Source organism: Miscanthus floridulus, chromosome 16 (assembly GCF_019320115.1).
Source record: "Miscanthus floridulus cultivar M001 chromosome 16, ASM1932011v1, whole genome shotgun sequence".
NCBI lineage: Eukaryota > Viridiplantae > Streptophyta > Magnoliopsida > Poales > Poaceae > Miscanthus > Miscanthus floridulus.
In genome coordinates this window covers 100857271-100927596 of record NC_089595.1, presented here as the reverse complement: position 1 = coordinate 100927596, position 70326 = coordinate 100857271, and the positions used below count along the sequence as shown (strand labels likewise).

Genomic DNA, 70326 nt, shown 5'->3' with positions numbered 1-70326 from the left:
ATTAGATGAGACGTAAGGAATGACCATGCCCATGGTCCTAAGCATCACCCATCGCAGGATAAAGGCGGTTGATACAGTAGCCGTAATACATCTGCCCATCTGCAACAAGTGGGAATAAAACCCTGAGTACGAGAAGGTACTCAGCTAGACTTACCCGACATAACCGAAAATAAAGTGACACCAAGGATTATGAAGGGCTTTATAGTAGGGTAGCTGACTCGTTTGCAAAAAGAGGCATTTTTAGTATTTCAAGAACCTTTCCAAAAGCATTATTATCAAGTTAATTATTATTAACCTGTCAACTACATTTGCACCTATACTAGAGCAAGCATGTGATTAAGCAAATAATGATAACCAATGATCATTAACAACTTTCATAAAGTCATATTCATTATAACTGTCCAAGTGTTCCATCAACATTACTACGATGAAGTCACTCAAGTCAAGTGCTCACTATCTAGGAGCAATGGCGATTCGAATCGATTCCGAACCAGCTGGTGATTTATTCCTTACACAAACCTCACTCACCCGCTAAAGTGAGGTATCGGTCACCGAGTCAACTATCCAGGAAAAATCTCGAGTTTGCCAGAAACCACATGTACCCAGGGGGCCGACCGACTGCCTTTCGATCTTATCATCGCGCCCCCGTGTCCTACCACACCTGCTTTGGTATAGTGCGTTGCGGGCAATCTACTCGGCCCGAATAATCTCCTAACTTCGCGGTCGAAAGGTACTTTATTCAGCCGGCTAAATGTAAGGCATGTGTTCAACATGACTCGAGGCCCAACAACGGTCGGTCCTTAATCGACACAGATGGAAAGCACTACAGTCCAAAACCTTGTAAGTCTCCATCCGGTCTCAACTTCAAATTAACACTTAGTTATACCATGACTACATAGTTATCCAAGCAGATCCAGGTAACCACCTATAGCTCACAGGTGACAGAAAATCACCCGACTTCTATCGGTCTAAGCCAGCTAAGCATTGACTCGACTGTGGATACCAGGGTAACAAGGATATAGTATAACAAAGGTAAACAAGGTATAATGCAGCAACGGTTGCAAACAACTCCTAAACATAATGCTTCAATTAAAGTAAAGCATTAATTAATAATCGCAAACCAGGGAGAAAATTGCTCCGGGGCTTGCCTCTCTCGAAGGAGCTCGGGCGGTGATCGGGGCACTCTGGAAGTTCCTCAACGTCCTCCTCGTCTGCTTCGGTCACTTCTTATGGCTGCACCTCGAGCTGCTCCTCGGGCTCCTCGGGTATGATGACCGGGCTCTCGATTTGTGATCTTGCATGATGTAGGTGCGTAAGTGCTTATGCAAAAGGTGCATCAGATGAAATGAACACAATGAATATGCTTGCATGCAAGGCATTCAACATCATCCAAGAACATGTACTACAAGCTCATGTCATCTACTGCATTCTCTTCTACTACTAATATGCTAAGTCAACACATCTCAATAAATGCTTCAAAGATACACCAAAGCTTCACTAATTTCTTAATCATGCATAAAGCAACATTTAATTAAACCCAAATTAATAATAGGTTTGAATAGCATCATCTATTTTTATAGCATAGAAAAATCTTAGAAAATTACCATAGCACAGTACTACCCTAAGTAGTCTACCATTAAATTTTTATGGCATTTGGATAAGTGGATTAGCCTTCACAAAAATGACAAACTATGGCATAATTATGATCATGAAAATACTTTGTACTATGAAAAGTGTCAAACAACAAATGTAATATTTTTCCTATGTTCTACACAGTAGATAATCACTGTACAGAAATTATCACATGCATGTTTTATACAAATTTTGCTCTCTAGCAAAAATAATAAAAATCAGCCATTAAAGACACTTGAACTACACCTCATAATTTTTCTACAGGACATGCATGGCATATATTTTTCCTAGAAAGTACATTACACAATACGAGTAAAAATCTTAGAATCATATTTTTCTGATACATATAGAATTTACTAAACATTTTACAAGATATCAGCAATATCAAGAATTAAATAAAGCTCTACATTAAAGTATCTCAAAAATGACATGCAATATTTTTATCATGTAGATCTGGTGACAAGGAACACAACAAAATTTGTTTTAACAAATTTGGATCCATTTTGAGCAAGTTATAAATTCCCAAAGCATTTAAAAAGAAATCTGAAAATCATTTCTTAAATCCATTTCAAAAATCAGCCGATGAAAACGCTGGGTGCACCCGGTGCTATGCACCCAGACCCGAGTCAGGGCGCTGATGAGTGGGCCCCCATGGTCAATGGCCCCCACCAATCGGTCAGACCGAGATAGGGGTGGAGCTGACCGGCCAGCTCTCGCCGACGGTGAGCTAGACGGCAGCGCGGTCACCACCAGCATCTCACCCGCGACGAGGCAGACGTGGTGCACCAAGAGAAGGCATGGGAGGAGCTCGGAATGGAGCTCGACGGCGCACATGGTGGAGCAGTGGCACGGCTCGTCGGCGGTACGCCGACTCTGGCCACGACAGGGCACGGGGAGGCGCGCAAGAGTTTCGCGACGGCAAGGCGGTGCTCATGTGCGCGAAAACCAAAAAGAGAAATGGAGCGAGAAGGGGAGGTCCACAGAAGCAGAGCACTCCGGCGAGCTTGGCCACAACTCCGGCGAGAGATTCCTGGGGAAGGGGAGCTTCTCGTGGCTTACCGAGGCAAGCACGAGGTGCATGAGGAGGAGGCGAGGCTCAGGGCAACATGGAGGTGGCTCAGGCGAGCTGGAGCAGCCAGAACGCCCAACTCCGGCGAGCTGCTGGTGCGAGTGGTGGCGGATGTGAGCGCTATGGCTGCTGCTTGCGCTAGCGGAGGTGAGAGAGCGAAGTGGAGGAGTGAGGAGGAGCGCAGCGTGGTTGGGTAGGTGAATGCGTGATAGGAGGGGCGCGGGGTAGGTCGGGGCTACCACGCGGCGTGCTCGTCGGCACATGGCGGCCACGCGGCCCGCGCGCTCTGACGCGGCTAGGCGCATGCATGGTGGATGGGCACGGCATGCGGGAGCAAGGGCATGGCACGAAGGCAGGCCGGGCCAGCCTGTGCGGCTAGGCCGAAGGCGAGGCGCGTGGCCCATTTAAAAAAATGTTCTTTTTCAAATTATTTTCAATTCCTTTTTCATTCAAATGAATTTTTGAACCATTTCAAAGCAGTTTCAAAAGTTGGTGTAAAAATGAAAGTTGTTCCATTTTTCAAGATCTACAACTTTGCTTTTATGACCAAAGTCCAATTCCAAATAGAATTTGAATTACAAAATAAAATCAATATTAATCCAAAACCCTAATTTTGAAGAATTATTTTTAAAGGCAAAATTTGGTAAAAATTTAAATATGAACTTTGCTCCAATTTGTATCCTAAATATTTATGAGCTATCCTAGTGATCAAAACAAGAAATCATGGCATCCAAACATGAGCATGGCATTTCACATTGTTTGAAACATGAATGAATTTCAATCAACTTAAGCACCACATGAAATGATACTTCATTTCTTTCGAAATGAAATGCATGAATGATGCTTATGCATGAGGTGATGATGATTATGCTCATGGGATGAAATGGTAATGCATGCTTAATACTGAGGTGTTATAGCCCTCCCCCCTTATAAAAATCTTGTCCCGAGATTTGGGTTATGAACCATTTGTTATAAAAATCTTCATAAGCTTTTTGTAGATATTCTCCTGTTTCCCAAGTTGCATCTCCCTCATCATGATGATTCCACTGTATCTTGTATGTTTTCACCACACTATTCCAAGTAGCACGTTCTTTAGTGTCTAACACATGGACCGGTTGCTCACGATACATCAAATCTGATTTGAGTTTGATGCCCCGAGGTTCTATTCTTTCCTCCGGAACACGTAAACACTTCTTGAGTTGTGATACATGGAAAACTGGAAATACGGTACTCATTGTCTTAGGTAACTCTATCTTATAAGCTACTAGACCTCTTCTTTCCAAGATCTTGTATGGTCCTACGAATCTAGCGGCAAGCTTTCTTCGGACTCCAAACTGTTTCTTCTTCATTGGCGTGACCTTTAGATAAACATAGTCACCAACTTCAAACACAAGGGGTCTCCTTCTTCTATCTACATAACTTTTCTGACATGATTGGGCCGCCTTCATATTTTGTTGAATAATATGAACTTTCTTCTCGGCCTCTTCTACAAAGTCAATACCATAATACCTTCTTTCTCCTGGCTCAACCCAATTCAGTGGTGTTCTACATTTTTTGCCATACAAAGCTTCGAATGGAGCCATCTTGATGCTTTCTTAATAACTATTATTGTAAGCAAACTCAGCTAAAGGTAACCATGACTCCCATGAACCCCTAGAAGACAACACACAGGCTCTTAACATATCCTCTAGAATAGCATTCACTCGTTCTGTCTAACCATCTGTCTGAGGATGATAAGTGGTACTACGAATCAAACTAGTTCCCAAGCCTTTGTGCAAATGTTCCCAAAAGTGAGCCATGAACTGGGGCCCTCTATCAGATACTATAGTCTTTGGTATACCATGCAACCTCACAATTTCTGCAATATACTTCTTGGCATATTGAGGTGGTCGATAAGTTGTCTTGACAGGTAAGAAATGAGCGGTCTTGGTAAGACGATCCACAATCACCCAAATCGAATCATGTCCCTTTTGAGTAGTGGGCAAACCCGAGATAAAATCCATACTTATATCATCCCACTTCCAACTAGGTATGGACAAAGGTTGCAATAAACCGGCAGGTTTCATATGAATAGCTTTCACTCTACAACATGTGTCACATCTAGCAACATAGGCTGTAACTTCTTTCTTCATCTTGGTCCACCAATAACGAGGTCTCAGTTCTTGATACATCTTACTACTTCCTGGATGGATAGATAGCTTAGAAAGGTGAGCTTCATCCATGAGTTTATTCTTAAGCACTCGATCCTTAGGAACCATAAGACGGTCGTCAAACCACAACACGCCCTGTTCATCCACTCTAAAGTGCTTAGACGGCTTTTCTTTTATTTTATCTTTGATGTGGAATATTCCCTTGTCTGTTTTCTGGCCTTCTATTATCTTACTCTCCAAAGAGCAACTAATCTGAATACTATATAACACAGCAGGATGCATCAGATCTAACCCATCTTCAAGTAATGGCTGCACATTCAAGCAATGTGACTTTCTACTCAAAGCATCTGCCACTACATTGGCCTTTCTAGGATGATACTGCACATTCAAGTTGTAATCTTTGATCAATTCTAACCACCTTCGCTGTCTCATGTTCAGCTCTGGTTGGGTAAAGATGTACTTGAGACTCTTGTGATCTGTGAAAATATTGCACGCATTACCAAGTAGATAATGTCTCCAAATTTTTAGGGCATGCACACCTGCAGCAAGTTCAAGATCATATGTCAGATAGTTGACCTCGTGCTTTCTCAATTGACGTGAGGCATAAGCAATGACTCTCCCTTCTTGCATAAGAACACAGCCCAATCCAGTTTTCGATACGTCGCAAAACACATCAAATGGTTTCTCGATGTCCGGTTGTGCTAGAACAGGAGCAGTGGTCAACAGTTTCCGCAAGGTATGGAAAGCTGCTTCACACTCCTCTGTCCACACGAACTTGTGATCTTTCTATAGCAGACTTGTCATTGGATTGGCAATCTTCGAGAAGTTTGATATAAAACGACGATAGTAACCGGCTAATCCTAAGAAACTTCTAACCTCAGGAACTATGGTCGGTGCCTTCCAATCTATAACCTCTTGCACCTTACTTGGATTGACTGAAACTCCATTTTCTGACAGAATGTGACCAAGGAAAGGAACTTTCTTCAACCAGAATTCGCACTTGCTAAACTTAGCATACAGCTTATGATCTCTAAGTCTGGTCAAGACAATTCTCAGATGCTCTTCATGATCCTTCTCGTTCTCGGAGTACACTAGAATGTCATCAATGAACACAACCATGAACTTATCCAATTCTGGCATGAAAATTGTATTCATCAAAAACATAAAGTATGTAGGAGCATTTGTCAAGCCAAAGGACATGACAAGATACTCATATAACCCGTATCTGGTGGAAAATGCGGTTTTTGGTATATCTTGGGGCCTAATCTTCATTTGATGGTAACCGAATCTCAAATCTATCTTGGAGAACACCTTAGCCTTGGCTAACTGGTCAAACAGAACATTAATATGAGGCAAGTGATACTTATTCTTGATGGTTACAGCATTAAGTGGCCTGTAATCCACGCACATTCTCAATATGCCCTCTTTCTTCTTCTTCACAAACAAGGTGAGACATCCCCATTCAGACTTGCTTGGCCGGATAAACCCCTTTTTTGATAACTCTTCTATTTGCTTCTTCAGCTCAACTAATTCATCCGGAGGCATCCGATAGGGTCTCCTTGAAATCGGAGCTGTTCCGTAGATTAACTCAATTCCAAACTCAATATCCCTATCTGGCGGAAGACCAGGTAACTCGTCTGGGAATACATCCGAAAACTCACACACTACCAGAATCTGATGAATAGGAATAACTTTAGTAGCACATGTCACACTTATAAGGTTTGTTCTCCGAGGCAATGGTACTTGGAAAGTACCCTCACCCAAGGGATCCTTAAGGGTAAGTACCCGACTTCCTGTATCTATAACTACTCCCCAATCCTTCATCCAATTCATCCCTATAATGACATCTAGAACTAGTCTAGGCATAACTATCAAGTTCACTTGAAACTTTCTGCTACCTAATTCAAGGGTTGCCCCTCGAACCATCTGATTGGTCAAAACATCAGCCCCTGCTGAACTTATACGATAACCATAACCCAATTCTGTGCATAGTTATTCATGTTTCCATGCAAATGCTTGACTCATAAAAGAATGCGATGATCTAGAATCAAATAGAACAATTGTAGGGTTTTGGTTGACAGTAAACTTATCAGCGGTTACGGGCTCTCCCTCAAGAATCTCATCCACAGTCGTACTATGCACTCGAGCAGTATAGGTCTGTTGCTTCTTCTTGGGCGAATAAGGATAGAACCTTGAGAAGTGGCTAGGTTGATCACAATTGTAGCAGGGTCCCCTCACTGTACCAGCAGATCCCACAGCTCCCTTAGAACTGCCCTATACCGCAGTTGCGGCTGTCTTGTTGGACTGCATTGCCATCTTGTAAGGCTTCTATGGTCCCCTAAAATTCTGACCTCTCTGCTGTGGTGGCCTGAACCTAGCGCTAGGTGCAGATGGACGATAGGGAGGACGACCTCCCACAGGGGCTCTTGCTTGGGATGGACCACCTTCTAGTGCTCTCTTGCGAGTCTTGGCAGTGGTATTGGCATTGTTGTTCTTTTCCTACTTCAGACAATCATTGATAAAGTCATTGAATCTGGCATGAGTGTTGGTACCCACATGCTTTATCATCTTTGGATTGAGTCCTCTCTTGAAACTGGCGATTCTCTTAGCATCGGTGTCAACCATGTCGGGAGCATAACGACACAAGTTGTTGAAGGCATGCAAATATTGCATCACAGTTTTGGTGCCCTGATTCAACGCCAAGAACTCTCCCAACTTCATCTCGGTCAGCCCGGGTGGAATATAAACTCCATGAAAGGCCTCAGTGAACTCTCTCCACGTAATCTGAGCATTTGGAGGGAAGGTGGTGTGATGGTGCTTCCACCACATTCCTGCTGGTCCTTGCAACTCATGTGCAGCATACTCAGTTTTCAATACCTCAGTCATCCTCAACACACGGAATTTATCTTCCATAGTGTTGATCTATTCCTCAGCATCAAGTGGTTCTGTTGCTTCCTTGAATATTGGTGGCCTGGTGTCCATAAAATCTTTGAAGCTGCTGTACTGATTCACCCCATTGCCACCACCTTGATTGTTACTGTGCTAAACATTGTTGGCAATGGTACGCAGAAAATCCTCCATGTTCTTCTGGGATTGTTCCGTGTTGCGCTGACTCTCGAGCAACTGTGCGAAGAACACCTCTAGGGTGAGCGGGGGAGGAGGTGGCAAATGCGGTTCATGGGGGGACTCATTGTTGTTGACGTGGTTTCCACCACCACCACCAGTCCCAACACCATTAGCACCGGTCTCAGCAGCCTCATAAGTGGTACGGCGAGTATTTGTCATCTGCATATTTTAGCAACAAGTAATGATTGAGTGAAGCTGTAATAATTGTGAGTGAAGGAAAAATTATGCCGTACTGAATTTACTGAAGAGAATAAATTCATACAATAAAATAGAGGCACAATAATCGCATCCCAATTAAAACAACATCACTAATTAAATTACTTCAAAAGCAAACATCGCGTCCAATACAACCAAATTGCCAGCATACATACACTGGACTTTTATGCGTTCAAATATCGCATTTCTAGCCAAGTTCTAATCACATGCCAAGTCTCATAAGTTTGAAGCAAGATACATTTGGTTACATGCCAACAAAAGAAAGGTCATCGCGACAGGACCTAAACACTAGCACAAGGCAACTAGCCTACTCCTTGGGGCCATCATCGGGGTCAGAGACGTCACCATCACCCCCAGGTGAAACTACAGGCTTGTCCTCGTTGTCATCATCGATGTCCATGCCAGCGGCGTTTGGAGGAGCATATGGGCCAACCCCATTGTAGAGCACGTGAAACTCCTCGTGCAGGTTGACGTTGTACTCCTCTAGCTCATCGACCCTCTACAGCAAAAGGTCCCTCTTGTTCTAGGCTTCATTCCTTTCCTGCACCAACTGTCCAATCATGCGGTCTGCATTGTTGTTGGCCTGAGCCAATGTATGCACCCGCTGCATAGCTCTATCACCTCTCTCTACCGCCTGGTCCCGCTGTAAGCTCATATTAGCCAACTGCTCCTACAAACTAGCTATAGCACACGCCTGCTTCCTCTTCTGCTTTCTTACCTTGAGCTTATCATGACTACGCAAGCTAGTCAAAGTCCAGTATGTACACTCAAGTCCCTGATACGCTCTAATAGCGGCAAACATAGCACTCATAGCATGGTTGTCGCTAGCCTGTTCCTCAGCTAGACCTCTGACCAAAGCACTTCCCTGAGGCTGAACCCAAATAGCATCACGAGGATCATCCTTAGGAAAGGTGCCAGCTAGAGCTGCTGCAAGCTCACTGGGAAATCTGCTCATGATTCCCTGATGATGCGGAAAGCTGCTCCCTCTGCACCCTCAACAGGAGTGCGACCCTCAAACTCCAAGTGCCAACCATCCCATTCTGGAGCATCACCAAGAGCAGGAACTATGATCTCTACCACCGCAAGTCCATCCTCTGCTAACTGGCTCTCATTCTAAGAGTACACCGGCTCTTGACCCTCTGGGTACCCCACATCATGGAGCACTCTCCAAAGCAAGGTCGGCAAGCCAAACTTGCTCAAGAAGGTGTCCGTGGTGCGGTGCTCCCTCAGGGCCAACTGACGTTGAGGTGCCCTTCCTCCGGTGGACTTACGGGCGGTCTGCTTCGTGCGGGCCATCTATAGCAAAATTTCTTTTATTACCCTGTGGGAACATACTTTAGGTGTTACAACTTTTATCAAAAGGAGATAATCAATTTATAAGGGGAGGAATGCATAACATGAACGAAATGCACAAGTAATATGATGTATGTACGTGCCGTATGTTCTCATAAACTTATGAAATAAATAATTTCTAGCGATGAATTTGGTGGCATACAAACGATCTCTCAAATACGTATCTAATACGTTCTACATGATAATGTTGTTATGTACCTGTAGAAGATTCATTTCAGCCCAATTTCCAATGAATGCATAAAAGCAGTAAATTTTTATCTACACGCTCTATACGAATCCCTAGATACGTGTACAACGGTAGTAACTACTTGAACCATCGTCCTATTGACGGCATCGCCTCAACAGACGGAATACCCATACATGAGATACCTTTGTAAAACATGTAATTACTCTAGCATCATATAAGCATTCACCCTAGATCAGCGGTGTATCTGATCATGCTCTCACAACTCACACTTATCGAGGCATAGAGGCAAATGATCCATACACTACCACTCAAACAAGTGGCACTCATACAATAGCACGTCGTATGAGCAATGAAAGAGAAATATGATGCAAGAACCCCAAGTCAGTACTTAATTAAGCCACCTAGAGTCCTTAACTGGGCATAAAGGGTATGACCACTGGCACACTTTTTAGTTTGGAAATCACATTTTTCAAACGCCTTTTTGTTTTAAATACACTTGTGAATAGTAACATGCTAAACCCATGCTCTGATGCCAGCTGTAACAGAACCGACCAATTATACGAAATTAAGTAAGAAAATCACCCGCTAGAGCAGACGATTTAGCAAACTTAAGCCCGTATAACTCGGTAGTCCGTGAAATCACAAAGGATTTTAAACCAACTCACATACCAGCCAAGATCGTAATAAGTTTAGCAGTCACCATCACATATTACATAAAAGTTTGCATTACAGGTACATCAGAGTTTAAACATAGTTATTCCAAAACGAGTTCAAATAGAAGTAGCGGAAGCCATTTGTTCAAAACCACACACTCACATGGAGTTCAAATACAGTGCCAGCTAATGATCATCTCCAACAAAAGCATTAGACGAGATGTAAGAAATGACTATGCCCATGGTCCTAAGCATCACCCATCGTAGGATAAAGGCAGTTGATACAGTAGCCGTAATACATCTGTCCATCTGCAACAAGTGGGAATAAAACCCTGAGTACAAGAAGGTACTCAGCTAGACTTACCCGACATAACCGAAAATAAAGTGACACCAATGATTATGAAGGGCTTTATAGTAGGGTAGCTGACTCATTTGCAAAAAGAGGCATTTTTAGTATTTCAAGAACCTTTCCAAAAGCATTATTGTCAAGTTAATTATTATTAACCTGTCGACTACATTTGCACCTATACTAGAGCAAGCATGTGATTAAGCAAATAATGATAACCAATGATCATTAATAACTTTCATAATGTCATATTCATTATAATTGTCTAAGTGTTCCATCAACATTACTACGATGAAGTCACTCAAGTCAAGTGCTCACTATCCAGGAGCGATGGCGATTCGAATCGATTCCTAACCAGCTGGTGATTTATTCCTTACACAAACCTCACTCACCCGCTAAAGTAAGATATCGGTCACTGAGTCAACTATCCAGGAAAAATCTTGAGCTTGCCAGGAACCACATGTACCCAGGGGCCAACCGACTGCCTTTTGGTCTTATCATCGCGCCCCCATGTCCTACCACACCTGCTCCGGTACAGTGCGCTGCGGGCAATATACTCGGCCTAAATAATCTCCTAGCTTCACGATTGAAAGGTACTTTATTTGGCCAGCTAAATGTAAGGCATGCGTTCAACATGACTTGAGGCTCAACAACGGTCGGTCCTTAATCGACACAGACGGAAAGCACTACAGTCCAAAACCTTGTAAGTCTCCGTCTGGTCTCAACTTCAAATTAACACTTAGTTATACCATGACTACATAGTTATCCAAGCAGATCCAGGTAACCACCTATAGCTCGCAGGTGATAGCAAATCACCCGACTTCTACCGGTCTAAGCTAGCTAAGCATTGACTCGACTACGGATACCAGGGTAACAAGGATATAGTATAACAAAGGTAAACAAGGTATAATACAGCAACGGTTGTAAACAACTCCTGAACGTAATGCATCAATTAAAGTAAAGCATTAATTAATAATCGCAAACCGAGGAGAAAAATGCTCCGAGGCTTGCCTCTCTCGAAGGAGCTCGGGCGGTGATTGGGGCACTCCGGAAGTTCCTTAATGTCCTCCTCGTCTGCTTCGATCACTTCTTGCGGCTGCACCTTGAGCTGCTTCTCGGACTCCTCGGGTATGACGACCGAGCTCTCGGTTTGCGATCCTATATGATGCAGGTGCATAAGTGCTTATGCAAAAGGTGCATCGGATGAAATGAACACAATGAATATGCTTGCATGCAAGATAGTCAACATCATCCAAGAACATGTACTACAAGCACATGTCATCTACTGCATTCTCTTCTACTTCTAATATGCTAAGTCAACACATCTCATTAAATGCTTCAAAGATACACCAAAGCTTCACTAATTTCTTAATCATGCATAAAGCAACATTTGATTAAACCCTAATTAATAATAGGTTTGAATAGCATCATCTATTTTTATAGTATAGAAAAATCTTAGAAAATTACCATAGCACAGTACTACCCTAAGTAGTCTACCATTAAATTTTTATAGCATTTGGATAAGTGGATTAGCCTTCATAAAAATAACAAGCTATGGCATAATTATAATCATGAAAATACTTTGTACTGTGAAAAGTGTCAAACAACAAATGTAATATTTTTCCTATGTTCGACACAGTAAATAATCACTGTACAGAAATTATCACATGCATGTTTTATATAAATTTTGCTCTCTAGCAAAAATAACAAAAATCAGCCATTAAACGCACTTGAACTACACCTCATAAATTTTCTACTGGACGTGCATGGCATATACTTTTCCTAGAAAGTACATTACACAAGAAGAGTAAAAATCTTAGAATCATATTTTTCTGATACATATAAAATTTACTAAACATTTTACAAGATATCAGCAATATCAAGAATTAAATAAAGCTCTACACTAAAGTATCTCAAAAATGACATGCAATATTTTTATCATAAAGATCTGGTGACAAGGAACACAACAAAATTTGTTTCAATAAATTTGGATCCATTTTGAGCAAGTTATAAATTCCCAAATCATTTAAATAGAAATCTGAAAATCATTTCTTAAATCCATTTAAAAAATCAACCGATGAAAACGCTGGGTGCACCCGGTGCTGTGCACCCAGACCCGAGTCAGGGCACTGACGAGCGGGCCCCCATGGTCAACGGCCCCCACCTATCGGTCAGACCGAGACAAGGGCGGAGCTGACCGGCCGGCTCTCGCCGACGGTGAGCTAGCCAGCGGCGCGGTCACCACCAGCATCTCACCCGCGACGAGGCGGACGTGGTGCACCAAGAGAAGGCACGGGAGGAGCTCGAAATGGAGCTCGATGGCGCGCATGGCGGAGCAGTGGTGTGGCTCATCGGCGGTACGCCGACTCCGGCCACGGCAAGGCACGGGGAGGCGCACAAGAGTTTCGTGACGGCAAGGCGGTGCTCATGCGCGCGAAAACGGAAAGAGAAATGGAGCGAGAAGGGGAGGTCCACAGAAGCGGAGCACTCCGGCGAGCTCGGCCACGACTCCAGCGAGAGATTCCCGGGGAAGGGGAGCTTCTCGTGGCTTACCGAGGCGAGCACGAGGTGCGCGAGGAGGAGGCGAGGCTCAGGGCAAGATGGAGATGGCTCAAGCGAGCTGGAGCAGCCAGAACGGCCAACTCCGGCGAGCTGTTGGTGCGGGCGGTGGCGGATGCAAGCGCTGCGGCTACTGCTTGCGCTAGTGGAGGCGAGAGAGCGAAGTGGAGGAGTGAGGAGGAGCGTAGCGCGGTCGGGCAGGTGAAGGCGCGATAGGAGGGGCGCGGGGCAGGCGGGGGCTGCCGCGCGGCGTGCTCGCCGGCGCATGGCGGCCACGCGGCGCGCGCACTGACGCAGCCGGCGCGCGTGCGCGGTGGATGGGCGCGGCACGTGGGAGCAGGGGCATGGCGAGGAGGCAAGCCGGGCCGGCCTGTGCGGCTGGGCCGAAGGCGAGGCGCGTGGCCCATTTAAAAAAATGTTCTTTTTCAAATTATTTTCAATTCCTTTTTCATTCAAACGAATTTTTGAACCATTTCAAAGCAGTTTCAAAAGTTGGTGTAAAAATGAAAGTTGTTTCATTTTTCAAGATCTACAACTTTGCTTTTATGACCAAAGTCCAATTCCAAATAGATTTTGAATTACAAAATAAAATCAATATTAATTCAAAACCCTAATTTTGAAGAATTATTTTTAAAGGCAAAATTTGGTAAAAATTTAAATATGAACTTTGCTCCAATTTGTATCCTAAATATTTATGAGCTATCCTAGTGACCAAAACAAGAAATCATGGCATCCAAACATGAGCATGGCATTTCACATTGTTTGAAACATGAATGAATTTTAATCAACTTAAGCACCACATGAAATGATACTTCATTTCTTTCGAAATGAAATGCATGAATGATGCTTATGCAGGAGGTGATGATGATTATGCTCATGGGATGAAATGGTAATGCACACTTAACACTGAGGTGTTACAGATTCAATGGCTATCAAGGTCAAACAAAGCAATTTTCCAGATCTATCTAGAAATTTCAGAGAATATGCATTTCCAGAGATCAACTTCCAATAGCTATAACTCTCAAACCATTCAGCCTATTGCCATGAAAATTTGACACAAGTAATATAAGTAAGTTATCTACAATTTTGTTATTAACAAGATTCACAACAAACATCATTTTACCCATGCAATTTACTTAACAACAGAAACTATCCAAAACAGTCACTAAAATTGAATTATAAAGCAATTAATATTTCACTGCATACAAGCAATCAAATTTGGGCACAACCAATGGTACCAATAGTTCATATACATCATATATACTTTAGAAAACATAATGGTCAAGCCCAAATAAATTATTTAAATGTCTTTATTAATTTATTTGGACACTAAGGTCAAGTAAGGAACATATACCAAAAGTGCACAGTAAATTCTGAGAAAATTATAGTAGCCTATGTATGACCCCAAAAATGTACTGTACAAATGTCATGTCATTTGGATAAGTATAACTCTCTCTACAAAATTGACAAGTTGCATAGGCTTATTTTAGCAAAAATAGTTTAGCCTAATGAAAAGTGTCAAACAACATATTTCATATTTTTCTTACTTTCATCTTAGCACTGTGTAAAAATTTGCATCATCGTTAGTTATGTATTTTTACCCCATTTATTTTCACTAGAAACTAGCAATTAATCATGGTTAAATAGCAAGACCATATTCCAAGCATACCTACTATAGGTTTAGAATTTTCCTAGCTAGAGCATATCCACACAAGACTAGTAAAATTAGAACAACAATTTTTGCACTTCTCTAGCTCAAGATATGCATTTTACAAGATGGAAACAACTTTAAAAGCACTTATCTAGCTCAATTTAATTCTCCAAAAAAAATATCTCAAATAGTATGTTTCATATTTTTATCAAATAGTACACTTTATGATGAATTCAACAAAATTTGGTTCACTCCATTTGGACACTCCTAGCTTAAGATATGAATTTTTGAAGTTTGAATCAATTTCTAAAAAAATAAAGGAAACATTTAAAACTAAAATCGCTACATGTACCCAGCTCACTACACCCGTTGTGACTTACTGTTGGGCCCCGTAGGTCAACGGGACCCACATGTCATCAGCATAGAAGAAGAGGATGACGCTGACCGATGAAAGCTCATCGACGGCGAGGTCTCTAGTGAAACCTTAGGCACCATCGCGTTCCTCTCGTTAACTCACACCCAGGGGTACCCTAGGTTGGGTCGGCAGCTTAACGGAGCAAGCTCATTGGTGAGCATGGTGGATGGCGTTGGTCGTGCGGTGGCACACCGACCGTCTCCGACGACGACACGGCCAGGTAAGCATGGCTACGGCTTCCATGGACTCTAGCGGAGCTCTCGGGTTAGGTCTAAGCCACAGCGGAGCGGCTGAAAGCTCTAGTTTGGTTTTGATGAATTGATGAAACCCTAAGTGCTAACCTAGTTTATCAAGTGATCATGATACAGGCAGCACACTCCAAGTGGTGAAGCAAACAAAGATCATGACATGATGATAGTGATGCCATTGTGATGATCAAGTGCTTGGACATGAAAAGAAGAAAGAGAAAAATAAAAGACTCAAGGTAAAGGTATAAATTGTAGGAGCTATTTTGTTTTGGTGATCAAAACACTTAGAGAGTGTGATCACATTTAGGTTCGATAGTCGTACTATTAAGAGAGGTGAAACTCATATCGAAATTCGGTTATCAAAGTACCACTAGATGCTCTAACTCATTGCATATGCATTTAGGATCTAGTGGAGTGCTAACACCCTTGAAAATGTTTGTGAAAATATGCTAACACATGTGCACAAGATGATACACTTGGTGGTTGGCATATTTGAGCAAGGGTTAGGAACTTCACTGATGGAGTGTTCGTCCGTAGAGTGCGGATAGTCCGACGGTGCCACTGGCGCCCTAGATAGAAAAGATGGAGGTCACTGTAAGTGACCAGACGCTGGTATCTAAAGGACCGGCGTGTCCAGTCAGTAGCAGTAGAAAAATCGTAGCGTCGGTCATCGACAGGATGCTGGCACTGAAATGACCGAATGCTGGCTGGCTACGTCCGGTCACACTGACATGGTCGCGCATAGAGGAGTCACCGAGTGACCGGATGCTAGGTATGTCCGGTCGAGCATGACCGGATGCGTCCGGTCGTGAAATGTCGTCTCTGGATGCTTACTGGAAATGACCGGACGCTGGGGTTCAGCGTCCGGTCACTTTGAGTTGTAGCGTCCGGTCGTCACTTGACCATTGAGATCGGGCGATCAACATTTGAAGAGATAGGACACGTGGCACGCATTGCATGACCGGACGCTGAGGTCCAGCGTCCGGTCGATATGACTGGAGCATCCGGTCACCCCGTGTTGTGCCCAGTGAAGGAGTACAATGGCTCTATTTCGTGGGGGCTTTTTATTTAAGCCCCATGGCCAGCTCAAGCTCACTCTCTTGGCTATTTACATTGACATAGCAACCTTGTGAGCTTAGCCAAAGTCCTCCCACTCATCTCCATTATTGATTCATCATCTTTGAGAGATTGGGAGATAATCCAAGTGCATTGCTTAAGTGTTTGCATCTAGATGCACTTGGTATTTGTGTTTTGCTGTGGGATTCGCTCGTTACTCTTAGTGGTTGCCGCCACCTAGATGGCTTGGAGCAGCGAGGATCATTGAGCGGAGGGTGGTGGTTGTCTCTGGCTCCGATCGTGGTGTTTGTAAGGGGTTCTTGACCTTTCCTCGGCAAAGAGCCAAAAGGTACTCTAGTGGATTGCTCATGGCTTATGTGATCCTCATCTTGTGTTGGTTGTGTGGCACCCTATCGAGGGTTTAGCATGTGACGCCAATTAGCGCGTGAACCTCCAGTGAGTGAATCGCCACAACGAGGAGTAGCTTGCCGGCAAGCAAGTGAACATCGGTAAAAAATCATTATGTTCATCATTTGATTCCGAGGTGATTGGTATTTATTCTTGTAATTGATTGGCTCCTTCCTTGACACGGCGGTATAAATAAATTGCTCACTCTCTTTACTTTACTGCAAACTAGTTATCAAGCTCTTTAGTGTAGCTAGTTGTGAGAGCTTGTTAGTTTGGTTAGTGTGGCTCTTTAGTTAGCTTTTGAGAGCACACTAACTTAGTGTAGTGTCATAGCTATTGTGTGGTTAGAAACTATATAAACTAGAAGTGAGGTAGGTGGCTTGCTATTTTAGTAGGCTAGCGCAACACTTGCTTCGCCTCATAATTGTCTAACCAGTTTGTTAAGTGTTGTTGTAGAAATTTTTAATAGGCTATTCACCCCCTCTAGCCATTAGGACCTTTTAGCGGCGGTGAGGTCTGGCCGCGTGCATGGAGCTGGGCGGTGCCCGATGCATGGCGATGGCGCTTACCATTCCGACGAGGGGGCTATCGATGACCTGCCTCCATCATAGGCTATGGATCTAGTGCTCAAGGCAACTCGGTAACAGGCACCAGAGGGGACTAAGGGTGACTGGTTGAGGTTGGCCACGGCGAGCGCGTGCTTACGGCCATGGTGGGTACGCATGGTGTGGGTGGGTGTTTCGTCACCGATGAAGCGGTAGCGGTTAAACTGATGGTGGCTCTAGCTTCTAGGACCTACGGTAAAGATTGGATGAGGGAGAGAGAGAAAGAGCGAAGATGCACGGGTTGTGGCTGCCACGGGCAAGCTCGGGCTCGACGATGCACCACGGCCATGGCAGTGATGGCGATGCGACAATGTGGCCTTACCGGTTCTCAGCTAGTGGCGCTAGCTGCTTGAGAAGGTGGAGAAGGTGATGGGCGAACGGTGTGGGCGAGCAATCGGACAATGGAGCTACGGTGGCAGCGAGCGAGCACGACGAAAGCATGGCGGCTATGGTGCTATGCTTGGCTTCGCTTGGCGGGTGAGAGAGAGGTAGAGCGAGGGCAAGAGAGCAAGAAATGGAGGGAGCAGTGATGTTGCCTCCCTTTTCACTCCCCTTTGGCCCGACCAGTCGGGCCAATGCCAGTGTACGGCCGCCACACGGTGCACATGGCCTACGCTGGTCGGCAATGACGCACGCGATAAAGGGCCGGTTTAGGCCGTCTAACGAGCCAACTTTGCGCCTCCATAACTCCTAAACCATGTGTAATAAGCAAAAACTATATTAGTGAAAGTTGTAGAGCTATGTGAGATCTTCAACTTTGATTTAGGAACCATCATCTAATTCTCAATGGTTAGCCAGTGATAATGCTCCCAAGTGAGACACATTGAAACTGTAAATGGCTTTAGGACTTACCAATTTCTAAGTCCAAAAACAATGTTTCTCTGCTACTTTGGAGCTATTTTGGAGCATGCTATGTACTAAATTAGGTCTTGGCCCAAAAAAAAAAGTTGTTACTCTAGTCAAGTATTACAACTTTGCTTAAGGGCGCACTGCCATGCAAGCACTCTAAATCATAGTTCAATTTTGGTCAAACTAGTAACTTGAAAATTGGAGTTTCTAGAATAACTATGACTTGGGGCTATTTTGGTCCATGTCATGAATACCAAACTTGTTCCATGTACCATCTAAGTGTGTCTAAGGTGTTTTAGTGATCAACATCAACCACTTGCCTTAACAAGCATGACCATAAAGCATACACACGTTGCAACATAGAATAACAAAGGTACGTTTCATATGTTTATGCTCATATATGAATGAATGATGCTTATGCTTATGCAATGCAAGTGCAAAAGTGCAAGCCTAACACCTAGGGTGTTACACAATCCACCCTCTAAAACACCTCCAAACTCAAAGCATCCATTATAAAGCAATAAGTATGTGCATCGAGTTCAAAGCAAACCCTTTGAGCTTTGGTGAGATTTTTCTAATCTAGCACATGAGAAATGCTATTCATAACCATTCACCAAAACGTAGGTCCCTTTGCACGAAAATGATCAATCATATGGTTTTTCCACTGTGCAAGTGTGTGCCATAAAAAATGTGTGACTCACAATCATCTATCCCACTAGACACCATCCTTTCGGGTCAATAAAGACCATAAATGAGAGACCTAGCTCTGATATGATGTGTAGGGTCGAGATGGCGTATTAGAGGAGGGGTGAATAGTCCTTTCTAGAAATAATTGCGTCAGTTAACCAAAACAAATGTGGAATTAAAATAATCGGTCTAGCCAAGATTACATCCCTCTATCTAAGTTCTCAAGCACCTTAAAAAGATCCTAATTAGGAAACAAAGGTGCCGGGCTAGCTAGAGCTCACCTAACAATTCTAGCTTGCAAGGTCACACAAACCTATGCAACTAGTTCTTCAAGCAACTGGGGGGCTCCTACACAACTAGTGATGCAAAACGCACAAAGCTCCTAAGCTCACTAGCAATGCTCAATAACAAGGCTACACAAGCCAAATTAGAGAGCACAAATTACTTAGCTACACAAACTAAGCAATATGACTAACAAGGTTACTCAAACCAAATTAGTCATGTAAAGGAGCTACTACTATGCTACACAAGCAAGAAGATAACTAGCAAGCTACACAAGCTAACTAATTACAAGAGCAACTACACAACCACAATGAATATAAAAGTAATTATAAGCTTGTGTAAGGGGATTGCAAACCAACAGAAAGAGGATGACACGGTGATTTTTATCCCGAGGTTCACTTGGTTGCCACCAAGCTAGTCCCCGTTGTGTTGACCGCTCACTTGGTGGTTCAGAGATTAATTGGCATCATCCACCAAGCCCACGCATTGGGCACTATAATAACCTACCCTAAAAGTGAGGGTAGCTCAATGACACGCTCGGGTGAAAATGCTAACACACATACACATGGTGGTGTACACTTGACGGTGTTGGCACATTTGCAAAGGAGGCGAAGAAACGGAGAAGCGAAAGTGGTCACAGAAGTGACTGGACGCTAGCCTCGGTAGGACTAGACTCTGCCGGGCATGTCCGGTTAGTTGGCGTGAAGGAGGCATGGCTTTGGCGCATGATTGGATGCTGGCACGAGGAGAGGACCGGACACGCAGGCCCTGCGTCCGGTTAGACGTGACGTACGCTGACACAAGCTTTCACGTGAGGAAGAAAGGATCGGATGTAGAGGTACGTCCGGTCATAAAACAGAGGTTCGGGGAGCTCTCTGGAAATGACCAGACTCTAAATAGGGTGAGTCAGGTTGTTCCAGCGGCGCGTCTAGTCACTAGTGCTAGAGGCACGGGCATGTGAAGACCGAACGCAACGACGCCGAGTCCGATCATCGCTTCGACGCGTTCGATCATCATAGTGACATGCGCGGGGGCAAAGTAGCCGTTAGGATCGCGTGGCCAGGGTTGAATCCAGTGGCCACGTGGCACAATCGCAGCGACAGGACACCAGGGCAACATGTCCGATCATTCTGACAGGAGCATGCGGTCGCCCTAAGTTATGCCCAGTGAAGGGGTACACCGGCTCTTTTCTCGTGGGGGCTATAAATAGAAGTGTTGGTTGGTCTTTGGCCGATAGCTGAGCACCTTTAATCCTTGGTGGCTTGTGTAGGTATGCTTGGGAGCCCTCTAACTCACATACACTTGATAGTGATCATCCGATTGAGTGTGAGTGCGATTCTAGTGCGATTGTATTGTGAGATTGTATCAAGTGGCACTAGGTGATTGTGTTGCAAGCCGATGATGCTTGTTACTCTTGGAGGTTGCCATCTCCTAGATGGCTTGGTGGCTTGTGACTCCGTTGAAGCATGCAAAAAGATTGTGCGATGCTCCGGAGGAGGATTTGTGAGGGTGATTGTGCTCACCCCTATGGGGATCATGAAGAGCAATTCTAGTAGAGCGTGTCATTGAACTACCCTCACTTTTGGGGTAGGTTCTTGTGGTGCCCGATGTGCGGGTTTGGTGGGTGATGCCAATTAGCCGCCGAACTACTAAGTGAGCGGTCGATACAACGGGGACTAGTGTGTTGGCAAGCACATGAACCTCGGGATAAAATCATTATGTCATCCTTGTCTTCCCATTGTTGTCATGCAACTCAGAACTTTTATTCTATACATAAATTGAGAAATTTTGAGTTATTATGAGACAACTTAAAAAACAATCATATGTTATCTATTAAGTTGTCTTAAAATTATACGGCACCACATGATACCGACTATGAGACAACACCATGTACCTGCCCTAATCTCAGAAACTCAACGTTTTGTCACTATATAAAAAATATTTTTACCGGTGGCTGCATTTGTACTTACGATTTTGTTAACCGCCGTGTAAAAGGTAGTAAAAATCACAATTTTTCACAGGCGTCAATTGAGAACAAGCCCCCTGGTCTAGGCCTCGCATCCAACCCCAGCAAAGGAAGTCGAACGCCAAGTATATTGGACTAGGCCGTTGGACCCACACGCTTGGAGGGCTGAGCCCATATATACCAGTATTTTTTTTATAGTATAAGTAAACAAGGAGAGAGAGAAGAGGGTGACGTGTAAGGACATTAGTGGATCTTCAACGAGTAATTAATATAAAGTTTTAGCAGAGTGCTAGATAAGTTTATATTATTTTTTTAGTATCTTAACGATTTCAAAAATCTCAAAACTAGAAAGTTATAGATTTCATTGAGTGCTACAACTTTTCATACTAAGGTGGAGCATAGTTTTGATACAGAGAGAGGCATATAGGTCATTTTGACGCCCACTTAACACTGTTAGTGGAGAAAATGTACGGTAGTGACATTTAGGGAAGAAAATTTTAACTCGGTGCTAGATAAGAAACTTTAAATTTGAGAGTGCCTTAGAAGGAAGACCGATTTATTTTGATGCAAAATAGATAACTATCTCCTCTATTAAGTAGTGCTCACACAATGTAAACCAATTTAAATATTAGCGGCATGCTTACACAAACCGCTTTATATGCGAGGGTGGATCAGCGTGGGTGTTGGGGGCCGAAGCCCCACTACCCCGTTGGGTTCCATGGAATGAAGAGAAAGGGAATTGAAAAGAGTTAGACGGAAGAAGAGTAGAACGAGGAAGGGAGATGAGCATCCCCTGGATTTAAATTTTGCACCCACCTCTGCTTGTCTAAATGTTTTCTAGAATTTATATAAAAAAGCTCAAAAACAGTAAAAGAAATTAATCCAGGAAAAACTTGCCAACCAACCTCTCATGATCGCAAGTTACAAGTCATAGGGTTTTTAGCACATAAGGTCATCTAGCATGCATAGTGTACTCTTCTCGTCCCACAAAAGTGTTATTCTCACTTACGGATGAATTAATCAAACAATTTTAATTTGATCAAATATATATAAGAAAATATTAATATTTATAATATGTAATTAATACTATTAGGCAGATCATTGAATATATTTTTATAATAAATTTATTAAAATACAAATATTGCGAATAATTTTATAACCAAACTCAAGAAAGTTTGACCGAATCAAATTCTATAACAATATAATATATTTTTTGGATGGAGTGAGTATTCTCGTTTGAGGGACGTCCTTGATCTAGCTTGACCCTAACCAAAACGCATGATATACCTTAAGTAAACGTATTTAGGGCATGTTTGGTTATTGCAGTGCCTTCTAAAATTCCTGTCATATCGAATGTTTGATATATGCATAGAGTATTAAATATAGACTAATTACAAAACTAATTGCACAACTTATGACTAATTTATGAGACGAATCTTTTAAACCTAATTAGTCCATGATTTGACAGCGTGATGCTACAGTAAATATATGCTAATAATAGATTAATTAGGCTTAAAAAAATCATCTCACAAATTAGCCTAATCTTTATTTAATACTCCTTATTAACATCTCGACTAAAGAACCAACCACCCCTAAGGCATAGCCCCCAGTCTTACCATTACTTGATCGCACATTCGCACTTCGCACAGATTCCTCCAATGATAATTTCTAATCCTGACAAAATGTTCTGTCATCCCATTATTATCAGGAAAAAAGAAAAAGAAAAAGAAGACCGGGCAACGTACGACGAACGTTCCACTCCTCCGGCCGCAGGCCCAGCGCCGGTGGGCATAAATGCCAGCTCGGACCCGCTCTGAAACCCGTCTCGCACGCATACCGACACCACAAGCGAGGGACCCGGGACGGGGCAAAGAGAGAGAAAAAAAAGAGAGAAGACGTCTCTCTCCTCTCGCCGTCCCCGTTCCCCTACCTCCCGTCTGTTCGCCTGCAAAAGGTGAGAAGAAGCCTTTTCCGTGTGAATTTTTGGGTGAAAATTTTTCGGCCTCCGCTCTGGTCAGATCGGCGCGGGTGAGCTCCGGCCCCTGCCGATCCGGATCCGCCCCCATCGGCTGGTGTGTTTTCCCTCCAGTATTTGTTTGTGTGTATTTTTTTCCCTCTTCCCTTTGGTTGGTGCGGCTGTCTCGGTTAGATCTGCGGTTTGGTTCGCCTTGAAGGTGCGTGACTGTGGTGTCGCGGTTTTCACGGTGGAGTTTGTTGGCTGGAGTCGGATTTGGTGCGTGGCTGCTTGGGCGTTAGGCGATCCTTGGGGCTCGGTCTTCCGCGCTCGTATTTTGGATTCCACGGCTGTTTCCGTGGGATTGTTGTTTTAGATAGGTGAAGTTGTTTGTTTACTGTGTAGGTTCCGTAAGAATTGGCGGATCGCCCTCGTGCAGGCTGTGACGAATTTGCTTGATGGTTGGGGCAGATCTCTGAGATGCCTGAGCTGCTGTACCGATTTCACAGCAGTACCGATTGTACAGCGACTTATCATGGGCAGGCTGGGCCTGTTTGGCTGCAGTACCTCCTAAAATTCCTGACACATCGAATGTTTGGGCATATGCATGGAGTATTAAATATAGACTAATTACGAAACTAATTGCACAACTTACTATTAATTTACGAGACGAATCTTTTAAGCCTAATTAGTCCATGATTTGACAACGTGGTGCTACGGTAAACATATGCTAATGACGGATTAATTAGGCTTAAAAAATTCGTCTCGCAAATTAGCCTTCATCTATGTAATTGGTTTTATAATTAATCTATATTTAATGCTCCTTATTAGTATCTAAACATTCGATGTGACATGAATTTTATGAGCGACTAAAGAACCAAACGCCCCCTTAGGTTGTTTTGTTTTTATTACCTGTAGCTTATCCTGTTGTGTTTCAGTCGTGTATTTCTGAAACATGATTGGGTAAGAGTATTTGGCTACTTGCAAGGGTGTTGGAACAGCTATAATCTGTGTGTATATGGGGTGGACACCTACAGAAAACCAATCCAGACCTGTGAGGCATTGTGACTTTCTTTTAACAAAAAATTAGGCTGTCTGCTACTTAAAGTTGTTAGATCATTATACCACTTTGCTAAAGTATCAAATGTAATGTCAAATCATCATGAGGATGTGATTGAATATGATATTTAGTTGAGGTGCAAGTGGATTAAGAGTGATAATTGAGCCAAACCTGACTTAATCATTTGATGGTGCCTAATGTTGATTGGTCTTCATATTGGATTTGGCTGCCAACTGATATTATGACAAAATGATCAAGCATGCAAAATCTTAGCAAGCATGAGAGCACAGAACCCAATGTTCAAGCTTAGGCACTGGCTGCATAACCATCCAAGTATATCGAGCTAAGGTGAAAATTTGTTTGTCTAGAGTAATTGATTGACGTCCTAAACTGAAAACTGTAGTTTGAATAAGCCATATAGGTTCACAAATGTTTGATACTGGGACTGTCATGTAACACATTGTGTCATCTGATTTAATTAATGGGCTTGATATTTGCTTCTTGTGTCTTGTGTGGCCAGTTTGCTGAGTTCTCAGCAGCACAACAAAATTTCAAATCCGTTGTTCCTCATTTACATCCCTGCTTCCAAAATATACAGATAGATATGGTTGACTACAGTCTTTTTACTATGTGTTCATTGATTAACCCATCGTTGTAATGTATATGAAAATACAGAAGTTTGTCATGGCATCGAAGCGTATCCTCAAGGAGCTGAAGGACCTGCAGAAAGATCCCCCCACATCATGTAGTGCAGGTACAATTGTGAGTTATTACTGGAACTGTGGATGACCAATGTCTCCAGACTTTTGCATACCCCACGGGTCGCAGTTCATGTCATCTTGACTGTACTATATTGATAGTCTTCACATGCTCACTTTCTTTTCTCCCAATGCCTTTCTTTCACTTCTCATGAACTGCAAATTTCATCTGTACAATGTTCAGGTCCTGCTGGTGAGGACATGTTTCATTGGCAAGCAACAATTATGGGACCACCTGACAGTCCCTATGCTGGCGGTGTTTTCTTAGTGAACATTCATTTCCCGCCGGATTACCCCTTCAAACCTCCAAAGGTTAGAACTCAGGAGGTTTATGTTGTTTACAAATTCTCTCTTTTATTATTCACTTCAGTTATTGTGTATTATGCGCAATTCCAAGCTTTATAGTCTTGCATAGCCTGATTGTGGTTACCTTTGATAAGTATAGATTTCTTCTGGGTAAAAATTTATGAACAAAAAGGTTCTCTGCTTTTCCTCCTCCTGCTGCTAGTATCATCATGCTGGGGGAGATTTATCATTCAGCATTATCCATTCTGCTATGTAATAGCTTCACCTTTCTGGTAGTACTTTTCTCTATGGTAAACTAATAATATGGTTGTAGTTTTTTTGTTAGCTGGCATAAAAAACATCTTTTAGTTTTTTTCCTGTTAAATGCATCGAATTCTGGATGAAGTATCCCTGTTATACCCTTTCAAAGTTGTAGTTTGGAAATGTGTTAGTGATTTGTTACTCCTGAAGCTGTAGTCTTAAGCTCCACTCAGATTATCTCAAATCAAAACTTTTCATGTTATAACAATTTCAGGAAAAACGGTACTATTAAGAATATCTTGTACCATATGTGTGTCTGACATACCCATCTACATGGCCTATAAATTATCTGCTTTGGCATATTCCATCAGTGGCTGGACTTCTTTATGTGCCATCCCAGTCCGAAGGTTGCATTACTTATATTATATTGTTTGAACTTTTTCATTTTATTTAATCTTTGTTGCCCTGTTCAATTTAGGTTTCTTTCAAGACAAAGGTCTTCCATCCTAATATCAACAGCAATGGAAGTATATGCCTTGACATTCTCAAAGAGCAGTGGAGCCCTGCTTTGACAATTTCTAAGGTCATCCTGAACACATCTTTTTTCTACATGTGCTATAGCTTCCTCTTTTCATATTTTTTTATGTTTATAAAATGAGTAAATCTAAATTTAGGACGACACAAGATTGTTATACTGATGGTTATCACTTATTTTGCATTGATTAACTTAGCATAAATTTGTTTTCTTAATCCAAACTTGTTATGTACATCTTGAGAATTGGAACATTCACTGTCTAATCCTTGATGTTTTTGTGTGATGTCTTTGTCAATCTTACCATTTGGGGTTGCTATTTATGGATCAACTGTTGATGCAATGACTCCATATTTAATTTAATTGAAAAAAATCAGATGTTCTTTTGCCTTTTTATTTGAGTAAATATTCTGTCATTTCTTATATCACACATACTTCACCACATCTCTGTGGAAGTGTGGAATATAAGGGTCTTTCTCAATTCAATGTATGCTTCTATGAACTAATAACTTCAGAATACTGTTTGGTACTCCCTTTGTTCTGAAATATAAGGGATTTGAGTTTGTCTTGCGTCAAACTACCCTAAGTTTGACCAAGTTTATAGAAAATAACAATAATGCTTTAGATATCAAATGAGCATTGTTAGATATATCATGACATATTTTCTTAAATTACCACTTCGATGTGGTAGGTGATACTGTTCTATATAAATTTAGTAGTTTGACTTAGGACAAACTCCACTCTTTTATTTTTCTGGATGGAGGGAGTATTTATTACTTGTAACATATTACGTTGCTCAGGACTCCTTGCATTACATGATTTGTGCTGCTCAAATTCTAAATGGAGACTCTTGTTCCCAAAAAAAAAAAAATTCTAAATGGAGACTCATATTGTACTTTTATCAGCTATTCTGTAGTATGGCACCTTTAGTAGTGGATTGGATAGGGATCATAGGATCTTCAGACTCTGGAGGGCCCCTTATATTTGTTCCATTTAGGGCCTTCCTGTTATGCATTGGCAATATGATAACATAGAGGATACTCCATCGGTTCCAAATTATAAGACGTTTTGGCTTTTCTAGAATCTATAGATACATAGCTTTTACTATGTAGCTAGACATAGTGTATATCTAAGAGCATACTATTGTACCTAGACATAGTGCAGTGGTGGATATAAGGCTAGGGCCAGTATGGCCATGGCCTTAGGCGTGAGAAAAAACACTAGAGTAATCCCTTTGTTTTTTCCACCTAAATCTATATACTAGCATTACTTTTGGGGAGAATTCTTTATTTGGCACTGAAACAAATCACTCTTCCGTATTTGGCACTGGAAATTTTGAACTTCCTTATCTAGCATCAACTTGAAAATTCCTTCCGTATATGGCACTTCCGTCCATTTGATGCAGTAACGGTGTCAAGTGCCACCTAAAATGACATATATGCCCTTCTATGTACCAGCAACATGTAGTGCCAGATAGGAAAAGAATAAATGGACATAATGCCAAATAAGGAAAGCACAAATATGACAAATATACTTGATGCACAAGCTTCACAAATCTGACCACATTGTCAGCATATCTACATAGAGAATCACATTACAGTTCACATGTCCAGGTTCATAAATATGCATACATTACCAGGTTCATAAACATAAACATATGAAGGTTCATACATAGGGGGTCTAAGTTCACATTACAGTTCATAGAGCATATGCCTTACACATTGTCAAGCACATCTACATAGAGAATGGTTAAGAAATTTGACTGTCAGTTCAACAAATCCTCAATCAGCTGATGTCAAGCAAATCTGAAGAAAAAAAAACACCTTTAGACATACTAGTACACAACAAATTAACGCAGAGAAGAATAAGGAACAAAAGGCATCACCTTAGGAAGGCCAGCTGCTTCAACCCTTGCAGAAGTTTAGCAATTATACAAATTGCTGCTTTAGTAAAAATTATCAACTTTCACAGCTTCGACTGATAGAAGCAAACCTTAATTAAATTGCATTTCAGTATTTGAGTGAACCTACCAATGGACTAAATCAACTTCAAGTCTCACACAGGACAATAGTGAGGTGATTACATTGAACCGCTAAAAATACCCTTTTCTTTGAGAAGGAATAGTCCAAACAAACAATTTTGATGAAATAAAAATACAAATTTCCACCATGCCCATCGATCAAAGGTCTGTTCTGGTGTTAGCTATATTAAATGTAGAAAGAGAACATTGCATTCAAAAAAAATGTAGAAAGAGAACAGTCTTCAAATTTCCAAAGGGAAAATCAGCTCAATTTTTGTAGAAACGTAAGCCATTAGAAAATCATAACACAGGCACTGTGCATATCTGATACAAGGTTATTAAGTATCACTACTTAATCAGAGAAGAATCAACCCCTAATGGCAACTCAAACAGCAGGGCTTATTCAGGAGAACAAACAGCAGCGTACTGTGTAAAGATAACTGCACTAGGCTCCATTGGCATTTCCTGAATCGTTTTCCATGCCTTATCTAATCGCCCAGAGCGAAGCCAGCAAGTCAATAACACAAGCATAATGCTCTGCACTGGCAACTACACCATAATCTCTACACATGATATCAAAGTAATCCAGACCTTGATCCACCATGCCAGAATGGCTACAAGCGTAAAGAAGAACCAGGAAGGAAATATCATCAGGAACAAAGCCTGCCTTTTGCATCTTGTCAAATATGTCCAAAGCCTCCTTACCACGACCATGCATTCCATACCCTGACATCATTGAAGTCCAAGATACTTCATTCCTTTTAGGCCATGCTATCAAATACAAGAGAGGCTGAAATATCAGTCTGAATGATGTCATCAGACAATCTAAGCAAAAGCCAAGAAGAAAATTGGTGTTCACTCAATATAGCCAAAAAAAAAGAGAGCAGATTACAGTAGTTTTGTTGTAAAGGGAATAATCATGAATATGCAGCCACAGTAGCCACTTTCATTCATCTATGTAATCAAGCAAGCTGTAAACCAGACAGCTACATGGTGCCCCCAATTTTATCAGCTACCATTGGCATGCAGTGCCTAAACTCAATCAGAGTTGGGATTTGCTCTGTGTGCATCGAACACATATTTCCAGCTCCATGTTCAATCCACAGAATGCAAAAGGTTCATTTTTTGGTGACAATTCAACAGTTGTTCAATTAACTTGTGGTTGCGGTCACTGAAACAAATTAGCAATAATGTGATACGATTGCTGCATAGCTTCACCAAGCAGTACTCACTCTTCGGTGGCAGCGGAGCCTTCTCCACGATGGGCTCCGGCATCGCAAGCCGCGTGGTGGTGACAGCGGCCGCCTCCTGCGCCGTTGGACGAGTCGGCCATTGCGCCATTGGGACTGCTGCTTGGGGAGGCCGCCACGCCCAGTCCGCCGCGCGGTCTGGCCGGTGCTCCGGTGGGCGAGCTCGCCCCGCCGCGTTTGCCGTGCCGCGGCCTGCACCCCGCGCCGTCGGGCGAGGCTGCCCTGCCGCGCCGCGAGCTGCCGCTAATGCCGCCGGGCGAGGCCCCCCCCCCCCCCCCCCCCCCCCCCCCGCGCACCACGCGACACGAGATGGGGCCAGCGCCGGCCGGCGAGCCCGCCCCGCCGCCGCGTTCCCCGCCGGACCCGCGCCTCGATTTGCGACCATGGGGCGAACTTGGCTGACTGTGGGGCGCCTCGAGCTGGGGGACCCGCCCCGTGAGTTCCTGGGCACCGACGGCCGGCGCCTCCTTTTCCCCATCCTCATCTCCTCCGGTCTCCATTCTCTCTAGGGTTTGTGTCCGAATTTTTTACATTTTAGCCCTTTTTTTGAAAGTTTCTCACAAATAGACCCCTAGCGGAAAGAATTCAGAAAATGGACCCTTAGCTCGGCGCCATTGGTGCTGGCGCCGAGCTAACACGTCTCGGCGCCAGCGTCTCTGGCGCTGAGCTTCTGGGCACGGTAGATGACATGGCAGTGAGCTCAGCGCCAGTCACTCTAGTGCCGAGCTCGGCGCCAGAGTGACTGGCGCCGAACCTTTAATACCTATGGGCCCCACGCTGCCATGTCATCTACCGTGCAACATGCTTGTTCAAGACCTGCATCTGTACTCTTGTCTCTTTCCTTGCCTCATTCCTTGCCCTCTCCTCTAACGTCATCCGTCTCTCCAATCCCTATTTGTTAAGCCCAACATTGATCGGGTTATATATACCGCGCTGTCTAGCAAACTCACGCATCTTTTTTTGTGATGTTTAACGAATAGGTTGACGTAGTCAGGTGCATTTCCCCTCTTCCGTGCAATTACTTGCCTCTTCTTCAGTTCATCCAAGAACTTAGCTTGATCATCGTAACATTCCCACCTGCATTTTCTAGTGCTCTGTTCAAATGGCAAATTCTATCATATATGTCTTAGCAAAAGAAACAAAATACGATTTCATGTTTACCACAAAAATAACCAACCTCATCATACTCAACCATGTGGCCGCAATAATGGCCTATTCCAAGCTCTGAAGGGACTAGGCCATAGTTGGATTTAACACCATATTCGCACATGACAGGAGGTGCTTTGGAAATTACCCTTTTTCTTTTCCTTAACCTTTCGCGGTTCTTCCGGCCATTGGTTCTTAGGACCATACAACCACTCCTTGAAATGACACTTCGTCATTGAAAACACCTAAATAAGTAGACATTAGTACATGAACACATATAGCTCAATATTTCATACTTTGCACTTACTTCATGCTTGTTTGGACACACAAACTCCAACGTATTCTTAGGGTTTATCACAGCTCGATCTCCACAATCGCACAGAGAAGGTTCCTCGAGTCGTGTAACTGCGGCTAGGTGCTTCTCCTTAGCCGTCATTGGTGGAGGGTTAGGGGGGAACCTATCGCTTGAAGTGCTCACGGGGATGTCTCCCTCTAAACCAATCGTCGAAAGGAGGTACCTAGGATTAAACTTGTCTGCACCGTCGATCCACTGAAAGAAAAAGCACTTCTCATGGTCCTACACAACGAGATTCCAACATAATATTAGTAGCATACTTACACAAATAAAGAAAAAGGATAGTGGAAACAATTTCTTACATATGTGGAAGCAACGCGCCGCTGTGTCCGGATGTTTCGATTGAAAAACATGGGCCGGGAAACCACAGTCATAGTTAGGGACATGGAGGTCAGGAGGGATGGGGGCATCTTTGCTAGACGCGTCGGGGTATAATTCTCGAGGACGACTCCGTTTTCGCCAAAACTCCCGAAATATTTCTTGCATCTAACAAAACGGATGTAATTTAACAAACATAAATCATAACATCACAGATAAATGTCAATGAGAACCATAACTACAATACAACCAATTTCGTTCTAAGAACCCAAAGCAGTTAACATTAAACCATAAACCTAGGGTTTCCCATTTGATGCACAATAATGAACCCATAACATAACTACATGCGCCTAGGTTTGCTAGCTTTTTCACGCCTTGGCATCATTCTACGGTTGTATAATACATATATTGATGGATACAATGAAACCCTAAGTGATGACGATTATTACGTTAAAAAATCCGACTAATACATACCGAATCGATGCGAAAAAAACTAGGAGGAGAGCGAGGATACCTTGCTCTCGAAGATCTACGGATCAAATCAAAGTTTCCAAGGTCCAATATACCTATTCGTGAGGTAGGGTGAAGTGGGGAGAGAAAAAACTCGAGAGGGAGGAGAAAGAAGAGGAAGAACGCTCGGGTAGGAAGGTTGGCCGGGGTTAAATGGCAGTGAGCTCGACGCCAGTCATTCTGGCGCCGAGCTCACTGCCATGCCATCAACCGTGCCTAGGAGCTCAGCGTCAGAGATGCTGGCGCCGAGACGTGTTAGCTCGGCGCCAGCACTAATGGCGTCGAGCTAAGGGTTTATTTTTTGAATTCTATCCGCCAGGGGTCTATTTGTGAGAAACTTTTTTAAAAAAGGCTAAAATGTAAAAAAATTTGGGGTTTGTGTCTCTGGTTTTCAGAATAGAGGAGTGACGGGAGAAAGGAGAGACTCGGGGGAGATAGACGCACGCACGAGACCGAATAAACATGGGCATTTTGGTACCTATAATGAAAAGCTGACATGGTCTTCCTAGTCAACTACGAAGGGATGCCTCAAATGGACGCGTCATTTATGGAAGGAATTTTCAAGTTGATGCTAGATAAGAAAGTTTAAAATTTCCAGTGTCAATATGGAAGAGTGATTTGTTTCGGTGCCAAATAAAGAATTCTCTCTTACTTTTGTCTATTAGCATGTGATCTGGTGTTAGTGGTTCATAATATTGGCCTTAGTTGCAAAAGTTCCCTAGCTCCGCCACACATAGTGTATATCTAAGTGAATAGCAAAAGTTATGTATCTAGAAAAGTTAAAATGTCTTATAACTTATAATGGAGGGAGTACTAATCTTTTTGGTAGCCGTCCAGCTGAAAATGAATTGCATGTTATGTTATGTTATGTCGGAAATGACATGTTATGTTGTGTTACACTTTTACTCCTGAAATTGAACAAAGATGCTATGATGCTCTGGTCTGTTGCTTAACGGTGTGTTGCTTTGTCGGATGTTCCAGGTCCTGCTCTCCATCTGTTCCCTGCTGACTGACCCCAACCCGGACGACCCTCTTGTCCCTGAGATTGCCCACATGTACAAGACGGACCGGCCGAAATACGAGTCAACAGCCCGCAGCTGGACGCAGAAATATGCGATGGGCTGACGAATACCTCCTGCTCATCCCCTGACGATTCTTGTGTCGTCTCAAGAAATCGTTCATGGGTGCCATTGTTTCCTTGGATTTGTCGCTGGTCGTGTGTATCCCTGATCCATCTAGGATCGTATTGTAGTCTATGTCGGCCTACCATCATTGCCATCCATAGTGAGGTGGTTGGACATGCTTTGCCTATGCACCTATGCTTGCTGGGAGACCTTCCTTCGGGTCGGTGCTATTTGGTAAATGTTCATCGAAGACATTGATTCCGTTGCCTCTGGTTCTTGCATACCCATGTGAATTATTTTGATTGTAGGCTGTTCCCTGTCATGCACGTTCTCATTCATAGGTTTTCGAAGTCGTATATACCAACACAGAGGAACGAGCGGACGGAAAATGTCAAGATCCAACTAATCCGATCTCTGATCCAACTAACTAATGACGTGTCACTATTGGGGGCGGAAATATTAGGGAGCTGCTATGCATGAAACTGATTTTGGGATACAATTGGTTTAAGAGGGCCTCCAATAATAAGTTTTGAGGGTTAACTTTTAAGGGGCCTCTGGGAGATGCTCGAGCATGTTGCTCTACAGAATTAGTTCGGCGGAATGGCAGCCAAGCAGGCAAGGAGCAGCCGTTCCACTTCCACCATGGTGGCGCGAAGCAGCAGCCACGCTCGGCTTGACACAGTCGCCAGCTGTTGCCGTGTTACTATCTACGTCACACATTGCGGTTGCTTGGTTGCCAATTGCCATCGGCACCTGCCGCTCTGCTCTGCTGCTGCCTGTTGGATCGCCCTGTGGCGGCTGGCCGCTCCGCCCTGCTGTTGCATCGCCCTGTGGCGGCTGGTCTGGACGCTGTCTCACTGCGGCTCGTTGGCAGTCTCGCAGAGGGGAGGGAGGCTGGGAGGGAGGGAGGGTTTTCTACCGTTAGCAGCAGCCATCTATTGGCCCCACCTGTCATACAGTGCCTCACCTGCCTCATCTTCTTCAACCGTCCGCCCGTGCCGGCGCTCGGCCGCGCGACTCCGCCTGGCGCCAGCCAGGACCGCTCCCCCGCGCCACCACCACCCCCACGGAGTCGCCCGCCTGCACTGCCAGCCCGCGAAGCCGCTCACCTGCGCCGGCCGCCCGCGCCGCCCACCCGCGAGGCCGGTTGCTCGCGCCGCCGCCAGCAGCTCGCTGGATTCGCCGTCCACACCAGTGCCGCACGAGACGGCGCCTCACGCCGTTCATGAGGCGAATATTCGCATGCGGGAAGTGCAGGACGGTCCATCCCATATTCCCATCTCCGTTCGTCCCCTCGTCCAGAAGCCCACCGCTCCCGGCCGCTCCCATGCCAGACTATTCGAAGCGTTCTGATGATCGCACGCGCAGTCTCGCACCCGCCCCTATTTTGACGGCTAGCTTGCTATTACCGAGAAGGGCAATTCTGTCAACGTGCCGCCACGGTTATCAGGGAGCTTTGCCCCGGTAATGGCGGTGGCTCGTTCGCTCCCCTAGGCCCCGGCGCCACCCCCCGTCCCTCCCTCCTGCCGCCCCCGCCGCGCCGGGGTGCCGTCCTCGGTCCTCCGCAACCGCATCACGCCGCGCGACCGACCTCCCCTGCTGCGGCGTTTGGGAACGAAACGGAAACCGCCGTCCACGTTTGCTACATTAATTCCTTGGCCCTTGCAGAGGTACGTGCCGATTTCTCTTCCAAACAATGAAAATCGATTACATGCCATTGCTGTGATGGCGTGGGATGGGGAAAACTAACCTGGTATAATGAATAAATGATGCCACTGCGCTGTGTTCTAACCAGAATCTACATTTTCTACATTGTTGAAATGGTCAGCAGAATGATCGATAGAAGTTTCAGCTCTTAATTCCTTTTTCTTCTCTGAATGGTACTGGATTCTTGCATCCCATTGGGCCAAGTTGTTGAGCATTATTTGCCGCCCTCAATTCTTGTTTTGTTTTCTCCTTCCATGTTTTTTTCTGTCTTCATGCAAATCAAACCCATTTGTATGCATCTCCTCATCGACCATTATCTCTTTAATCATCAATGGTAATGCTGAACTGCAATTTACTTTCCATGTTTTCGAGAACATGTGCATTTCATAAACAAAAAAGAGAAAAAAAATTTAATACAAGTGACAGAAAGAGTGATCGAAGAAGAAACTATTGTAGGGTGAGGAGGATGAAAAAGTGCCGTTGCTCATCCACTTTAGGAAAATGTCACTCTCATTTGGCCTGAGCTGAATGTGTTGTAAGCGTGCCTACTGCCTAGACTATATAAGGTATTGCAAGATGGTGGTGGGGGGGGGACCGAGAGAGCAACCTAGATGTCACTGGCCCATCTCCTGTCTTGCCAGACTTTTTTTTTTGAAAGAAAAAAAAATGGCCATGCGAAATGCTTCACTCTCGAGGGAAGCTGAACAAAGCCAGAGAGCGATATTTTGATATTTATGTGATCCTTTCGAAGGTGCTTGGTTTGTGGAACCACCTCACCTCATCTTTGGATGAGATGGTGCATCATAAGTTTATTCCCATAATTTTGTTTTAATGAATCACATTCTTTGCACTTGTACTAATTATTAGCTTGTGAAGGATGAGGTGGTGATGAACCAACTTGTTCCATTCCGCGAACCGAACCAAAAAAAAAAAGGGAATGAGAAGATGATCAACCACCCCATTTCCTTAAACCAAACATGCTATTTGGTTTTGAAGTTTGTCTATAGGTGGCAACAATATGTTAATCTTAAGAATAATCAAACTTTGATGGGTTTAGTTTGTATCGTACTACTATCTAATCGGCATATTTCCTCCAACTATGCATGCCTACCGATTGCAAGCATTCATCAGGGTGGCACCCTCTTTCTTTTTCTTGGGTTATTACTGTCATTGACGCAATTACTGATCTTTTATTTCCATGAGCAGAGTCCAGGGGTCCGGATATCCTGACGAATTACCTCGAGCCGATGGGGTGCTGTGGAAGCGTAAATCATCTCCTCTAACTCCATTACAATTTTATTTTGCTCGCCGTGTCATGCATTGCCATTCTGTTTCGTTTGATCTTCTTGCGTATACATACTTGATACATTGTTTTGCTAAAAAGAATATATAATCATACTATATATTAGCCATTTGCAGCAGTAGGCAGTAGCCAGTAGCCAGTAGGTTTTTGCTCATGAATTTTCTGTTTGCAGAGTGCCGTAGATGATGAGGAACATCTGGACTACAGCTCTGGAAAAGTGACTATCATACCCGATCTAAAGTGTTGGGAACAGAAATTGGAGGAAGCGAATGAACTTGGGCAAACAGTAAGTACCCAAGATGAGTAGTAATAACAAACGCTGTGAATAAGGGCATAAGGAGTTTGCCCGGATCGCACAATTTTATGAGGTGTTTGCAGGCGCATTTGGCTGTCCGTTGCATGATTCCTTCAGGCTGTTCATCAGGTTAACCGTGTATGTTGACATGTCCACGTGTACAGGTTGTGGTAAAGTTCAGTGCAACTTGGTGTGGACCATGCAGGAATGCTGCTCCAGTATACGCCGAGCTTTCTTTGAAGCATTCTGATCTTGTTTTCGTCTCCATTGACGTAGACGAACTGCCGGTACATCAATATTCAGAATTCCATCCATTGATTTCGGTCTTCATTTGTTTTACTCTGTGCACAGAACAAAAATCTGAAGTTAAATACCACCTTAAAATGGTTCTCAGGAATTGGTCACACAATTCGATGTACGTGCAACTCCAACGTTCATCTTCATGAGAGACAAGAAGGAGATCGACAAGCTGGTTGGGGGCAACCAGGAAGATCTCCAGAAGAAGTTCGATCCATACTGCCAGTGCCAGTAGAGGTGATCCATGGCCAATTCGTCTGTCAGTATAGGATCAGAACGAGCACGGCCAAACATCTGATTGGCTGAAAACCGCGACAGATTAGAATTTTGCAGCCAGTTGATGAGCTCTCTCTGGGAGTGTCTGCATCTGCATAGGTTCGAGGGACTGACCAAAGGAAGTAGGATTTCTGTCTAGAATAATGTAAGGTTAGCTAGTGTCTGAAACTCTGCACCACATTGTTCAAACAATCCCATATACAGAAGAACAAGTTGTAACATCAGTTACCAGATGACTCCCTCTTGATGCCTCCCACGATTGGTTTTACAGCGAAAAATGCCAGTGCCATTGCTGTCCACTGGTATGCCAAGGATTCAACAATGCGCAATGTACACCGATGATGAATCGATCGGAGGATTCAATGTGTATAACTGTATATATCCTGTAGGTACCCATCCATGAGCCATGGATGGATTCTATTTGCTGAGCGAGAACTTGGACAGCACCGCCGCGGCCTGGTCGCCACCCAGGAGAAAATATGGGTGCCGCAATGCGGCCGCGGCAGACAGGCGGCCCCCGCCGTTGGCGCCCCTCTCCGAGATGAGCTTGGTGGCGAGGTCCCAGCCTCGGCCAGAGTCGAGGTCCAGGATCTGCAGGTCGGGTCTCCGCCGCGCGCTCTGTCGCCACCTGTTGAGGTCGTAGCCGGCGGACCTGAGCTCGGCGTTGAAGTTCTTGAGCCCCGACTGTGTCCGCAGCGTCGGTATGGCCATCTGCATCAGCACTATCCCCGCCGAGTACATGTCGAACAGGTCCGGGCTGTTCAGCTGCAACAAACGCAGAGATGGCTGCTGCTGTCAGTGGCTGGTCACAGACAGCGGCAACGCTAAGTCTGGACGCGAGGAGAAGTGTCTACCTGCCAGAGGATCGGGGAGAGGATGGCGGCGATGGGCTCCGGCGGGGGCTCGGGCGTCTCCTCGGGGAGCACGTAGAGCTCGGGCGGGCAGTAGTCCGGGTCGAGCAGGGCGCGGTCGGGCACGTAGTTCTTGCCGATGCGGAGGTCGGTGGCGGCTCCGAAGTCGATGAGCTTCACCTGCCCGCGGCGGGTGACGACGAGGTTGGACGGCTTGATGTCGCGGTGCACGATGCCCGTGGCGTGGATGCGCTTCAGCGACGTGATCAGCTGCCTCATCAGCTGCTTCACCACCAGCGCGTCGCGCTCTAGCGTGCTCAGACCCTGCAGCACACGCCCGAACATGAGCCGCTCCAGGTTTGACGGGAATCCGCGGTCACTCAGGTAATTGGCCAACGTCCTGTCCCCCTATGACGACAATAAAAGTATTAGATAAGCTCAAACACAAATGGCCTATTAGCTCAGTTAGTTAGAGTGTCATGCTAATAACGCGAAGGTCACAGGTTCGAGACCTACATGGGCCATTTTAAAAAAAAATCATGCTGTTGGTTTTTTTTCATTGATCCCATGCTGCTGATTTTGGTTTTTTTTTTTTTTCAAATTCACCCAGTTGAGTTCATTGATCCTATTGGGATCGGATCCTGAACTCGTAACAGGAAGTTGGTATCTTTTTTTTTTTGGGCAAAAACAGTTAAGTTCATCAAAATGTCAAAAGACCAAATGCAAATACCTCAAACTTCCAGACGAGCCACTTGCCGCCCTTGACGAACTCTGCCTTGTTCTTGTCGGCGACGAAGCTCCCGAGGAAGTCGGCGCACGACTCGGGCGCCGCCCTGGCCATGCGGTAGTTGAACCACTCCTCATAGTCCCCACACTCCTTCGCCCCCACAGTCATCATCTTGATCTGAACATGATCGAACCACACACACATCGATTAGTTTCAATGAGAACGATGATATTTTTAGATGAGATTTGTACAAGAATGGTGTTTTCACAGTTCACTGACTCAGGACAACACTCTGCCAATGGAGTGTGATCAGGGGGAGCTGCCGGGGCTACAACCCCCAGTGAGCCTGATTTCTTCATTAGATCACGATTACTTAGCCTCAAATCATCATTAATCTCTAGCCCTAGCCCTAAATCTTCATTATTTAGCCAATCTCTTTGTTCCCATCCTGCATCCGCCACTGAGTGTGATCTATGGAGACTAAGAGTTTCTCTTAAGATAAATATTTTCCTTTATTTACAAACAAGGGTTATCCTAACAAAAGATAATTTAGTTAAAAGACGTTGATAAGGTAGCCCCAAATATTGTTTTTGCAATACTGATGAAACCATGCAACACTTGTTTTTTGATTGCCATAGGGTGGCTATGTTCATTTGGAATATCATTTTCATCACTTTTGGCCTTCAACCACCTTCTGGTGTATCCAATATGTTTGGTACTTGGCTTAATGGGTTTTCGTTTCCAAGCCTAAAAATCTAAATTTTAGTTGGTGCGACTGCTCTATGTTAGGCTATTTGGTTGAGTAGAAATGACGTGCGTTTCAATAGAACTACAATTAATTCTTTCATGCAGGTTATTTTCAGGAAACATGATGGATAAGAAGTTGGTCGCTGCTTTTTAAAGAAGAGGAGAGAGATGTTTTGAAGATGAGATGTAAAAAGTTGCAAGTCTCTGTTATGGAGATTTTTAGTTGCTTTAGCTTTAGCTTTCTTTCCCATGTAACTCTTCTGAATTTTGCTTTATCTTTTTCCGAAGGCTACAGAATCTGAATTCATGCGTATTTCCTTCATCTACTAAAAACACATCGATCAGCGTCGCTATTTCACTCGGCACCACATCACAGCAAGTTCGCAACTGGGCTGAGCACGCAGCTTACCTTCTTGAGTATGACCTTCTCCTTGTACCTGTCGTCGTTCTGGAGGCTCGTCCTGGCCCTGCCGGACCGCTCCTCCACGACGGCGCCGTTCTTCGGCACCACGGCGCCGGCGTACACCACCCCGAAGGAGCCCTCCCCGATGCGCTCGCCGACGACGAAGTCGCTCATCTTGAGGCTCCGCCGGCCCAGCACGCTGTCCAGCGCCAGCTGCAGCGGCGCCAGCACGTACGTGTCCACGGCGCCGCTCAGCACCCCGGGCCGCGCGGTCAGGTACAGCCACGTCGCGGCCAGGAACCCGAACAGCGCCCACCGCTGCGCGTCCGACAGCCCCGACGTGAGCGCGTCCAGGCGAGACAGCGCGCCGCCCGCCGCGCGCGCCACCGGGTTGGACGCGTCCAGGTGCAGCAGCGCGCTCAGGAGCCCGTCGGGGATGGCGGCCGCGCCAGCGTCGCTGCTGGCCGCCGCGCTGGACGCGTCCACGCCCAGGAACTCGTTCACCGCCCCGGCGGCGGCATTAGTCGCGTCTCCCACCGCCGGTCCGGTGGCGGAGGGTTCCAGTGGCAGCGCGGTCACGAGGTCGTTCGGTGTGACACCCGCGCCGGTGTTTCTGGTCACCGTGTCGGACGGGTCCGCCTGCTGCAGCGACCTCTTGAGCTCGTCCACTAAGGACGCCCAGCCATCGTCCGCACCATCGCTGCTGGTGGCGCCGCACCTGAAGATCAGCCTCTGGGCGTGTGGCTTGGCGCCGAACGGGTGGAGGAGAGTTGGGTACTTGTTGACGAGAGTGGCGGCGGGGGCCAGGAGGGAGGCGGCCATGGCGAGGAAGGCGCTCTCATCCCATGGGGGAGTCGAAGGCAGCTGAGCACGCGGGAGAGGGGACAGGGGAGACAGTGGGACACAGAGGGCGGGCGCGCGCGTGGAGTAGGGAGCAGAGGCTGCGAGGTGTGCTACGTGGCAGGCAGCAGCTTGTAGCGTTTGTTATCCAAAGGAATGATGGGCCGACGAAAAGAATAGTGTATATATTGGGCCTTGGGATAAAGGATATTGGGCCTGATAGCACGTAGTTCATCTTCATCTGTTCTCTTCGACCTCGGAGCAGAGCAAGCAAAATTCTCCCAACAAAAAAAAAACAAAAAAAAACAAACAAAGGGCGGAAACCTAGCAAGAGCCAAGAGGACTTCCCCTCCGGTCGTCCGCCACCACTGCCTCTGCTTCGTTCTCCCCAGGCTACAGGCGGCGAGATGAGGTGGTCACCTGCGAGGGCAGAGGCCTCCGCTTCTCATCCCATAAACTTACATTTGTAAGGTAATCTCGTCCTGCATCGCTGACACCCGCCGCCTGTTCGACAGAATGCCTCCAGGGAGAAGAGGGAAGAGGGCCAAGAAAGCGCCGAGGGAGAGCGGCGCCAGCAGCATAGAATCCTTGCCAGACGGTGTCCTTCAGCACATCCTCGGTTTCCTCCCGGCGCGGGACGCTGTGCGGTCGTGCGTGCTCGCCCGCCGCTGGCGCGACCTCTGGATGTTGGCGACAGGCCTGCGCATCACTGGCAATGGCAACGACGACGGCATGAATGAGCTCCGGGAGTTCGTGGACCATCTCCTCCTCCTCCGCGGAATCGCGCCTCTAGAAACATGCGAGCTCAGGTTCACAGATATGGTCGATACATTCTCTGACGACGACACTCTTCGTGTGAGCCTCTGGTTTCAGCATGCTGTGCGGTGCCAGGCTCGAGTCCTCCGGTTGGTAGTGGCATCTGAATATTGTTTTGATCTAAATGGCCTGCATCTCGTCTCCAGGCACTTAATGCAGCTAGAGCTTGTTGGTGTACAAGTGAAGGAAAATTTCCTTATGTGACTGTCCAGCACTGTAACAACTAGAGATTGAGAACTGTCATTTGGCTGATGTCAACAAGATCTCATCTGAATCCCAACGCCTAAGTGGCACTAAATGTGCATTCAGTGAAAACTTCCGCACAGGTATTCATGCCCCCTCTCTGGTTTCACTGCTGTTAGATGACAATTGGTTTAACACTCCAGTGCTTGAGAGCATGCCATCATTAGTGGATGCATCGCATCTATCAGAATCGCCCAAAACAATGTGGACAACTGTGATAATTGTGACTTAGGGGATTGTAACATCTGTCATGGTATCATACACAGTAACAGCAACTGCATTCTTTTGGAAGGTTTATCAAAAGCCACTAACTTAGCATTGATAGCTGAATCCAAAACGGTATGTGCGACTTTTGTCTTGAACTCATTCTTAAATCATAATTAGCCCACAGGCCTGGTGCAAGCGGTAGAGTCTTACCGCCTGTGACCGGAAGGTCCCGGGTTCGAGTCGCGGTCTCCTCGCATTGCACAGGCGAGGGTAAGGCTTGCCACTAACACCCTTCCCCAGACCCCGCACAGAGCGGGAGCTCTCTACACTGGGTACGCCCTTTTTTTTTTTAATAAATGCACTTAGACAGGTTTTTCGTATGCATCACTACGGTTTGCAGTTCTTCAATTAAAATAACTGCATTCACATTGATAAATGGAATTACCAATTAATTAGCCATTTGTGTTTGCATTTCATTCAGTTTGTCTTCAGGATGGATTTGAAACGGTGTCCTACATTTAGCAAATTGAAGACACTGTTACTCAGTGATTATTGGTGTGTAGCTCTTGATTTGGACGCCATAACTTGCATTCTCAAGAACTCGCCACTTCTAGAGAAGCTCACTCTTGAACATTTTTTAAAGGTATGCATTTTCGAATTGACAATTGTTGCTTTTTTTAGTTATTATACATCATTGGTTGATCCTAGTGAAATGATTGTTTACTACAGGGATCTCAGCATATGGAAATGAAAGGAAGCTACATTCCAGGACAAAGAACAAATGCAATCTCAGAACACCTTAAGATAGTAGTGGTGAAATGTGGTGTGGTTGATGAGAAAGTTTACAGAGTTTTGAAGCTCCTGTCTGAATAGGCAGAGCATGGCTCCCGACCCGCCGCTCCACCACCGCCCGCCGCCGCTGCCGCTCCAGGCGCCGTCGCCCACTCTCCTCCGCAGATCGGCAGCGTCTCGCGCTGATCCGCTGGTCCCCATCCACAGCCGCCCACTGGAACTGGAATCGGATGAAGACGACGCCGACGAGGTGCTGGTGGTGGATTCGCCGCCACTGCTGGCCCGGCCGGGCACCACCCAAGCACCTCCACCACCGGAGATGCTGCCCAAGTTGCTGCGCCATCAAACACGTATTGACCCCAATTCCCATCCAGCAAGCTCCAGTTCGCCGGTTCCCTCTCCAGATCCGCATTGGCAATTTTTCTTCGATTCACCACCGCCACCTCCTGAAGGGAAGCCTCCCTACCTCGACGAGGTAGAGTTTGTGCCGGCCACGCCAGACCCTTCCGATTCCTCGGGCCTCTCTGGAGCTTCTCGGGCCAAACCACAGCTGCAACCGGCTCGGAAGCGTGTCACCTTTGAAATTCCTGCGCCCCAGCAGCAACAAGATCCAAAAGCTGCTTCTGATAGAGTTCTGCCTGCCTCTCCACCCTCCTACGCCGGTGTTGTCCGTCGCCCACAATCTGTGTCAAACATTCGTGATCAAGCAGGGCACCTGAAGCTAAAGTCAGTCATTGTTGCGCCCAATCCACTGAGTCACGGGATCCCATCTTCTTCAGAGAAAGCTACATCGCACCTGAAATGGGTCGAAGTCAAGAGTCCATACTGGTGGAGGAGGGACAAGCATTCAAGCTGCCAGCCAGCCATAGATCAAAGAAGACGAGATGCAAGCAATTTCAGGAAGCACAATTCACCCCCAGACACTCGCTCCTCGGCTGTTTCAGGCGAGAACAAAAGGAAGATGCTTCCGTTGTCTTTCTAGAGACCATAGGGCATCTGTTTGCAGGGACCCTGTTCGCTGCTTCGTCTGCCACCATTTCGGACACAAAGCACATTTATGCCAGGACAACCTTCAGCTGCAGCGTTATGTGGCCGCCACCGTGCCAGGCATAACCTCAACAACTACAAAGCGCCAATTCAGGGAGAGCGATGCCCATGCTGACCACCACAGCGCACGGGATGGACGCCATTTCAGGGAGAGCAATGCCTACGCTGGCCACCACAATGCACGAGATGGAAGTATGGCTCGTGGTTTGGGCGACCATGGCCGAGGCAACAATCACATCGGCACACGCGATTGTGGGGGTGGCAGACATGGCCATGGAGATGACCGCAGATCACATGAACACGGCCAATGCTACAAGGACGTCCGCTCGGTTGTTGACATGAATCAGCAACCGCATGACCGGTGTTCAGACAACAGCGAGAACCATGATTTTAGTGACAACCTCAAACAAAACAGGGTTGAAGAGCTACTGGCGCAAGGAATGGCCACTATTCAGGACAAGCTCATGGCACTAATGGTGACCCTGTGTAACGACCTCAACACTTGCCTCGCTGGGCTGGTAAAGGAACAAGTCCTGCCTGCACTTGCAGCCGTCAATTCAAAGCTGACTGGAGCACAAGTAGTACACAGTCATACTTTGGATCCAACCGCAGCACAAGACTCACAGGCTGCAAAGGACATGAACTTCTCACCCAAGCTGACAATGGGAGGCCCTATGAATGCTGGGAAAGAAGCCTCGACTGGCAACATTTGTACAAATTTGGTGAGAAATGCGGCTCTAATCCCAGTGGCCAACATCTTCAAGAGAATCCTGTCAGCTATTCCTACAGAAACCAACACTGTGCATCAAGCCCCTTCTGCTGCTGCTTTGTCGGTGGATGCCGTGGATCAGGCTCTGCTTCAATTTGGCTTGATTGAGGACTTGGCCATTGTCTATCAAGGTCCGCTCCCCGCTTCGCCAACCATCAACGCATCAGCGGCTGACTTTCACCAGCTCTTTGAAGGTTTGGCTCCTGACTTTGCAGAGCAAACTTACAACAACCTTGCCAACTCTAGGCACCAAGATACTGCAGCAGTCCACGACAATAGCACGTACAGCCTCTTCAGCAACTCACCACAGTTGGTGTGCCCGGCCCCTGGTCCCCAGCTCGGCAACATTAGATGCAGCAGCGCAACAACAGCCCAAGGGAAGAACTTATCCAACCTCTTCAACAATCCGCCTGAACCAGTACTCCAGACCCCTGCTCCGAGTACTTTTCCAGCACCTGCAGCACCCCCACGACGCCGAAATCGTCGCGTATTTGATATGTCCTCAGTTCGGCGTAGTGCACGCCTATCCAGCAAAAGACCGTTGACGCAGGGCGGCATGCTCAACGTAACATGTGCCGCAAGTTGGGAATTTTCAATGAACTTGAACCAATTGAGATCGCTCTGCAGGAGTATATGGCAATGTTCAGTGGTCCTCTTCCTGCTGACATCATTGCTGCTCTGACTGCAATATTCAACCTGGAAGAAAGTGTGGACACTGAGCTGGATGATGCCCTCATCGGCTTGGCAGGTGAGGGGGTGGGTGACATCCAGGAGGCTGACCAGGCTGCTACCTGATGGCATGTAGTGCAGCTGATCGCAGAGTTCAAAGCTTTTTATCATGAATCGACAACTCGTGAGCCAACATTTTAGAGGACTGGGCGTGCTTGGTCTTGCCACTTCAAGTAGTATTGTTCAAATTACTCCTGCTGCGTTATCCTACCTACACACTTGCTTCTACATCTGTGTGCCTTCACTGCTCTATGACAGAACCACAACTTGATTTGCTTAGCTGGAACGTCCGTGGCCTCAACCGCCAAGATAGAAAGGACACAATTCATCAAATAGTTGTGGCCACACGTTGCCACATAGCCTGCTTGCAAGAAACAAAGCTTAGCCTAGTGGATCAACATACAGCAGCCTATCTAGGCGGGTTTCGGCTGAGGAATTTTGTGTACAAGCCAGCTGGTGGTGTGCTTGGCACTCAGGGGAGGAATCCTCATCCTTTGGGATGATAATGTAGTTGACTGTGCCAACTTCGTGCTAGGGGAGTGGTTCATTTCAGCGGATGTGACTATCAGTGCCGGCCCTGAGGGTAGGCCACGAGGTGCGACGGCCGAGGGCCTAAGCGGTGGAAGGGTCTAAGTTTATGTATACAAATCCTCAGGTCTTATAGTCTATTAGACATTAGCAAACTAATAAGAAGAGAGACATAGAACTGGCTAGGCGGTCCAAAAAGATAACATTGACATTTATTTTTAGTTTCCTTTCCCCACGGCCCTCGGGTAGAGAGGAGGCGAGGAGTCACGCTGCACACAACACACTCTGATCGTGAGTTCGGGACGTGCGCCTTACACGCGTGGAGCTGGCGAGCCGCGCCGCCGCGAAGAGCTAGACTACCGGAGACACGGACACGGTGCATGAGGACGGCGACCAGGCATGGCTTTACGACGACATCTTGATTATTTGCTTCTTATGAATTACAATTACTGATTAGTTATTTAGGCCCAAGGTATTTTTTTTCTTTTTTATTTTTAATTCAAATTAATTATTTGTATAGTATTCCAGACTTCTAGTACTTTGTACCCATATAGTCATATTTTTCTTCTAATTACATGTTAGAATTTTATAATGTTACCTAAGAAATATTTATCATGGATGAGAAAAGAAAACGAATATATTATTTTTTAATCTACATTATTCCTCGATAATTATCATACATCTACAAATATATTCCTTAATCTATATTGTTTCTCGATAATTATCAGACATGTTAAATTAAAAATATGTTATTGAATTTACTTTCGTTTTGCAAGTAAAATTAGTGTCTATATATTATAAGATTTTATATATAATTAAGAGGAGCCGTTACGATAAGATCGTCGGAGACCCTTAAGATCCTAGGACCGGCACTGGTGACTATCAAGGAGTGCTCGACAAATTTTCGTTTAAGGGTATGGCCCAACAAAGCATAGAGCTCGACAACGGTTCTTGGAGGAACTAAGAACGCTGAGGCCTGATCCTAACACCCGTGGTTAATCCTCGTTGACTTCAACCTAATATACAAAGCGTCGGACAAAAACAACAATAAGATAAACCATCGGCTTATGCAACAATTCCGTGATGCCTTAGATGACTGCGGCCTTCCAGAGATTCACCTGCAAAATCGCAAATTCACATGGAGTAATGAACGACGCAACCTGACTCTCACCAAGCTTGACAGAGTATTTTGCAACGCCAATTGGGATATGACTTTCCACTCCCATGTCCTACATGCCCTTTCCACCTCCTTGTCTGACCACTGCCTGCTTCTCCTCTCTAACAAGAATGGTCCTAGGCGACCTAGAACTTTCAAGTTCGAAAATTTCTGGCCGGGCTTCAAGGAAATTGTGGAGTCATCCTGGTGCACCATGACTGAACATCACGAGCCGTTTCACATCCTTTATCACAGGCTTCTAGTCACCCCAAAAAAATTGAGAGCTTGGAGCGGAAATTATTTCTGATGTTAGAAAGCAGGTCCACATGGCCCATGAAGTCGTTCTTCGGCTGGACATAGTACAGGAAAATAGAGTTCTCACTGAGGAGGAGCTTAACCTCAGAGCCAAACTCAAGAAAGGAATCTTGGGGCTAGCAGTAATCGAAAGGGCCAGAAGTAAGCAAGCCTCACGGATCACTAATATCAAGCTGGGAGATGCAAACACAAAATATTTTCATCGTATGGTAAATGCGCGGTGAAGAAACAATCACATTCAAAGACTTCGCAAAGGGCATGGCTGGGTGAGAAGGCGTTGGTTGTCCAGGATCACTTCACATAAGTAATGGGCCGACCTCCACAACGACAAAGCGACATTAACGGGGAAAGCCTTCAGTTACAAACACATGATCTGAGTGACCTGGACGTGCCTTTCACAGAAGAAGAACTCAAAGGCGCCATACAACAAATGCCCTCAGATAAGGCACCTGGGCCTGATGGGTTCACCGGTGCCTTTTTTAAGCAATGCTGGGACATTGTCAAAGCAGATGTTCTAAATGCTACAAATGTCTTTCATTTTTGCTAAGAACTACCAACCTGCTCCTATTGAACTCTGCAAACATCATCCTGCTACCCAAGAAAGGTGGTGCAGACTCCATTAGTGATTTTCGGCCTATCAGTCTCATTTATTCCTTTGCCAAAATAATCACTAAAGTACTAGCGTTGCAACTTGCACCACATATGAACAAGCTGGTCTCTCCAAACCAAAGTGCCTTCATTAAGAGAAGAAACATCCATGGTCGTCCGCAATGCAACAAGGCGTTTCCATAGAAACAACACTACAACCCTTTTTTTTTTAAATTAGACATCACAAAAGCCTTTGACTCGGTGTGCTGGGAGTATCTACTCAACCTCATGCAGAAACTTGGTTTTCCTTCTAGGTGACGAGATTGGATTGCTGCTTTGCTCTCAACTTCCTCGTCACGGGTTCTACTCAACGGAGTACCGAACGCGCCAATTAAACATGGTAGAGGTCTATGGCAAGGAGATCCGCTCTCTCCCTTGCTCTTCATGCTTGCCATCGACCCTCTTCAGAAGCTAATTGAGCTAGCTACTGAACTTCAAATGTTAACAAGGTTGCGCGGTAGGACAGCCACCACTCGTACTTCAATGTATGCTGATGACACGGTGATCTTTGTCAACCCAGTTAAGGAAGATGTCACCACCCTGGCCAACATTTTAGATAATTTTGGTGAAGTATCAGGCCTCCAAACCAATTTCCAGAAGTCAACCGTTGTCCCAATTCGCTGCGAGGCCATTAATCTTGAGGATGTCTGTCGGGGACCAATACTAGGGTACCCGAAGAGGAGGAGCTAAATGACCATCAACGCTAATTCGTCCGCGTGATCAAGAGCGCGACTACACCGCTTGTCGGGTCCCGCATCGTCCAGCCACCGAGGCGGTGGGCCCTGCCTCGTCTGACCCCCGAGGGTTGGCTCCAAATCGATGGGCGCTGCGGCCATGGGCCTCGTCTCGCCCGACCCACGAGGGTTGGCTCTGCCTCGGCTGACTCCTGAGGGATGGCTCCATCTCGCCCGACCCCTGAGGGCTGGCTCCGCCTCACCTGACGTTTGAGGGCTGGGTCCGTCTAGCCCGACGTCTGAGCGTGCCTCCTTTATAACGACACGAGCAGATAAGGCAGGGCACTCAAGTCAACCGCAATACCGAGGACCGTATCCTGCACGCCTACTAGAAAGTATCGTTAGGCCATGCCAAAAGGGTGCTTTGCGATCTTCCAGGCATGTCAGAGCCCAAAACGTGTTGTAGGCGCCAACATTTGCCTTACAGTGTTGTGGGCGCCGTCATTTGCCCTCGGGCACAGATCCTTACGGAAGCACACGACAATCCCTACGGTCCAGAAGGAAACTCGCATCATCCACAGTAACGGACGTGCGGTCACTGAGTTGTCTGCTCCCTGTATGGCCATTGATCAGCGCCTTGGTCCATCGCGCCGCCCACCGGGGCGGGATGGGACATGACAACTCACTGACAATGCTAGGACATGGCATCGTCAGCGGACAGACAGCCAACACGACCCTGTCAAGGTCAGCGGACATGCTCCAGGCGTGGAGCTGTCCCTGTCACCGCCTGCCATGTTAGCGGGGCCCGCACAGATGAAAAGGAAGACCCAGCGTCCTTGAAGGACTTCCTTTGCCTCTAGTTTTCCTCTTTTCTTCTATCTGTAATCCCTACTCTCCCTTAGCCTATAAAAGGGAAAGCAGGGCACCCCACTAAGGCCTTTAGCATGGCCGTAATCCCCTCGTCGAGACTCTCCAGCTTCATATCTCAGTGGCATCATTGAAGGCGAAGAGTGTCAATGTTGGGTCTTGCAGATTCGTCCATCGGAGCAGGGGCTCGTCCCGCGCGGGCGAACGACTACCCCCGAGGTCAGGGCCAAGGACGATTCCCCACCGGTCCTCTCTGCCACCGCCGCAACGTCCGGGGACTCCTCAGTCATGTCCCCCTCTGTCCAGCCCATGTCGGGCACTGTCACTTGGGCCGCCGGTGGCGTGGATCACGCCGCTTCCTCAGGCACCACCACGGTTGCATCCGGCTGCGCCTAGCCTATCATAGTCATTGCCACCTCTGCCTGCGTCGGTGGGGCCTCGACCGGTGGCGTCGCGCCCGCCGCGGTTGGTGCCACAAGTGTGGATGGTAGCTCTCTCCACCCCGTCGTCGGCAATGGAATCACCTCCATCACCGGCTCCTTGGCGACCTCCGAGGGTGTTCCTTCAGCCCTAGCGCCCGCTTGTCCTACCGAGGGCACGGGTGCCACCGTGAGCTACGCCTCACCGACCGGTGACACAGTCACACCAGCACCGCTCCCGCCCAAAATGGGTTCGACGTCAGCCGATGGCTGCCGTCTCACTTGAAGGGCGACGCTCTTTTTTGGCACCAGCACCAAAAGATTGCGCTGCCTCAAGACGCTGTGAGAAAGAAAGGCGTGAGTCACGGTGAAAACAGAGAAAAACAGAGGAATTGGTGACTTACATTGGCGTTGTTGGGCGGCGGAGATGTTTGAGGGGTGAACCCCCAGACCCCTGCTCTGCCTCGTTGGGACAGGGCCATTTTGAGCCCGCCCCCTGCTCCCGGGCAAAGGGGCTCGCTTCCCTTGCATCCGGGGGTCAGCGGTGGAGCCACCCTCCTCCATTGGCACATCGAGCGCAGCGGCAGATCCGCTCGCCCCGGCTAGCTCTTGGGGCGCGGCGATGGAGTCACCCTCCTCCACTGGCTCCTTAGGTGAAGCGGCTGATCCGCCCGCCCCTGCTAGCTCTTGGGGCAGGCCGATGGTCTGGCCCGTCTCCACCGGCCTCACGGACGCGCCTTCCCCTCCATGAAACAGGAAGGGAACACCCCAGGTGTTTGTCACCAGTTAAGCAATGGGTTTGAGCTCAAACATGACATGTCAAGTGGTAATCAAGGTGTCAAGATCAAATCTACATGATGGAGCTTCAACTTAAACTTGGGCCACGCACAATTGCTTACATATGGACCCTTGTTAAGATTATGCAAGAGTAATTCTAAACATGCTTCTTCCATGTACATTACATCCACATGCATCCATCTAGACCCGTGGAAAAGTTTCATGAAGTTTGGAATCAAAAAGTCACATGAAATGATAAGTCATATCTTTGCATGAATTTCTTTATCAAGTGACTGGAAACATATGAAGTCAACCAAACCTTGTAACCTTGCTCAAACAACTCTAATTGAACTCTACAACAAAAGTTATGAATGGTTCGTGTTGAGCGAAGGTGGAGAAAATGTCCGAAAATAATGGAAACCCTATATTTTGTAGCAGAAAGGACTTTGCGTTGACCGAGAAATAAAGTTGACTTCTGGACTAGATATGAGGTTTGACCAAAAATGAAAGTTGAAGAAAAGTTTGAGTATAACAAACTTTGTTAAAGGACCAAGTCATGATTTAGCTTCGAAATAGATCAAAACAGTGCTCAAAGTATAAGAGAAAAAGCTGAAATCAACCCGACCGTGTTTGTAGTCCGGATTTCACCGACATCAACGTTGACATCCCGCGTTCTCCAAATTTTGCTAAGCAACTTGAGTTGGTCCAAAAATAAAAGTTGAAGGTTATATTATGGGGAAGAACATACAAGAAGATGGCACCAGTTGCATTTCATTTCGACCATCAATTTTGGATGTTTGCTTGTCGCTGTCAAATCACTGACACTATCAAGTTTAGTACTAATTATCTGCTAATCCAACAGCCTAATGGCCGAGCACCCTTAAACAAAGTTGGAGAGCATGAGGAGTAGGTCAAACTTTGTTTTTGGCCCATTCCCTAAATTAGCCCAGAGCAAGCCCAAAAACGCGCCCCACGCCAGCCACTTTCTCGCACGACGGGTGTTCGGTGAAATGTCGTCGTGGCGACCATGCAGTGCAGCCGCGCGTCCACGCCCGTGCCACGCGCCCTGCCTTGCCGAGCGTGATGGGGAGAGCCCGAGCTTCATTCACTCGCCCCTCTGCCTCTCTTGTTGTCTCCTGCTCGCCCTCCCTCGCTCTTCTCGTCACCAGAGCGCGCGGGCACCATGGATGCCACACCGAGCTCGCGGCCGCTTGCATTTCCGCCCCTCTGGGCTTCCTCGAGCTCCTCCGCATGTGCCACCATCTCCGCCTCGCCTCTCCTCCTCCCTCGCATGCGCTCGTCGCGGCTAATTCTGCTAGGGAGCTGCCGCCGTCGGCATGGCCACCATGGCGCCAGCACCCTCGCGTGGCTGGGCCACCATGGGACGCCCGGGGCTGAGCCGCAGCCCTGAGCGAGTGTGTGCAGGCCAGGGCCTTGCCGCGGCACTGTCGCTCGCCGCCGACGCTACCCTTGCCGGCCGGGAATCACGAGCCGGCCACCTCCTCTGTTCCAGTTTGCGTGGGGGACTTCGTCCTCAAATTCGACTAAAGGGAAGGGCCTAACTGCGAAGTCAGTGACTCCAGTGAACAGTGCCGAAAAGGATCAATTTGTTCGTGTTAATTTGTGTTTTCCGCAGGGACCCCGATGCAAGATTTCAACTCCTTTTCTCTGGTTTTTACAGATTTGAATGCTCCACTTTGAAAATTCGTAGTAATTTGTAGAAAAATCGTAAATTAGCAAATGAGGACTTTTTGGAATCCTTGTGAAATTCTCTATGCACCAGATCTATAATATTACACGTTTTACTTTAAAGTTTTGGCTGTAAAAATATATTTATGCAGCTAGGTTTGTAATTCTAGTTGTATTTATCTTTTTTCGTAACTGCAGTTGTAGGGCTCCAAATGAAGTGAAATTTTTGTGGCATGCTACTCATGTGATGTTTGATGTGTGGTAAAAATTTCAGGATTTTAGGCTTGATCAATTTAGAGATATGAAAAATAACAAATGACATATGCTGCTTTGCTTCTATTCTGGACAGTTCTGCATGTATGCATTGTTTGGCTCAGTTAAGTTATGAATCATGCCTTGTTGATAATAAATGAGTTGTAGTAATTTTCATAAGCTTTTCAAAAAGCTAAAGAGCACAATTTTTGGTTAAGTATGTGTTTAGCTATAGTTGTTTAAAGTACTGTGGCAGTTTCTGCCCAAACCCAGACAGGGTTGCTTTGTGTGCCATGTGTGACCTTGTTAGTAGCAGAATTAGTTCTAGATGTTTATAGCAAAGTTGTTCAAATTTTGTTAAGCTTTCCAAAAATTCCAGAACCATATTTATTGGACATGTGGAACTCAACTTATAGCTGTTTAAAGTAGCATATCAGTTTCTGTTCATGTTTTGGATATAGATGTCTTCCTTGGTTTAATTGACCTTGTTAACTATGAAATCATCTTAAGATGATAATAAGAAAGTTGTAGGTAACTTTATAATCTTTCCATAAAGTTAAGAATCATGTTTGTCGGAGGTCTAGAACTCCAGTTATGCTTCTCTAAAGTTCCTATAAGTTTTCTGTCCATAGCTGTGCCTCTGCTGTTTAGGCTGCTGGTGCAAGTGTTACTTGTGCAACTAGTTTCATGGTGTAAATGATGTTTACTGTAGTTTTGGTAAATACAAAAGTCGTAGATGATTATCTTATCTTGCTTGTGTTAAATTTTCATGATCCTAGGTCTGATAGTTTAGGAGTTGCATGCTTAATGAGTCTACTGTCAGATTTTGATTACATTCTGCGCAGACTTAAAAGATTAGCATGTTTGGTCATGATAACTTGGGAATCATGCTGAGATGATTAAAGATGAAATGTGGATAATTTCCTAAGCTTTCCAGAATGTCTTGTTTCATATCATTTGGATTTATAAAACTCCAGATATGATTGATTTATGAAGCCGCTGTTTGCAAGTCCAGAAATTGGCATATTCCGGTTATAGTTGTTGCTTCACCTTGACTTGCTTTGCATGTTGCTAGGTGTAGTTCACGTCCTTGGTAATTAAGTTAAATACACCTGAGATCTTGTGAGACTTATGTGCCATGTATAATATTCTTTGTTATCTTAGCATGATAGATTGTGTGATGTTAAGTTAAGCATCGCAAAGTACTTAAGTGTGTTTAGTGTAAACGATGCTTGTCTTGCTTGCTATTTGTGATGCGTCTCATGGTACTATTCTTCATATTCATGCACTTGCATCTTGCATCTCATCTAGGTACGCTAGATGCCCCACGTGAAGGACGAGATGTTGGAGCCAAACCCGAAGATGGTGTTGGTGGATCCATCCCGAGGATGGAAGGACCCTAGAGTGCATGCCTAGAGTGGAGACGTCGTCAAGACGGAGCAAGCTAATTGAACTGACTTGTGTCGGATCCTAGGCAAGCCCCGGAGCATTATAAGTCTCCCAGTAATTTACAAATGTTTACTATGTATTTATGATTGATGCATTAGGTTATAAGAGTTGAATGAAACCACTTGATGCATGTACATTCCTTGTCCAGATATTACACCTTTAACCGGTATAGGTCCAGGATCGAATATCTGCTTAGCCATGCTTAGACCGGTAGAAGTCGGGTGATGTCCTGTCACCTGCGAGATATAGGTGGATACCGGAGCACGGTTGGCTATATCTGCTATCGTGGAAAAGAACCATGGGTTGAAAAGTAAATCAAGGCCGGGCGGAGTCGATGGTAGGTTGACTCATGTGATTCCGTCGGTGCCGATTAAGGACCGTACCGTTGTTGGAACTTCTGACAAGATTGAACGCATGCCTCTCACTTAGCTGGCCGGATAATTCGTTCCGACCGCGAAGCCGAGTAATTCAACTCCGGCCGGGAACCGTTCTGTTGTGCGCTCCTTCCGGGGGGCGATCAGACTGAGACCAAGGGCAGGCTCGGCCTGAACGTCCTGGCATTTGGTGTCCCAGATTGTGCGGCGCAGTACGGACCCGCGAAATGTGTACCGGAGTTGTATCAAAGGTGACCTAAGGCTATCGTGGCTGGTAGACCTGGGTTTGTGTTAGGAATAAACTCCCAGCTGGTTGAAATCGATTCGAATCGCCGTCTCTCCCGGATAGTGAGAAACTTGGCTAGCTCCAACATCGTAGTAACTGTGTATGGAACATGATGGTTCGGATGAATATGGAATTACTACACCTGCTATGGTTACTATTGTATGCTCTAAAAAGATATACCACATGTTTGGCACAGGATAGTTGCTAATCTAGAGATGGATAGTTCTGATTAACTTAATGATAGAAGCTGTGACAGAACCGCCCAATTTATACAAGATCAAGTACGGCTGTCCCCGCCTAACACGTTGACACGCGTATACTCTCACTTATATAAACCCGGTAGTCCGCCGAGTGTCACGCAGGACCTCGGTAAATCAACATCACAACCAAGATCGCGTGATTAAGCAAATACACATCTCATACACAGAGTTGCAGCGGAAATAATATTACAAATGAGTTCACAAATAATAGTACAAGTTTGGGTTTCAAAACCGATTAGTGAAACAACATTTGCTTTCAAAGAATTACATTAATATAAGTTCCAAATATATATTGCTAGCATAAGTAACATCCTCAGATAAAAGCATATAGATGAGAAATAATATAGAGTCACCGAGCCCATCGGCGGTTAGCCACCATCTTCAGCAGGCCAAGAACTACACCTGCAACATGGTGGGATAAACCCTGAGTACTCGAATGTACTCAGCTAGACTTACCCGTCATAAACCAGAAATAACTTGACTCCAAGGAGTATGCAAGGCTTTATAAGTGGAGGTAGCTTGACAACATTTTGCATAAAAGCGATTAACTCAATTATTCAATTATAATTCTATCATCAAGTTAATTATAGCTATCCATCTCTAGATTAGCAACTATCCTGTGCCAAACATGTGGTATATCATTTCAAGAGCATACAATAGTAACCATAGCAGGTGTAGTAATTCCATATTTATCTGAACCATCAACTTCCATAATACAATTACTACGATGTTGGAGCTAGCCAAGTTTCTCACTATCCGGGAGAGACGGCGATTCGAATCGATTTCAACCAGCTGGGAATTTATTCCTAACACAAACCCAGATCTACCAGCCACGATAGTCTTAGGTCACCTTTGGTACAACTCAGGTACACATTTCGCGGGTCCGTACTGCGCCGCACAATCTGGAACACCAGATGCCAGGATGCTCAGGCCAAGCCTGCCCTTGGGCTCAGTCTGATCGTTCCCCGGAAGGAGCGCACAACAGAACGGTTCCCGGCCTGAGTTGAGCTACTCGGCTTCGCGGTCGGAACGAGTTATCCGGCCAGCTAAGTGATAGGCATGCGTTCAATCTTGTCAGAAGTTCCAACAACGGTACGGTCCTTGATCGGCACAGACAGAATCACATGAGTCAACCTACACATAGACTCCGCCCGGCCTCGATTTACTTTTACCCCATGGTTCTTTTCCATGATAGCAAATATAGCCAACCGTGCTTCGGTATCCACCTATATCTCGCAGGTGACAGGAAATCACCTGACTTCTACCGGTCTAAGCATGGCTAAGCATATATTCGATCCTGGACCTATACCGGTTAAAGGTGTAATATCTGGACAAGGAATGTATATGCATCAAGTGGTTCCATTCAACTCTTATAACCTAATGCATCAACCATAAATACGTAAGTAAACATTTGTAAATTACTGGGAGACTTATAATGCTCCGGGGCTTGCCTGAGATCCGACACAAGTCAGTTTAGTTAGCTTGCACCGTCATGGTGACATCTCCGGTCCTAGCACTTGCATTCAGGGGTTCTTCCATCTTCTGGACAGCTCACCGTTACACCATCGTCTGTCTCCACATCATGCGCTCCATGTCCACGTGCTGTACCTAGCGTACCTAGGATGAGATGCATAGATGCAGATGCATGAACATAAAGAATACACATGAAGGAATGCAACAAGCATACTAAACAAGCATATGTTACACTATACACACATAAGCATGTCATACAGCCAGCTAGCTATACATGATCAAGTACTTCACAATTTAGCAAAACATTTTAGGCATGCTACCTTAACTCTAGGTGTCCAAGATAACCATTTGCAATCATACAAACAAGAGCAAGTAGAAGCAAACAATTCTAGATACAAGCAGATTTGGACAGCAGCAAACAGTCACTTGTTTCAAACATAACTTAAGCTACAAACATCCCACAAGGATGATCTAAGACTTTATGAAAATCCATAGAAATTGTCTACAAGATTGATGTTTACATAAAAAGCTAATTACAAAGTTAAACAGGTCAAACATGTAGATGTTTCAGACCTATCCAGACATGGACATAAAACTGATTGCAACTTCAGAGAAGCATAACTGTAGTTACACAAATCCAAAAGACTTGCAAGAAGACATTTTGGAAAGCTTATGAAATTATCTACATTTCATCTGTAACCATCATAGCATGATTCACAAGTTAAGTAGGTCGAAATTATACCTTTACAGAAACTGGTTCATACAAAACAGAGAGCAACAAATCCTGTACTCTAACTTTAAACAGTTGTAACTCTTAAACTACTTGGCCAAATGACACCAAATTTTAACAGTAGCTAGATACATGAATTATCTACAACTTTTGTATAAACAAGTTTCACAACCAAGCACATTATCATGAAGAACTTTGCTAAGTTCTCAGATCTGTCCATAAACCACATCGGCAAGAAAATAATTATTAACTTATGTTGCAAACACATAATTGGGCAAAACCAACTTTACCAACATGTCACACATGACTAAAGAACACCAGAAAACCTAGTGTACATGACCAAATAAATTCTTTTAATGCATTTCTTAATTTATTTTAGATAACAAGGTGACTTAATGAACATATACCAAAAGTATACAATAAATTCTACAAAAATTACAGTGGCTCACATATCCTCTCAATAGTCTACTGTCCAAATTTCACTTCATTTGAATATGTATAGCAACCTCTATGAAAAAGACAAGTCGCTAAAGCAAGAATCATGTGAGAGCAAGATAAACCAATAACTCACTCATACTTCATCCAATACTCATGAAATTTTTATCACACATCAAACATAACATGAGTAGCATGCCACAAAAATTTCACTTCAATTGAAGCCCTAGATCTGCAGTTATAAAAAAAACAATTACAACTAGCATTAAAAACCTAGCTGCATAAATATATTTTTACAGCTAAAATTTTAAAGTAAAACATGTAATATTATAGATCTATTGCATAGAGAATTTCACAAGGATTCCAAAAAGTCCTCATTTGCTATTTTACGAATTTCCTATGAATTACTATGATTTTCTAAACTTTCAGCCGATTTAAAACAAATAGGTCCTCGAGGTACTATTCACTTGAGTCTATGGTTCTGCAGAAAAGCCCCTTTACTTAGTCGAATTTGAGCCCGAGGTCCCTGTCGCGAGTTGGGAACAGAGGAGGTCGTCGGTGAGGCTGGACTTCGGCCGGAGGAGGGCCGGCGGCGGCGGAGAAGGGCAGCGCGAGCACCAGCGGCCTCGTGCGCACTCGCGGAGCTGCTCGGCTGGGTCCGAGGCGGCCCGAGTTGGCCCGGCCACGTGAGCAGGCGGAGCGTTGATGGCTGCTCCGGCGGCGACGGCGATTCGACGGCGATGAAGGGCCGGGGAGGGGCTCGCAAGGCTAAGGAGAGGGCGGTGGACAGCAACAAGTGTGTAGCTGGGCATCGCGAGGCCGAGGGACCGCAGCAGCGCCGGCAGCAGCGAGCTCCGCGGCGGCATCCATGGCGGCCGCGCTCTGGCGTGCGTGCGCGTGGAGGAAGAGCGCCGGGGTGAGTGGAAGTGAGTGAGGGAGGCAAGGAGACACACAGGCGCTCGGTTTTGGAGCAGCAGGGCGCGAGGCGGCGCGTGGCGCAGAGCTTGGACGCGCGTCGGCCATGTCGGGCGCGCTCCGGTGCATGGCGGCCACGACGCCATTTCGTCGAACACGTGGCGGGCAGCGACATGGGCAAGGTGGAACGCTGTTTTGGGCCACTTCCAGGCCGAATTAGACATTGGGCCATAAACGAAATTTGTTCACCTCGGCCTGCTCTACGTTTCTTATTTAAGGTGCCCGGCCATTAGAGCTTTGTAACAGCGGATAATTAAGCTCCAAGATGATAGTGTCAATATGTTAACAACGATCACGGAAACTCGCTTTCGGAGGTCGAAACTCGATCAAACTTAGTGCAACTTTTTGCATTCTCTTCTCCATAACATAACCTTGAACTTTTATTTTTGGACTAACTCAAGTTGCTTAGCAAAATTTGGAGAACGCGGGATGTCAACGTCGATGTCGGTGAAATCCGGACTGCAAACACGGTCGGGTTGATTTCAGCTTTTTCTCTTATACTTTGAGCACTGTTTTGATCTATTTGGAAGCTAAATCATGACTTGGTCCTTTAACAAAGTTTGTTATACTCAAACTTTTCTTCAACTTTCATTTTTGGTCAAACCTCATATCTGGTCCAGAAGTCAACTTTATTTCTCGGTCAACGCAAAGTCCTTTCTGCTACAAAATATAGGGTTTCCATTATTTTCGGACATTTTCTCCACCTTCGCTCAACACGAACCATTCATAACTTTTGTTGTAGAGTTCAATTAGAGTTGTTTGAGCAAGGTTACAAGGTTTGGTTGACTTCATATGTTTCCAGTCACTTGATAAAGAAATTCATGCAAAGATATGACTTATCATTTCATGTGACTTTTTGATTCCAAACTTCATGAAACTTTTCCACGGGTCTAGATGGATGCATGTGGATGTAATGTACATGGAAGAAGCATGTTTAGAATTACTCTTGCATAATCTTAACAAGGGTCCATATGTAAGCAATTGTGCGTGGCCCAAGTTTAAGTTGAAGCTCCATCATGTAGATTTGATCTTGACACCTTGATTACCACTTGACATGTCATGTTTGAGCTCAAACCCATTGCTTAACTGGTGACAAACACCTGGGGTGTTACAGGTCTCGACCCCTACAAGGATGAGCAGGTACCTGTCGCATATCCTCGCTCTCTAGGTCATCACGCTCGGTGTCGTTGACTACCTCATCATCATCTTCCTCCTCCTCGTCATCGTCACTGTCAGTGTCCTCCCCTCGCTCCCACGCCAGCAGTTTCTGCTGCCTCTTCTTTCTTTCGTCCTCATTCGCCTTCCTCTGCCGCTCGGCCTCGACGTGGTTCGCTGCCCTCACGGATGGATCCCTCGGCAACAGAGCCGGGTGATCCCTGAGGATGAGGTCCCTCGGCTGGTCCCCCAATCTCAATGTTAGTATTCAGGGGTTGGGGGTTCAATTGAAGAGAAGGCATGAGGAAGGGAAAACTTACCAGGACGATGTATCCTGATCCTGGTTGCATCAGGGGATGCCCCGGCACCGGGTACACAAAATCAAGGGGGCGCCCGCACTGTCCCAAGAAAACTCCATCGCCTCCTTGATGCGCTGCACGACTTCAGAGGGGGAGAGCGTCCCCTCGGCAAGCGTCGTCCCGTCGAATGATGCCCTGGGCGCCATTGCGTATAGGGGAAGCGCGCGCCTCATCAGTGGCGCCACCCTCCTCGCGTGGTAGGCGCCGATGATGCCTGACCCCTTTAGGCCCCTCTCCTTCAGGATTCGGATGGTGATGAGGTGGTCCTAGATCTTCTTCTTGTCCTTCTCTAAGACACCCCACTTCCTCCATGAGTCCGGGACCTCTTCGACTTTCGGTGAACTCTGGCAGGAGGGCGGCTGCGTCGTTCTTGAGATAGAACCAATGCGAATGCCACCCCTTGTTGGAGGTTGACAAACACATTGGTGGGTATTCGCCGACCCGGTTGTTCTGGAGTTGGATGCCGGCGCATCCCATCGTCGTGTTTAGCTCCTGCTTCTTCTGAAGGGTGACGGCGAAGAAGTACCGCCACAAATCAAAGTGGGGACTAATCCCCAGGAATCCCTCACATAGGGCGACGAACGCCGCCATGTGCTGGATTCTATTAGGATTGAGATGCCGCAACTCGATTTGGTAGCAGTGCAGCAACCCTCGGAGAAATTTATGAGCAGGGGTAGCAAACCCCCGCTCATGGAAGTGCATGAACGAGACGACGTAGCCATCGGGTGGCGACGACACGTCCTCCACGTCGAGCAGCTGCCACTCCTCGGTGGTGGTCCGCACGTAGAGAAGACTACGGCGGACAAGACCCTCCATGCGCTGGAGGGTGATATTAGAGTGGCACCACGGCTCCATTGAAAGATGTGGGTGGGTGTATGTGAACTCGATGAAGGCTAAGACGTGGATGAGGGGAGCTTAGGTGATTGGTGGTGGAGGTTGCAGATGTGAAGGCAAGGAGGCAAAGTATGAAACCCTGGGGCGAACCCTTTGGTTTTATAGGGGCGACAGATGTGAGGAAACCAACCGTCCGTCTAGATCTCCACGCCTACCATGATCTGCCACAACGTCTCGCCATGGGATATGCACACACAATCCCTATCCTTTTCTTCAGAAAACTCCCTAGACGTTTTGCCTCCCCCGGCGGACCGAGACTCATTACGAGTAAGAGGAATACGGATCAAAAAACACATCTATGGCCTGTCTAGACCTAGGGGTTCGATGGTTGGCCCATCAACGGGTCCAATAGCCGCTCCAAACACCCCTACAATAAGGGATGGAAAGAGCTAGGCCGCGCAAGCGGCCAGTGCCTAGGCGCACGAGCGCCACAGGTATCTTAGCCCACGATTGAGTCTCAGATAGGCTTACCCTGACTGGATCCTCGCGAATGGGATACTGGGGCCCCAATCAAACTATCCAGCTAAACAACCACCAAATCTCACGACCATACCCGCAAAGGGTCCGACCTCAGCGAAAAGGAATCATCGTCTTCAGGACACACCATGGGCAACAATAGAGGGCCAGGGCCCTCAAAGTCCCCTCTTTTGAAAAAGCCTCCGAAGGAGTATTCTACTCCTCCGTAGGCTCGGGGGCTACACCCACTGGGTGCGCTCGCGCGCATCCGCTGGCAAGTCAGAAAATCCCCCAGGTGATTCTACTTGAATGGTTCAGGGGCTCGGGGGGCTACTGTCGAGGACCAATACTAGGGTACCCGAAGAGGAGGAGCTAAATGATCATCAATGTTGATTCGTCCGCGCGATCAAGAGCATGACTACACCGCTTGTCGGGTCCCGCATCGTCCGACCACCGAGGCGGTGGACCCTGCCTCGTTTGACCCCTAAGGGTTGGCTCCGAATCGGTGGGCGCTGCGGCCATGGGCCCCATCTCGCCCGACCCCGAGGGTTGGCTCTGCCTCATCTGACTCCCGAGGGATGGCTCCGTCTTGCCTGACCCCCAAGGGCTAGGTCCGCCTCGCCCGACGTCTAAGGGCTTGGTCCGCCTCACCCGACCCTCGAGGGTTGGCTCCGCCTCGCTCGACGTCTGAGGGCTAGCTTCGCCTCGCCCGACGTCTGAGGGCTGGCTCCACCTCGCTCGATGACTGAGGGTTGGCTCCGCCATACCCGATGTCTGAGGGCTGGGTCTGCCTCGCCCGACGTCTGAGCATGCCTCCATTATAACGACGCACGCAGATAAGGCAGGGCACTCAATTTAACCATAATACCGAGGACCGTACCCTGCACGCCTATAGAAAAGTACCGTCAGGCCATGCCAGAAGGGTGCTTTGTGACCTTCCAGGCATGTCAGAGCCCAAACAGTGTTGTAGGCGCCGACATTTGCCTTACAGTGTTGTGGGCGTCGTCATTTGCCCTCGGGCGTGGATACTTACGGAAGCTCACGACAATCACTACGGTCCAGAAGGAAACTCGCATCATCCACAGTAACGGACGTGTGGTCAGTATGCTGCCTGCTCCCTGTATGGCCGTTGATCGACACCCTGATCCGTCACGCCGCCCGCCGAGGCGGGATGGGACATGACAACTCGCTGACAATGTCAGGACATGGCATCGTCAGTGGACAGACACCCAGCGTGGCCCTGTCAGGGTCAGCGGACATGCTCCCAACGTGGAGCTATCCCTGTCACCACCTGCCATGTCAGCGGGGCCCGCACAATGGAAAAGGAAGACCCGACGTCCTTGAAGGACTTCCTTTGCCTCTGGTTTTCCTCTTTTCTCCTATATGTAATCCCTGCTCTCCCTTGACTTATAAAAGGGAAAGCAAGGCACCCCACTAAGGGGATCGATTCAACACATCACAGCAGAACCACTAACCTCGAACACATAGCTGAGCAGCAACCAAGCTCTCAGCACCCATTTGACCTTTCCATCAGAGACTTGGGACCTGTCCCTCTCTCGCCCATTTGTAACCCCTACTACAAACTTTTCAGTGCTAATAATACGAGCAACAGCCACGAACTAGACGTAGGGACATTCTGCTAGAACCAGCATAAACCTTGTGTCTTTTTAGCACACCATCCGGACCAAACACGCAATAACATAAATTTACTCGTTGGTGTTTACTCAAAACACCGACAATATCCTTTCAGATCTTCTAGCAAAAAGTGGTCATTTTCCAATCAAATATTTGGGTTTGCCCCTTTCACCTAGAAGGCTCAAGCGGATTGATTTCCAACCTCTCATGTGAATAAGCTCACCTTCTAGAACGGCCAGCACATCAACCATGCTGGAGGCATGACCCTCGTTAAATCCGTCCTCACCTCACATACTGTGTACTTCCTCACCTCCTTGCGGGCACCAAAAGCAACACTAAAGGAAATTGATTGCAGACGGAAACAATTGCTTTGGGCTAGGTCAGAAGCATTAACTGGAGGCAAATGCAAAGTGAACTGGCTGCGTTCCACCAGATCCAAAGACTCTGAAGGGCTTGGAATTCTGCACTTGGGGAAATTTGCTAGGCCTTGCGTCTTCGATGGGTTGTGGAAAGAATGGAACGAAGAACAACAATTGTAAATTGGGCCGGATAACCCATGCACAAATAATGACAAGCTATTATTTGCAGCGGCAACTTCAATTATTGTGGGAGACGGCGACAATATTTTCTTTTGGCATAGTGCATGGTTTCAGGGTCTTCGCCCTTGTGATTTTGCACCCAGCGTCTACAAGTTATCTAGAAAGAAGAATAGATCATTGAAGGGTGCCTTAGACAACAACAACTCGGTCTGTGATATCAACCTTCAACACCCAGGTTTCACCGCCCAAGTCTTCACGGAATATACGCAATTGTGGCATGCAGCTGCAACCAAACTCAAGGGACGAAATCACCTGGAAGCTAACCAAAGATGGGAAATACTCAACGAGCTCGGCTTACAAGGCTCAATTTCTAGGCTCCTGCAAGACAAATTTTTGCTCCCTTATCTGGAAGACTTGGGCACCGCCAAAGTGCAAATTCTTCGGTTGGTTAATTTTACAAAACAAAGTTTGGACGTCGGATCGTTTGGCTGCCCGTAATTGGCCAAATTCCGGAAATTGCCCATTGTGTTGTCAGTTGCTAGAGTCCGGCTTGTATCTTTTCCAAGATTGTCATTTCACTAGATGGTTGTGGAAAGGCATTGCAATGTGGGTTGGTGTACCTGGTCTACTACCTGTCAACTGGGTCCATGGCGAAAGTGTCCTTGAATGGTGGAGTAACATGGTCCGTATTCACTGTGTGGACAGAAAAGGTTTGCGCTCTCTGATCATCTTAGTGTGCCGGGAAGTGTGGAAGAAAAGAAATGCAAGAATTTTTTAGCATAACGGCACAACAAATCAATAAGTACTAAACAAGATTAGAGATGAAGTGAGGCTTTGGAAAGCGTCCGGAGCAAAACATCTGCCAACTCTTCTACCTTTTTCTTGATCCTTTTCTAGGTATAATTTACTTTGGGGGCGTGACAGGCTAAAACGACTTGTACAGTGCTAGTGTGGCCGTCTTTGGCTTTCTCCTTTTTAATATAACAGGCACTCCTGCCGGTTCGTTTCAAAAAAAAAAAAGCTCCTGTCTACATTCAACGTTCGTAAGCTAACCAGCAACTCTATTAGGTTTCTTAGTATTCCTAAATTTTTGGCTCCACATTCATAATGAAAGAAAGAAAGCACAAATAATTCAATTGATTAGTTATGAACATAAGTTAGCTTGCTGATTAGTTCTGTACAGCAGCACAATTTTCTGTATTTAGCAATATTGCAATATGATTTCGTATTGTCCTCTTGCCTCACCTTGTTCTTTGAAGGCTTAGTGTGCATGTGCAGTTTCCTGCTCGTATGGCCTAAGTTAGCCATTGCCAGTTCTTATATCTCTATGATACATGGGCCCTGACACATGAGTGTTACTTCATGGATCGCCAACCTTTGTGTGCGTCATTTGATTATGCATTTAGTCACTCCCTTAAGTTATATATTTAGTCATATACATTAGCATGGTATCTTTACAAACTCTTAGTGTCTATCATAGTTTATTTTCATTTTTCATGTTTTGTTACCTGCGCTTTTCACAGCTTCAAAGGTTTAGAACATGTACTTTGACAAGTTAAATAGTTTGACTTTAACTTTTATTCTTTGTCCTTGTCCATATCTTGAAAGACCACCATCGTTACCATCTCCATGTCCATTTTAATGTCCCCCTCTGCCTGCTTGTTTGCTCTCATATGATTGAAAACCTTGACTATTGTTTTGAGGCTTCAAGCTCTGACGCAATTAGAAAACTTTGGTGATCAACCTACGTTCTGTTCGTTTGGGCTGGTTTGGCTTATAAGCCATGGTTGAAAGTACTGTTGGCTGGTTTGGTGTGAGAGAAAAATATTATTCGTTGGCTGATAAGCCATAGCTTATAAGCCAAATACGATCACGCGAACAGGCTCCAGATGCTTGGGATATCATAGTTGAAAAAAAGTTACATATCAAACAATTATTGGAAGACTTTGCTGACCTTCATGTTAATCACTTCATATAGCATATCAGGACATTGGAGTTGTCAGGTTACGATGCATACTACTCAAGTGAATTTTCCTATGGACTGAGGTCTGTTCTGGTGTATTATATTTTAGTTCCATTTGTCAAGTGAATTGAGACGATTTGTTTAAAATTTTCTGCAGCCAACTTAATTATATCAGACCATTCTGATTTTCACAGGTTTCAGTTTCGAGTAGGGCGGGGAAAAACAAGTGGTCTATTACCTGGGAATGTATGGCTCGAGATATGGTTTGGCCATGTTACCTACATTGAGTTCCAGCCAAAGATATTGTCTTGTTTAGAACGTCAGAACCACTAGTCTGACTTAAAACTTTAGATCATCATTATCGTCGGAGGCTGGAAACTGGTTTATCATGACGCAGTATTTCTTTTGGTTCCTGCTGATGTGCTCAGCAATCTGGACCCTTTAACGTTCCTCCAGTGTACGACAGGCTCATCAACGAAGTACTGCTACTGTGGCCGGGCCTGTTGTGAATGGGAAGCAGCCGAGGCCGCCTCCGATGGCGCTGCTTCCTTTGTCGATGACTTCCGCTCCCTTCCCGGCAGAGGCGGCCCTCGCCAGCCGCTCCAGGACGTCCTACTGGCCCATGAGGCCGCAACCATCATTAATCTGCACGCCCGGGCCGTCAGCGTCCAGAACATCTACTCCCTCGTCCCCGCTGTCCTTGATATGGAGTCCAATAACTACACTCGATGTTGCCACCAGATGCTTCTGGTCCTCAGCAAGTTCTCATTCCAGCGCCATGTCCTCGCCGATGTCACCGATCACACCTACCCTGACTGGGCGCGGATGGACTGCGTCGTCATGATGTGGCTCCTTGGCACCGTCTCCCTCGACCTTGAGGAGATCGTTCGGGAGGATCCTGCCACCGCCCGCTCCGTCTGGCTTGCTCTGGAACATCAGTTACTTGGCAACCGTGAACATCACGCCCTCTACCTCGATGCTGCCTTCACCTGTGCCATACTCTACTTTCAGGCCCAAGCACGGCCCGTGGCACGTAGGCACACCTTCGGGCTGTGCCGGTCAAGCACGACCCTCAAGATATCTCTAATAATTTTGTTTATCCGCTCGTGATATATGAAAAAATATATTTTGTGTGTGCTATTTTCACGAAAGTTTTAATGATCTTCATAATCTATTCAAGAATTTAGATGAGAAGCAGTATAGTAAATGCTAGAAAATGGCATTGTAATGTTGTAAATGTGCTTAAGTGTTATTTTTGTGTCGTGCCGGTCAAAGCACGACCCCACATATGGGCTAGGCTATGTAGCTCATCGTGCCAAGATCTTAGGCACGACACGACTCTCGTGTTTGGATCATGCCGACACGGTCCAAAATATTCCGTGCCGTGCCGTGTTTTGGGCCGTGCCAAAAGACCGTGTTGTAGCCCACCCTCAAATGGCATGGCCAGTCCCAGCTCTAACTACCGGGCTATCTATTTAGCTTACGGGTGTTTTGATGCTCAGCAATCCGGTTGTTGAAGCCACATAAAACACATGAAAAGTAAAAATGAAGCAAACAAAAAAAAATACGTGTTTCAGTCTGAGCTAGCACACGAAAACAGTTGGGCCCAAAGCTCACTCTGAAAGCACGTGCACGTTTTCTGGGAGAGGCAAAAATCAAGAAACTAGTCTTGCTAGGCCCGGTAATATAGGGTGGGGTACGCATCATAAAACATTGACACATCTTATGTTCATGTGGGGTTTTGTAATTGAGATGTTAAAGAATATTAGTAAAGATGATGGAACTGATGGTGAAAAGAAAGCTACAATATTTGGATGGATATAAAGAATGGAGTCGTTTGAATTTGTGTTCATATTACATCTTATGATTAGAGTATTTAGGGTGACTCAAGAATTGTCACAATGTGTTTACAAAAGAAAAATCAGAACGTTATTCGTGCAGTAGGATTGATTGGTTCTGTGATGAGAAATTTGAATGCCATGAGGGAAAATGGTTGGGACGATCTTCTTGAAGAGGTAAAAAGCTTTATGTCCAAAAGAAGATAGTCATTCCTAATATGGAAGGTATGATACCAGTTAGAGGTCGTTCGAAATTTTGTGGTGCCAAATTAGTGACGCACTACCATCATTTTCATCATGAGATTTTCATTGTTGTCATTGATCAGGTTCTTTGTGAGTTAAACAATCTATTTACAAAAAGAAAAATCAACCGAATTCTTGAGATGTGTTGCTTGTCTTGATCCGAGAAATTGATTTGCCATTCGAGATACAAAAAATTAGTTGAGCTTGCTAAGATTTATAAAGATGACTTCAGTTATTATGATTGTGTAATTGTGAAGGCATATTTAATCATTTAGTTATCGTATAAGCTCTTTATTAGGTACCTTTCTTATTAATGATGTATTGTTTGTTTGAACACTTTGAATTAAGTATTATTTGTTATATCTATTAGTTTATGGCTAGTATGATTTCTAGCCTTTTATTATTTAGCCCCCTTAGTTCGTTTCTAGATCAACCACTGAGCACGTTCACGTCGTGAGGGGCATCTAGAGTAGCCTTTTAAAAGACTGTGTGTAGTAATTGTGAAAAAACTGACAATGGCCACACGGGCGGAACGGTGGTCGCCACCCAAGTCGTGCGTCGAGCAAGGCTACAAGGTCGTTGACGTGTCGACGACTAGCAAGTCAACAAGTCAACCACGCGCCCGGGCCCGGCCAGTCCCCGTCTTGACTCGTTTGCGTGTGTTTTGTGACTTTGTCGTGTAATTTACGTCCACTGGCCGGACATGATATGAGTGCTAGCGTGGCTGTGGCCATCTGGCTCCAGTGAGAATAGAATAGGTGGTGCCGTGGTGGCAATGAGGCAATCAAAGCTGAGAGCAATGGCGGCAAGGCCGTGGTTGTTACTCCTCTGCCTCGCGCTCGCGCGAGCTGCCACCGCCACTGAGACTGGTGGTTTCATCAGCATCGACTGCGGCTTCCCGGGGACAACGAGCTACGTGGACGACACCACCACGCTGTCGTACGCCCCGGACGCCGCGTTCACCGACGACGCCGGCGACAACTGCAACATCTCGGCTGCGCACGTCACGCCGGAGCTTGCGAGGATCTACCGCGACGTGCGCAGCTTGGTCGACGGCGCGCGTAACTGCTACACGCTCCGGTCCCTCTCGGTGGGGCTCAAGTACCTCCTCCGCGCCAGCTTCATGTACGGCAACTACGACGGCCTCAACCGGCCGCCCGTCTTTGTCCAGGTTTGCCTGGTGAACACCGCCTCCGGGACGCCGTTCATCTGCGGGCTGGAGCTGAGGCCTCTCAAGAGCTCCATCTACCCGCAAGTGAACGTGACACAGGGACTGGTCCTGCTAGGCAGGCGCAACTTCGGCCCAACTGATAGTACAGACATTGTCAGGTGAGCATATATATTACACATCTCGGTCACTTCTCCCGGAGATTTATATGCTAGAGTATTTATTATTAACCAAGGGGCTTAATTCTTGCTACATCCTCTTGTTAAAGTATGTTGAGTTCCGAAGACAATAGGATTTTTTTCTATGGTATGGAGTAGTTGTCATTAACCTCATAATCCATACTGGAACATCCGCTAAGAATGAGCCATCAAGGTTCAAGATCCACTAGAAGTATCCATTGTATATACTTCTCCGATTGGCAAGTTTGAAACCAAGCGTAAAGCTAGGCTTCCCAACAAAAACCCCATCAGGAAGGTCTCCTACACCGGACAGTCTAAGTACCGGCAAACACCAAGAGTATTGAATATTCGATCTTTACTTGTTCAAACCCCAAGCGAATAGCACAAAGATGCACACTAAGTTCACTCACAAACACTCCTCTTGACTTGAAAACTGTCCTCAAACCCTTCACTAAGAGCTCAAACCAGCCAAAGAACACAGATAAGCCGGATATATAGAGCTCCATGGTGGGATCCTAGACGCTGGAAAAAAGCCTTGCTAAAAAATCATTATCGGATGATAATTGTGTCTCACTAAGGGACATCAAATCGTCTGGGTGGCTCCGCTCTTCCAATTCTCCAAAAATCACTACCAAAGATGCTTGGATATTCTACACCGGATGATAAGCCGTCACCACTAAGGTACACTAATGGATCATAAGATGCACACTAAAGAGCTATTGGACCCATGAAAGTGCAATAGAATCATACTGTGCACTCTAGTGACGAGAATGTCCAAATTGATAAAGGCCTACACAGTATCACCGGATTATGCACCTGTCCACACAAGATCCATTGATGTATCATCCAGTGGATGACACTGACTAACACATAGTATTGCAGCAGAAGATCCTGTAGCCTGGATTAATGGATCAGATGACCTTCTAACTTGAAATCTGGCTCTGTTTAAAGTTCGATCTCGTCTAATTCAACTTCTTTGAAATCCTTGATTTCTTTATCTATTAACTTTAATGAAGTTACTACTCTTAATAGAGTATGGCCAAAGATAACCAAAAGGCATAACGCTATTAAGCCTAAGTACTCCCAACACCAAGTGAAACTACCTTGCCCTTAGCCTTCACAAATAACCTTCATTGTCTCACCTCGATGCCGAGGTAGTAGGAGAGCATACTGAGATCACTCATTCGAAAATGAGCCACCATCTCTCTCTTGAAGCTATCGATGTCCTCTGCACGTGCGCCGGTGACGATCAAGTCGTCTACATACACGCCGACGATGAGCTCCTCCTTCCCCGTCCCCGCGTGTAGAGCGCGTATGTGCTCGGTTGCGCACCTCGTGAACCCAAGCTCGCCCAGCATGGCATCAAGCTTGGCGTTCCACGCTCGTGGGGCCTGCTGCAGCCCGTAGAGCGCCTTGCGCAGTAGGAGCACCCTGTGCTCCGCTCCCTTGACGGCGAAACCCAGAGGTTGCCTAATGAAGACCGTCTCTGCCAGCTCGTTGTTGAGGAAAG

The 70326-nt window shown here is 46.0% G+C and overlaps 7 protein-coding genes across 13 annotated transcripts in view; 6 read left to right on the top strand and 1 right to left on the bottom strand.

The window, feature by feature from the left end:
• The first annotated feature begins 23261 nt into the window (after positions 1-23261).
• LOC136514310 (ubiquitin-conjugating enzyme E2 11) lies at positions 23262-33292 on the top strand. Of its 4 annotated transcripts, none has more exons than XM_066508293.1 (5): positions 23262-23412; positions 25148-25226; positions 25415-25542; positions 26255-26359; positions 32889-33292. In XM_066508293.1, the coding sequence occupies exons 2-5, from the start codon at positions 25157-25159 to the stop codon at positions 33030-33032; spliced, it is 447 nt and encodes a 148-aa protein (XP_066364390.1). In that variant the 5' UTR covers positions 23262-23412; positions 25148-25156; the 3' UTR covers positions 33033-33292. The 4 variants fall into 4 exon arrangements, with proteins under 4 accessions (XP_066364390.1, XP_066364388.1, XP_066364389.1 ...); XM_066508291.1 differs by having other exon boundaries at positions 23402-23530; XM_066508292.1 differs by lacking the exon at positions 23262-23412 and adding an exon at positions 23463-23486.
• A 660-nt stretch (positions 33293-33952) lies between these two features.
• On the top strand, positions 33953-37137 carry LOC136511531 (thioredoxin H5-like). The gene is made up of 5 exons (XM_066505573.1): positions 33953-34701; positions 35945-36003; positions 36214-36327; positions 36501-36623; positions 36731-37137. The coding sequence occupies exons 2-5, from the start codon at positions 35986-35988 to the stop codon at positions 36866-36868; spliced, it is 393 nt and encodes a 130-aa protein (XP_066361670.1). The 5' UTR covers positions 33953-34701; positions 35945-35985; the 3' UTR covers positions 36869-37137.
• LOC136511529 (serine/threonine-protein kinase STN8, chloroplastic-like) lies at positions 37123-40588 on the bottom strand. Of its 2 annotated transcripts, none has more exons than XM_066505570.1 (4): positions 39644-40588; positions 38491-38664; positions 37764-38084; positions 37123-37674 (listed from the first exon to the last, which is right to left on the bottom strand). In XM_066505570.1, the coding sequence occupies exons 1-4, from the start codon at positions 40457-40459 to the stop codon at positions 37327-37329; spliced, it is 1659 nt and encodes a 552-aa protein (XP_066361667.1). In that variant the 5' UTR covers positions 40460-40588; the 3' UTR covers positions 37123-37326. The 2 variants fall into 2 exon arrangements, with proteins under 2 accessions (XP_066361667.1, XP_066361666.1); XM_066505569.1 differs by having other exon boundaries at positions 37764-38168; positions 39644-40581.
• Positions 40589-40993: 405 nt separating this feature from the next.
• LOC136511133 (F-box/LRR-repeat protein At3g59190-like) lies at positions 40994-42616 on the top strand. The gene is made up of 4 exons (XM_066505325.1): positions 40994-41493; positions 41603-41619; positions 42307-42386; positions 42473-42616. The coding sequence occupies exons 1-4, from the start codon at positions 40994-40996 to the stop codon at positions 42614-42616; spliced, it is 741 nt and encodes a 246-aa protein (XP_066361422.1).
• On the top strand, positions 41525-46062 carry LOC136511530 (uncharacterized). Of its 2 annotated transcripts, XM_066505571.1 has the most exons (3): positions 41525-41875; positions 42225-42386; positions 42473-46062. In XM_066505571.1, exon 3 carries the CDS (start codon positions 43420-43422, stop codon positions 45031-45033), a length of 1614 nt encoding a protein of 537 aa, XP_066361668.1. In that variant the 5' UTR covers positions 41525-41875; positions 42225-42386; positions 42473-43419; the 3' UTR covers positions 45034-46062. The 2 variants fall into 2 exon arrangements, with proteins under 2 accessions (XP_066361668.1, XP_066361669.1); XM_066505572.1 differs by lacking the exon at positions 41525-41875 and having other exon boundaries at positions 42132-42386.
• Positions 42624-43335, top strand: LOC136511132 (proline-rich receptor-like protein kinase PERK14). Its single transcript, XM_066505324.1, has 2 exons — positions 42624-43202; positions 43315-43335. Exons 1-2 carry the CDS (start codon positions 42624-42626, stop codon positions 43333-43335), a joined length of 600 nt encoding a protein of 199 aa, XP_066361421.1.
• Positions 46063-68214: 22152 nt separating the features above from the next.
• Positions 68215-70326, top strand: part of LOC136513006 (putative leucine-rich repeat receptor-like protein kinase At2g19210) — an 18839-nt gene continuing 16727 nt past the window's right edge. For both annotated transcript variants that reach the window (XM_066507010.1, XM_066507009.1), the window contains exon 1: positions 68215-68798. In XM_066507010.1, the coding sequence (XP_066363107.1) occupies positions 68245-68798 (554 nt within the window). In that variant the 5' untranslated portion in view covers positions 68215-68244. The remainder of the gene's footprint in view (positions 68799-70326) is intronic.

Excerpts from the sequence above, each read along its gene's own strand:
- LOC136511531 (XM_066505573.1), top strand. Across the intron at positions 36,328-36,500 it reads CGAATGAACTTGGGCAAACA|GTTGTGGTAAAGTTCAGTGC; the intron begins GTAAGTACCCAA and ends CCACGTGTACAG. Across the intron at positions 36,624-36,730 it reads TTGACGTAGACGAACTGCCG|GAATTGGTCACACAATTCGA; the intron begins GTACATCAATAT and ends AATGGTTCTCAG.
- LOC136514310 (XM_066508290.1), top strand. The coding sequence starts at position 25,130 with ATGTATATGAAAATACAGAAGTTTGTCATGGCATCGAAGCGTATCCTC. Across the intron at positions 25,543-26,254 it reads ACCCCTTCAAACCTCCAAAG|GTTTCTTTCAAGACAAAGGT; the intron begins GTTAGAACTCAG and ends TGTTCAATTTAG. Across the intron at positions 26,360-32,888 it reads CTGCTTTGACAATTTCTAAG|GTCCTGCTCTCCATCTGTTC; the intron begins GTCATCCTGAAC and ends CGGATGTTCCAG.
- LOC136511133 (XM_066505325.1), top strand. The coding sequence starts at position 40,994 with ATGCCTCCAGGGAGAAGAGGGAAGAGGGCCAAGAAAGCGCCGAGGGAG. Across the intron at positions 42,387-42,472 it reads CTCTTGAACATTTTTTAAAG|GGATCTCAGCATATGGAAAT; the intron begins GTATGCATTTTC and ends TGTTTACTACAG.
- LOC136511530 (XM_066505571.1), top strand. The coding sequence starts at position 43,420 with ATGCAAGCAATTTCAGGAAGCACAATTCACCCCCAGACACTCGCTCCT.
- LOC136511132 (XM_066505324.1), top strand. The coding sequence starts at position 42,624 with ATGGCTCCCGACCCGCCGCTCCACCACCGCCCGCCGCCGCTGCCGCTC. Across the intron at positions 43,203-43,314 it reads CACCCTCCTACGCCGGTGTT|AGAAAGCTACATCGCACCTG; the intron begins GTCCGTCGCCCA and ends CATCTTCTTCAG.
- LOC136511529 (XM_066505569.1), bottom strand. The coding sequence starts at position 40,459 with ATGGCCGCCTCCCTCCTGGCCCCCGCCGCCACTCTCGTCAACAAGTAC. Across the intron at positions 38,665-39,643 it reads AGAAGGTCATACTCAAGAAG|ATCAAGATGATGACTGTGGG; the intron begins GTAAGCTGCGTG and ends GATCATGTTCAG. Across the intron at positions 38,169-38,490 it reads GGCTCGTCTGGAAGTTTGAG|GGGGACAGGACGTTGGCCAA; the intron begins GTATTTGCATTT and ends TTGTCGTCATAG.